We start from the raw sequence: 72,089 nt of genomic DNA on the forward strand, positions 1-72,089 counted from the left end.
GAATAAAGTTGTTACCAAAACTTATTGTAAGCCCACAGCAGGCAATACGATTCTACATGCCACATCTCAGCACCCAGACACCTTATTAAAGCAGTTCCAAGAGGACAATTTATAAGGTTAAAAAGAAATACTCAGTCAACAGAAATCTATGAATCACAATCTTTGGATCTTAAAAATAGACTCATAGCCAGAGGGTATGCTCAAGCATTAGAAAAATGTAGAAATGAAATTAAATCCTATGATGTGGGCTATCGAAAAAATAAAGTCAATTCTTTTAATAGAGCCATTGTCTTTACCACTGAGTATACCAGTCAGTATACAAAAATAGCCAAAATTTTACAGAAACATCTACATATATATAGGGAGATCCGATATTAGCACCCATTATCCAAAATTGTAAAATTGTGGCTAAAAAAACAAAAACTTTAGCAAGAAGTCTCTCCCCTAGTAATGTCACTAGAACACGATCTTTGGGACAAGGATGGCTCCATAAATGTCTCAGCAAAAATTGTGGCATGTGTGCCTACATTGGCTTGGGTGACCATTTTCTAAGTAATATCACCCAACGAAGATACAATATGAATTTTTATGCAAATTGCAGCACTACTTTTGCCGCTTATTTGCTTACATGTAACCTATGTCAGCTACAGTATGTTGGCCAAACCTCTAGGGCACAGCTTTCCAAACTTTTCATGTTGGTGACACACTTTTTAGACCTACATCATTTTGCGACACAGTAATTCAGTTGTACTAGCAAACCGGAGGTTAAACTAACTTGTTTTAAAAGATACGGACACATACATAAATTATATAATAACAAAATGTATTTACAAGTAACAGTATGTATGTGCAAGAATTAAAAAAAAGTTTAATAACACCAATAGCTACCTACTATTTTAATGGGATGTATGAAGTTGATGGGATGAACACAGTTTCGGAATATTTGGTGGAATATTAGATAAAGACACTCGCATTTCATCATCAAGCATTTTTAAACTTCCACTTCCTATCCATATATCAAGAGCAGGAGCCGTAATGCACTACTGGGAGCTGACTTCAGCTCAGCGTTTAAGCTGCCACCCTCAGAGCTCTGTGAGTCCGACTGACTACTGCCTGCACTGCAAACACACTGCTGTCCCACTCACTGGCTACACTTGCAGTCACAAGCCAATTAAGGAGACTACACGTGCAGTCAGGAGCCAATGTGCCGCCAAATCCACCAATGGTAATAGTTTCAGTTCCCACTGAGCTGTGCCAATTGGTTAAGATGATCTGTGACCCACTAGTTATCAATCACGTGTCAACCATGTGATATGTGAAGCAGGCAGGCGGAAAGTCAGAAACCAAAAAACAATTTTATTTTTATTTTTTTAATTTAAAAGAATTTGTGCTGAAGCAGGGACACACCTACACACTGCTGCCGACACACTAGTGTGTCCCGACACACAGTTTGGAAAGCACTGCTCTAGGGAGGTCAGGAAGAGATTCAGTGAACACCTTAGGGACACTAGGAACTATGTCAAGGAGTCGGCCATAGCTAACCATTTCAATGGTGAACACTTTACCAATATAGCTAATTTATCTATTCAAATTATAGATATGGCTAGAGTGCCCCCTAGAGGAGGTAACAGATATACGATATTGCAAAGAAAGGAAATTTATTGGATTCTGCAACTAAAAACAAGAAGTCCTTATGGAATGAATAGAGAATGTGACATCAATTTTTTTATTGATGTCTAACAATATATAATTTAAAAAAATTAAAAAAATATATATATCTTTTTGGCTGCATTATCCATTATCTTCACCTGGCAATCAATAAAGTCACTTCTCATATTTGGCTATCCCTTTAAGATTGTTCTTTTTTACTTAATTCCAGACTTCACCAATACTCTTCAACCAGATTGTGTATCCCTTTATTACACTCAGTTATCTTTGGTCTATGCCGCTGTCATTATCTTATTAGTTGGTATTTAAAATAGGTTGCAATGCATTTTTAAGTATGGATAGGATAAATTGTATATATACAAAAAAATCACACTAATTTGATCATACTTATGCTTTGCCCTATGTTAATATATCAGGTTTAAACATTGTTCATTCAAACATTTTTGTATTGCAAGAATTCAGACAGGAATTGCAACTGACCAGTATATAGTTCTGCTTGTACATATATGCTGCCTGAGGCAGCACTTGTGATCTTACCTTTAACCATATGTCCTGTTGTGTTTTTAATGGGCACTTTAGGGTTAACTTTTTTAATTAGTAGGGTATAAATAGCACATTGTTTAATCATGTATTAGGTCTATGAGTAAGCGCCTGTAGGGGGCGCGAAACACGTCAGACTGTTGCCTGTTCCACACCTATAGCCTGTCTGACATTGATTTTTTGATGCACAGTCCCTGCTAATTTGGATTGGTATTTACCGTGTATTCTTTCCAATAAACTTGGGACTTTATTTGCAACCAACTATGTGTGAAGCGCCTGCCATTACTTTCTACTCTTGTGTATCACAGTAGTTTGATTCACTGCCCACGGCTACGGCACTCCAGAATCAGCAGTGGTTCTACTTCCGGTTCATACCGGATTGAGGGAGATTGTGTGCTGGAGTCATCGGATCCTCCCTGCCCTTTACACAACGCCTCTGGTGGGCACCTCTGGGTGTGGGCCTCTGGTGGGCGCCTCCAGTCTCCGACCTCTGGTGGGCACCTCTGGCCTTTGGTGGGTGCCTCGGGCCTCTGTTGGGCACGTCCTGCCTCAGACCTCTGGTGGGCGCCTCGGGCCTCTGTTGGGCACCTCCTGCCTCAGGCCTCTGGTGGGTGCCTCCTGCCTCGGGCCTCTGTTGGGCACCTCCGATCTTGGGCCTCTGGTGGGTGCCTCCTGACTCGGGCCTCTGTTGGGCACCTCCGATCTTGGGCCTCTGGTGGGTGCCTCCTGACTCGGACCTCAGTTGGGCGCCTCTGATCTTGGGCCTCTGGTGGGCGCCTTCGGCCTTGGGCCTCTGGTTGGCACCTCCTGCATCGGGCCTCTAATGGACACCTCCTGCCTCGGGCCTATGGTGGGCACCTCCAGTCTCTGGCCTGTGGCACACACCTCTGGTCTTGGGCCTCTGGTAGGCACCTCCAGTCACAGGCCTCTGTTAGGCACCTGGACTCAGGCATCTAGTGGGTGCCTCCTGCCTCAAGCCTCTGGTGGGCGCCTCCGGTCTTTGGTGGGCTCCTTGGGCCTCTGTTGGGTGCCTCCTGCCTCAGACCTCTGGTGGGTGCCTCTGGCCTCGGTTGGGCACCTCCTGCCTCAGGCCTCTGGTGGGTGCCTCCTGACTCGGTCCTCAGTTGGGCGCCTCTGATCTTGGGCCTCTGGTTGGCACCTCCGGCCTTGGGCCTCTGGTGGGCACCTCCTGCATTGGGCCTCTAATGGACACCTCCTGCCTCGGGCCTATGGTGGGCACCTCCGGTCTCGGGCCTCTGGTAGGCACCTCCGGTCATGGGCCTCTGGTGGGCACCTCCGGTCTTAGGCCTCTGGTGGGCATCTCCAGTCTCGGGCCTCTGGTGGGTGCCTCGGGATCGGGCCTCTGGTGGGCACCTCTGGTGTCTGACCTCTGGTGGGCACCTCCTACCTCGGGCCTCTATTTGGCGCATCTGGTCTTGGGCCTCTCGTGGGCGCCTCCTGCCTCGGACCTCTGTGGGTGCCTTGGGCCGCTGTTGGGCAGCTCCTGCCTCAGGCCTCTGGTGGGCGCCTCGAGTCTCATGCCTCTGGTGGGCGTCTCGAGTCTCGGGCCTCTTGTGGGCACCTTGGGTCTCGGGCCTCTGGTGGGCACCTCTGGCCTTGGGCCTCTGGTGGGTGCCTCCATTCTCGGGCCTCTGGTCGGCACCTCCTGCCTCTGTCCTCTGTCGGACACCTCCGGTCTCGGGCCTCCGGCAGGCACCTCCGGTCATGGGCCTCTGTCGGGCACCTCCGGGCTCGGGTATCTGGCGTGCGCCTCTGTTTTGTGCCTCTATTGGGCGCCTCCTGCCTCGGGCCTCAGTTTGGTGCATCTGGTCTCGGGCCTCTGGTGGGCACCTCCTTCCTCAGACTTTTGTAAACGTCTCTGGCCTCTTTTGGGCACCTCCTGCCTTTGGCCTGTGGAGGGCGCCTCTAGTCTCGGGCCTCTGGTCGGCACCTCCGGTCATGGGCCTCTGATTCTAAAATCTGGAAAAGACCCAAAGAGGAAAGAATCTTATCGACCTATTGCATTACTAAATACAGATTATAAGATACTAATGACGATTCTGGCAGGAAGGCTTCAATCCCTTCTTCCTAATATCATCCACACAGACCAAGCTGGGTTTCTACTGAAGCGCAACTCCTCTGCTAAAATCAGGGAAGTATTCCTTACTATAGAATATTTTAAAGTAACGGGAGAACTAGGAGATAGGAGGGAAGAGGATGCCCCTGACAAGGCTATTATCTTTATCGATGCTGAAAAAGCATTTGATTCAGTACATTATGATCACCTATCTTTTACTCTAAAGAGATTTTTCTTGGGAGGCAATTTTCTTTGTTTTTTTGACAATTTATACAAATATGCCTCAACCAAAATCATAGTGAATGGGGATCTATCTCATGACATAAAACTAGGTAGAGGAACAAGGCAGGGGTGTCCTCTCTCCCCACTCTTATTTGACCTAGCTATAGAACCGTTGGCCAATGCAATTCGGTACCAACTAGAAGGTATTAGGATCAATAAGAAGGAGATGCGAATGGCGCTTTATGCGGACGATGTCTTGATATATATCTCAAACACTTCCAAAAACATACCTAAACTGCTTAAAATAATTGATCAATTTGGATCATTCTCAGGCTACAGGGTGAATACCACAAAGTCAGAGTTATTGTGGATTAAACAAACAAAAAACTCTACTCTGGAAATTCCTTTTAGTATAGTTAAAGATGCAGTTAAATATTTGGGAATATGGATATCAGATAATCCTGAGAACTGGTATAATCTGAATATACTCCCGGTTCTCAAAAAAGTAAGAGGCATTCAAGAACTGGCAGATGCTCCCCCTCTCATTATCAGGTCGTATAGCTTTGTATAAAATGACTCTCTTACCAAAAATATTATATGTTCTTCAAAACACCCCAACTATCCTCAAATCTAAGGATATTCTTTCTTTCAATTCGGCTCTACGTTTATTTATTTGGCAGAATAAAAAGCCCAGAATCTCCCTAGCTAAATTAGCTTTACCTATGAAACTCGGAGGTCTCTCTCTCCCTGACCTACGCATATACAATCAGCTGTTCTTAGCTCGTATTATAGTAGATTGGTTAACGAGTAATAACTATATTACAAATATAGAGCTGGATTCTAATATAACATATCCAGCTGACTTACGGGCCTTAGTACACTGTAATAAAAATGCGCTTCCTCTAATAATAAAAAAAATTAGATCAATATGCAATCCACTTCTTATGTGGAAAAAGGTTTGTAAGTTGCTATCTATAGAATATAAGAGTATCAAAAAATAATCCACTGTTAAATAACCCGCAGTTTGAAGCTGGTATGCAATCAGCTATTTTTTCGCAATGGAAGACTCAAGGGCTTATATACGTACATCAAGTATTAGATTTTGAGACTAAGGGCATTAGAACTTTTAACTCTATAAAGGAAGAATTTAATATTCCTAACAAAAACTTTTTTGCATACTTACAGGCAAGACATTATGCTGCCAGTCTTTCATCCAAATATGGATGGGACTGGCCTCTGGGAAAGATAGAAAATTGGCTTCTATTAGTTAGAAATGGATTCACTTCAATTTCTTATATATACAAAATTTGGTCTCTATTAAAGGTACAGAAATTATTGAAAAAATTTGTGAAAAATGGGCTGAGATGCTAAGAATAGAAACACTTGACACCACGGTAATTACTGAGTCAGTTCAAGTAGTTGCTAGGGCAACTCTTTCGGCAACATGGAGAGAGGCGCAGGTTAAGCTGCTCCACATGTCATATTTTACACCGAAAAAGGGAGCACAGTGTTTGAACTCTAGCTTTAATGCATGCCCAAAATGCTCTCTGCCTCAAGCTAATTTAACCCCTTAATGACCGGAACATTTTTCAATTTTCTTACCCTTAATGACAATGGCTATTTTTACATTTCTGTGGTGTTTGTTTTTAGCTGTAATTTTCCTCTTACTCATTTACTGTACCCACACATTATATACCGTTTTTCTCGCCATTAAATGGACTTTCTAAATATACCATTATTTTCATTATATCTTATAATTTACTATAAAAAAAATTATAAAATATGAGGAAAAAAATGGAAAAAACACACTTTTTCTAACTTTGACCCCCAAAATCTGTTACACATCTACAACCACTAAAAAACACCCATGCTAAATAGTTTCTAAATTTTGTCCTGAGTTTAGAAATACCCAATGTTTACATGTTCTTTGCTTTTTTTGTAAGTTATAGGGCCATAAATACAAGTAGCACTTTGCTATTTCTAAACCACTTTTTTTTTTCAAAATTAGCGCTAGTTACATTGGAACACTGATATCTGTCAGGAATACCTGAATATCCATTGACATGTATAGATTTTTTTTTTTAGAAGACATCCCAAAGTATTGATCTAGGCCCATTTTTGTATATTTCATGCCACCGTTTCACCGCCAAATGCGATCAAATTAAAAAAAATGTTCACTTTTTCACACATTTTGTCACAAACTTTAGGTTTCCCAATGAAATTATTTACAAACAGCTTCTGCAATAATGGCACTTTTAACTCCATAAAGGAAGAATTTAATATTCCTAACAAAAACTTTTTTGCATACTTACAGGCAAGACATTATGCTGCCAGTCTTTCATCCAAATATGGATGGGACTGGCCTCTGGGAAAGATAGAAAATTGGCTTCTATTAGTTAGAAATGGATTCACTTCAATTTCTTATGTATACAAAATTTGGTCTCTATTAAAGGTACAGAAATTATTGAAAAAATTTGTGAAAAATGGGCTGAGATGCTAAGAATAGAAACACTTGACACCACGGTAATTACTGAGTCAGTTCAAGTAGTTGCTAGGGCAACTCTTTCGGCAACATGGAGAGAGGCGCAGGTTAAGCCGCTCCACATGTCATATTTTACACCGAAAAAGGGAGCACAGTGTTTGAACTCTAGCTTTAATGCATGCCCAAAATGCTCTCTGCCTCAAGCTAATTTAATACACATGCTCTGGGAGTACCCAAAAATAAAAAAACTTCTGGCTGAAGGTTCAATACTGGATGGATAAAACGTTGGGTCTCCCCTTTATGTCTCTGTCACCGAAAATGGTTAACTTAATAATACTAGCAGGCAGATATTTAATCTTAAAGAAATGGAAGAATCGAGCAATCCCGAGTGTTAAAGAAATTAAAAATTGTTTAAAGAAACAATGCATGATTGAACAAGTGGACACTGACTTGCAAAGTGAGGCAGATGTAAAGAAGTTCTTTGTAAAGTGGTCTATTTATAAAAACTCTCCCTCCTACGGAAATCGAATATCTAATATACCCATTTAGAAATACTGAACTAGTATTGCTAGGCATCTGGTGAATTTGACTGCTCTCTATCTTTTTATATCTTTTTCCTAAAAATTTTTTTTTTTTTATTTTATTATTTTTTAGCAGGTAATTGCTTATTAATATGTCTAGAATACTGAGAATCAGTATAGGAAAGTGTATAAAATGGAAAAACACAGCAGAATGTGCAGTTTATTTTGGATGTTTTATTGTGTATCTTCATATAGTCATATTGTCTAAAATGAGCTTGTTTTACTTCTAAATTTATTTCTTCTTCTCACTCTTTGATTGTTTTCCCATGGTTGATTAATAATAATTAATGGCCCTGCAAGGCGCAAAATATGTATCTGAGTTTCAATGCATCCTCTACTGGATATAAATAAACAATTAAAAAAATAAAAATAAATAAGGACTCGCCAACGACACCATTTATGGAAGCAAAGGAACATATTACGTATCTGGGTCTGAAATTTGCGCGGGATCCAAGGAAATGGTATAGTTTAAATTTTCTTCCACTTATTGTATCCCTTAAAGAAGATACTGTATAGAAAGATGGATGAATCTACCCTTATCTCTATCCGGTAGAATCCAGCTAATTAAAATGATCTCATTACCTAAATTCTTTTATACATTTAAGGCTATGCCACTCCTCCTATTAAAAAGAGAGTCTGATAATTAATAAATACATCAGGCAATTTATTTGGAAGAATAATTGATCCAGGATAGCCATGAAACGTATGTTTGCTGGGAAGAAGGATATCGGACTGGCTATCCCGGACCTGAAAGACTATAATTTAGCTGCTAATATGAAATATGTAGTAGACTGGTTTTTAGAGTCAGATCATTTTTCACTTTATGACATAGAGGAAGGGTTAGCTGCACCACTCTCTTTAAAAGCCCTTGTTCACATGCCCTTTTCCAAAATCCCCAAAACGATTAAAGAACTAATAATCATTGAACAACCTATAAGAGCTTGGCGTAAGTTCTGCATAAGAACTGGCTCCAATTTTCGGGTCTCTCCATACCTAACTATTAGGGGGAATCCAGAATTCTCGGAGGGATATGATTCCTTAAGATTTGTGAGTTGGACTAATGCACGGGTTAAATACATGATCCAGCTAATTAATACAGCGGAGAGTAGGGTTAAAACCTTTAATGAATGTAAAATAGAATTTGGGATAACCAATTCCCAATTCTTTGCATTTTTGCAACTTAGGCATTATGCTGAACAGATCTTAAGGATACCAAACCTGGAATGGAACAATCAAGCTTTAAAGCACAGCCTATCGTTATTTAGTATAGGGAAACCTTTCCATTTCACCTATGTATGGGGCCTTATTAGCTAGTTATGAATTAAGTAATATCAGATACCTTACCTTAAAATGGAGGGACTGCCCAACCATCTCAATGGAGACAGAACTTCTGACAGGTTTGGTTAAGAGAGTTGGGGAAGCAATGAGAGGGGAATACTATAGAGAACAACAAATTAAGATTTTATATCAAGTGTATGTTACTCCGAAGTCTCTTGCATCCTGGGTAAGAGGAGGAGATAGGTTGTCTTGTATTAGATGTAAATACGAGTGGGCTGATATGTACCATATGTTCTGGTCTTGCCCAGTGATTCAGAGATTTTGGGGTAAAATCTCATTTTGGTTAACAAAAATCGTACAGTCCCATATTCATATTACATGTCAGAATGTGTTCTTCCTAATAACTTATGACGAAGTGGGGCAGAATCCCCTATTACTAAACACAGTCATTCTCTTAGGTAGGAAATTAATCCTGAAGGACTGGCAATCTCATAAGGAGCCTAAATTTTCTGAATTTAAAAAGGGTGTACAGTATCAACTGTTTTTGGAACAGATTAAAGTCCAAATGGAAGTGAATATAGAGGCCTTTTTCTCTAAATGGGGAAAATATATTAATTAATTGGATAATAATACCAAGAAAATGGTTATCTCCCCCTTTAGAGACTCAGTATTTATACAGGAGTCCAATTTAAGGGGAGAATGGATATGTCCTTAGGCTGAGCGGCCGGGAGGAGGGCTTATTTAGAGAGACTTCTGGTGCAGGGGGGGTGGGGGTTGTGTGTTTTTTTTTTGTTTTTTTGTTTTCTGTTTTTCTCTTGTGTGTGAGTGTATGTATGGTTGGATGGCAGAAGGGGGGGAACAATTGGGAGGAAAATAGCTAACAATATTTGCACAGTTATATATATAATAATCTAGTAACGGGTTATGAAGTTTAGATCATGGTCCTTTTAATGGATAACTTCTAAGTATGCTAGTTGAAGACAAGATTAGAGTATACTTACCCCACTTATTATGGTAACAGAGTTTCGGAAAATCAAGCAGAGGGGAAAGTTGTCTTCTTGTTTATTTTATAAACTGTCCGAAGTAGGGAACTCTTGTAAAAGGTTAAAGGTTCCATTTGTATCTTTTCTGGCTTTGTAAACCCGTTTAGTGTGAGTAAAATTTATATATGTATATTTTTATGTTTTGTAAAACCTTGTTATATTGTTGGTTAAAATAAAAATAATACATAAATAAATAAATTATGCAATAAAATGAATATTAGTCCAAAGGGGTTAGAAGTACTGAAGAGGACTGCAGGTCTTGGGCAGAAACTGCTGCTCATCAGGAAGCGCTAGTTGCCCAACCCCAGCTGTGTAACGAGAGCTTTTCATAGGATCAGTAGCAGCTTTCATTCTGAGCCAGCAGTGCTCTAAGAGTCCCAAGCGGTACTTCACTAAGTTTTCCCCTAAGGTGTCGCTAGTCGTAAAGTGACTGTAGCACCAGATTTTTTTTTTTTTAAAAAAGGTAGATAATCCCTTTATTACCCATTCCCCAGTTTTGCATAACCAACAGTTATAAAATACACGTTTTACCTCTGATTAGCTCTGCAAACTGCCTCTTATTTCAGTTTTTTACAGACTTGCATTTTAGCCAATCATTGCTCACTCCTAGGTAACTTCACGTGTGTGAGCTCAATGTTATTTACATGACACATGAACTAATGCCCTCTAGTGGTGAAAAACTGTCAAAATGCATTCAGATTAGAGGTGGCCTTCAAGGTCTAAAAATTAGCTTATGAACCTACCTAGGTTTAGCTTTCAACTAAGAATACCAAGAAAACAAAGAAAAATTAGTGATAAAAGTAAATTGGAATAAGTTTAAAATTATATGCCCTATTTGAATCATGAATGTTTATTTTGTACTTGACTGTCCCTTTTCAAATGACAACATATTTTTAGATTATAATGGCCTTTTAGCTATGTTATTGTTTAGATGATTGTATTGTAGGATGGAAACTTCTGTTTGGCATGCATGTTTGTCCCATGTGCTCATTTTAATTTTTTTTATTTATTGCAGGTTCTGTCATAGCTGTCTCTTTAAAGATGAACAATTAAACTTATATACACACACGGTGCGCACAGGGAAAAAAGTGATTATGGCAGAAGTGCAGCATTTTTCTTCGACTACCTTGAACGATAAACATGGATGTAATTTTGGATTTATGACCTCTGGCTGCTATTTTAAGTGTTGTCTTGCTGTGTGTCAATAAAGCTTTAACTTCTCTTACATGGGTGTGTTTTTTTTTATTTTTGTCTCTTTACAATATGAAATGTTTACGTTCTACAGTTATAAACCTCTTGCTCTCGAGGAACATCAGTATTTGCATTGCTAGATTCTGGTGATCCATGATAACATCTAACTCATTGGGGACTTGGATGAAGGCAGAGGCTCATGCTTGGGGTGGAACATGAGCATTTGGAGGGTCATGAGGCACCCACAATTGATAGAGGACAACAGACTTTTTTTAGTAGGTTGAATTACTGTAATCTGGATCACCAGCAACCTTGGGCAACAGGGTGGTTATTGATAAGGAGTAGCAGGTTTTTAGAGCCCTATTATCCAATAAGCCATAGAGGGTCAAGAAATTGTACTTGTACAAAAAGTCACCCCTTTGTAATAAGGGTAGGTTGTTTGCTATCATGAGTCATTGATGGCTTTCCTCCTTGTCTCCAGCTTGGACAGATTCAGGACCCACATCACCGGCCAGCTTAAGGTTTCCAGGTTCCTGGTGTTCCACTAAGAGAGCTGGGTAAGGTGCAGGGTCACATGTTGGGGTAAGAGATCACAGGGAAATATTTCATGGATATTTGAGCACCAGACCACTTGAATAAAGCTTTAGGTGACCCAAGGGAAAACTATTGTCTGATTCACAGGTAATTATGAAATGTCTTGTGGGATGTTGAACACCCCCTGTTTTTGTTTTGAAAGTGCTTGTTTCACAATCTACAGGGGGGAATTTTGTAACATATATTTCTTCTATAAGGTACGACGAGTCCACGGATTCATCCTTTACTTGTGGGATATTATCCTCCTGCTAACAGGAAGTGGCAAAGAGCACCACAGCTGAGCTGTCTATATAGCTCCTCCCTTAGCTCCACCCCCCAGTCATTCTCTTTGCCTACTCTAAGTACTAAGAAGGGTAAAGTGAAAGAGGTGATAAAATATTAGTTTCTTTCATGTAATTAGCAAGAGTCCATGAGCTAGTGACGTATGGGATATACATTCCTACCAGGAGGGGCAAAGTTTCCCAAACCTCAAAATGCCTATAAATACACCCCTCACCACACCCACAATTCAGTTTTACAAACTTTGCCTCCGATGGAGGTGGTGAAGTAAGTTTGTGCTAGATTCTACGTTGATATGCGCTCCGCAGCAAGTTGGAGCCCGGTTTTCCTCTCAGCGTGCAGTGAATGTCAGAGGGATGTGAGGAGTATTGCCTATTTGAATGCAGTGATCTCCTTCTAAGGGGTCTATTTCATAGGTTCTCTGTTATCGGTCGTAGAGATTCATCTCTTACCTCCCTTTTCAGATCGACGATATACTCTTATATATACCATTACCTCTGCTGATTCTCGTTTCAGTACTGGTTTGGCTATCTACTATATGTAGATGAGTGTCCTGGGGTAAGTAAGTCTTATTTTTTGTGACACTCCTAGCTATGGTTGGGCACTTTGTTTATAAAGTTCTAAATATATGTATTCAAACATTTATTTGCCTTGACTCAGAATGTTCAACTTTCCTTATTTTTCAGACAGTCAGTTTCATATTTGGGATAATGCATTTTAATTTAACATTTTTCTTACCTTAAAATTTGACTTTTTCCCTGTGGGCTGTTAGGCTCGCGGGGGCTGAAAATGCTTCATTTTATTGCGTCATTCTTGGCGCGGACTTTTTTGGCGCAAAAATTCTATTTCCGTTTCCGGCGTCATACGTGTCGCCGGAAGTTGCGTCACTTTTTGACGTTATTTTGCGCCAAAAATGTCGGCGTTCCGGATGTGGCGTCATTTTTGGCGCCAAAAAGCATTTAGGCGCCAAATAATGTGGGCGTTTTATTTGGCGCGAAAAAATATGGGCGTCACTCTTGTCTCCACATTATTTAAGTCTCCTTTTTTATTGCTTCTGGTTGCTAGAAGCTTGTTCTTTGGCATTTTTTCCCATTCCTGAAACTGTCATTTAAGGAATTTGATCAATTTTGCTTTATATATATGTTGTTTTTTCTCTTACATATTGCAAGATGTCTCACGTTGCATCTGAGTCAGAAGATACTACAGGAAAATCGCTGTCAAGTGCTGAATCTACCAAAGCTAAGTGTATCTGCTGTAAACTTTTGGTAGCTATTCCTCCAGCTTTTGTTTGTATTGATTGTCATGACAAACTTGTTAAAGCAGATAATATTTCCTTTAGTAAAGTACCATTGCCTGTTGCAGTTCCTTCAACATCTAAGGTGCAGAATGTTCCTGATAATATAAGAGATTTTGTTTCTGAATCCATAAAGAAGGCTATGTCTGTTATTTCTCCTTCTAGTAAACATAAAAAATCTTTTAAAACTTCTCTCCCTACAGATGAATTTTTAACTGAACATCATCATTCTGATTCTGATGATTCCTCTGGTTCAGAGGATTCTGTCTCAGAGGTTGATGCTGATAAATCTTCATATTTATTTAAAATGGAATTTATTCGTTCTTTGCTTAAAGAAGTCCTAATTGCTTTAGAAATAGAGGATTCTGGTCCTCTTGATACTAAATCTAAACGTTTAAATAAGGTTTTTAAAACTCCTGTAGTTATTCCAGAAGTTTTTCCTGTCCCTGATGCTATTTCTGCAGTAATTTCCAAAGAATGGGATAATTTGGGTAATTCATTTACTCCTTCTAAACGTTTTAAGCAATTATATCCTGTGCCGCCTGACAGATTAGAATTTTGGGACAAGATCCCTAAAGTTGATGGGGCTATTTCTACCCTTGCTAAACGTACTACTATTCCTACGTCAGATGGTACTTCGTTTAAGGATCCTCTAGATAGGAAAATGGAGTCCTTTCTAAGAAAAGCTTATCTGTGTTCAGGTAATCTTCTTAGACCTGCTATATCTTTGGCTGATGTTGCTGCAGCTTCAACTTTTTGGTTGGAAACTTTAGCGCAACAAGTAACACATCGTGATTCTCATGATATTATTATTCTTCTTCAACATGCTAATAATTTTATCTGTGATGCCATTTTTGATATTATCAGAGTTGATGTCAGGTTTATGTCTCTAGCTATTTTAGCTAGAAGAGCTTTATGGCTTAAAACTTGGAATGCTGATATGGCTTCTAAATCAACTTTACTTTCCATTTCTTTCCAGGGTAACAAATTATTTGGTTCTCAGTTGGATTCCATTATTTCAACTGTTACTGGTGGGAAAGGAACTTTTTTACCACAGGATAAAAAATCTAAAGGTAAAAACAGGGCTAATAATCGTTTTCGTTCCTTTCGTTTCAACAAAGAACAAAAGCCTGATCCTTCATCCTCAGGAGCAGTTTCAGTTTGGAGACCATCTCCAGTCTGGAATAAATATAAGCCAGTTAGAAATGCAAAGCCTGCTTCTAAGTCCACATGAAGGTGCGGCCCTCATTCCAGCTCAGCTGGTAGGGGGCAGGTTACGTTTTTTCAAGGGAATTTGGATCAATTCTGTTCACAATCTTTGGATTCAGAGCATTGTTTCAGAAGGGTACAGAATTGGTTTCAAGTTGAGACCTCCTGCAAAGAGATTTTTTCTTTCCCGTGTCCCAGTAAATCCAGTAAAAGCTCAAGCATTTCTGAAATGTGTTTCAGATCTAGAGTTGACTGGAGTAATTATGCCAGTTCCAGTTCCGGAACAGGGGATGGGGTTTTATTCAAATCTCTTCATTGTACCAAAGAAGGAGAATTCCTTCAGACCAGTTCTGGATCTAAAAATATTGAATCGTTATGTAAGGATACCAACGTTCAAGATGGTAACTGTAAGGACTATCTTACCTTTTGTTCAGCAAGGGAATTATATGTCCACAATAGATTTACAGGATGCATATCTGCATATTCCGATTCATCCAGATCACTATCAGTTTCTGAGATTCTCTTTCCTAGACAAGCATTACCAGTTTGTGGCTCTGCCGTTTGGCCTAGCTACAGCTCCAAGAATTTTTACAAAGGTTCTCGGTGCCCTGCTGTCTGTAATCAGAGAACAGGGTATTGTGGTATTTCCTTATTTGGACGATATCTTGGTACTTGCTCAGTCTTTACATTTAGCAGAATCTCATACGAATCGTCTTGTGTTGTTTCTTCAAGATCATGGTTGGAGGATCAATTTACCAAAAAGTTCTTTGATTCCTCAGACAAAGGTAACCTTTCTGGGTTTCCAGATGGATTCAGTGTCCATGACTCTGTCTTTAACAGACAAGAGACGTTTAAAATTGATTACAGCTTGTCGAAACCTTCAGTCACAATCATTCCCTTCGGTAGCCTTATGCATGGAAATTCTAGGTCTTATGACTGCTGCATCGGACGCGATCCCCTTTGCTCGTTTTCACATGCGACCTCTTCAGCTCTGTATGCTGAAGCAATGGTGCAAGGATTACACGAAGATATCTCAATTAATATCTTTAAAACCGATTGTTCGACACTCTCTAACATGGTGGACAGATCACCATCGTTTAATTCAGGGGGCTTCTTTTGTGCTTCCGACCTGGACTGTAATTTCAACAGATGCAAGTCTCACAGGTTGGGGAGCTGTGTGGGGATCTCTGACGGCACAAGGAGTTTGGGAATCTCAGGAGGTGAGATTACCAATCAATATTTTGGAACTCCGTGCAATTTTCAGAGCTCTTCAGTTTTGGCCTCTTCTGAAGAGAGAATCGTTCATTTGTTTTCAGACAGACAATGTCACAACTGTGGCATACATCAATCATCAAGGAGGGACTCACAGTCCTCTGGCTATGAAAGAAGTATCTCGAATTTTGGTTTGGGCGGAATCCAGCTCCTGTCTAATCTCTGCGGTTCATATTCCAGGTGTAGACAATTGGGAAGCGGATTATCTCAGTCGCCAAACGTTGCATCCGGGCGAATGGTCTCTTCACCCAGAGGTATTTCTTCAGATTGTTCAAATGTGGGAACTTCCAGAAATAGATCTGATGGCGTCCCATCTAAACAAGAAACTTCCCAGGTATCTGTCCAGATCCCGGGATCCTCAGGCGGAGGCAGTGGATGCATTATCACTTCCTTGGAAGTATCATCCTGCCTATATCTTTCCGCCTCTAGTTCTTCTTCCAAGAGTAATCTCCAAGATTCTGAAGGAATGCTCGTTTGTTCTGCTGGTAGCTCCGGCATGGCCTCACAGGTTTTGGTATGCGGATCTTGTCCGGATGGCCTCTTGCCAACCGTGGACTCTTCCGTTAAGACCAGACCTTCTGTCACAAGGTCCTTTTTTCCATCGGGATCTGAAATCCTTAAATTTAAAGGTATGGAGATTGAACGCTTGATTCTTGGTCAAAGAGGTTTCTCTGACTCTGTGATTAATACTATGTTACAGGCTCATAAATCTGTATCTCGAGAGATATATTATAGAGTCTGGAAGACTTATATTTCTTGGTGTCTTTCTCATCATTTTTCCTGGCATTCTTTTAGAATACCGAGAATTTTACAGTTCCTTCAGGATGGTTTAGATAAGGGTTTGTCCGCAAGTTCTTTGAAAGGACAAATCTCTGCTCTTTCTGTTCTTTTTCACAGAAAGATTGCTATTCTTCCTGATATTCATTGTTTTGTACAAGCTTTGGTTCGTATAAAACCTGTCATTAAGTCAATTTCTCCTCCTTGGAGTTTGAATTTGGTTCTGGGAGCTCTTCAAGCTCCTCCGTTTGAACCTATGCATTCATTGGACATTAAATTACTTTCTTGGAAAGTTTTGTTCCTTTTGGCCATCTCTTCTGCCAGAAGAGTTTCTGAATTATCTGCTCTTTCTTGTGAGTCTCCTTTTCTGATTTTTCATCAGGATAAGGCGGTGTTGCGAACTTCTTTTGAATTTTTGCCTAAAGTTGTGAATTCCAACAACATTAGTAGAGAAATTGTGGTTCCTTCATTATGTCCTAATCCTAAGAATTCTAAGGAGAAATCGTTGCATTCTTTGGATGTTGTTAGAGCTTTGAAATATTATGTTGAAGCTACGAAATCTTTTCGTAAGACTTCTAGTCTATTTGTTATCTTTTCCGGTTCTAGAAAAGGCCAGAAAGCTTCTGCCATTTCTTTGGCATCTTGGTTGAAATCTTTAATTCATCTTGCCTATGTTGAGTCGGGTAAAACTCCGCCTCAGAGAATTACAGCTCATTCTACTAGGTCAGTTTCTACTTCCTGGGCGTTTAGGAATGAAGCTTCGGTTGACCAGATCTGCAAAGCAGCTACTTGGTCCTCTTTGCATACTTTTACTAAATTCTACCATTTTGATGTATTTTCTTCTTCTGAAGCAGTTTTTGGTAGAAAAGTACTTCAGGCAGCGGTTTCAGTTTGAATCTTCTGCTTATGTTTTTCGTTAAACTTTATTTTGGGTGTGGATTATTTTCAGCAGGAATTGGCTGTCTTTATTTTATCCCTCCCTCTCTAGTGACTCTTGTGTGGAAAGATCCACTTCTTGGGTAGTCATTATCCCATACGTCACTAGCTCATGGACTCTTGCTAATTACATGAAAGAAAACATAATTTATGTAAGAACTTACCTGATAAATTCATTTCTTTCATATTAGCAAGAGTCCATGAGGCCCGCCCTTTTTTTGTGGTGGTTATGATTTTGTATAAAGCACAATTATTCCAATTCCTTATTTTATATGCTTTCGCACTTTTTTATCACCCCACTTCTTGGCTATTCGTTAAACTGAATTGTGGGTGTGGTGAGGGGTGTATTTATAGGCATTTTGAGGTTTGGGAAACTTTGCCCCTCCTGGTAGGAATGTATATCCCATACGTCACTAGCTCATGGACTCTTGCTAATATGAAAGAAATGAATTTATCAGGTAAGTTCTTACATAAATTATGTTTTTTAATTTCTTCAAGCAAGAGTTTTTTGTTTTAAATGGTACCGGTGTGTACTATTTACTCTCAGGAAGCAGATGGATGAAGACTTCTGCCTGGAGGATGATGATCTTAGCATTTGTCACTAAGATCCAGAACAGTTCCCACAGAGGCTGAGGGCTACAAGAAACTTCAGTGTGAGGAACGTTTTCATGTGAGGTATGTTCAGTCATTTTTTTGTTCTGGAGAGACTGTGTATTTCAGAAAGGCTGACAGTATCCCCATGAGGGTAAGCAGTAATCCTAAGAGCTATAGAAGGGCATTACTAAGCTTGCATAAGGGGCTAATTAAAAAATGGTTGACACTGAGTTTTTGAATGTTTGTGTTTATATCATCAGTTCTTTATGTCTATTAGTATATGTTTATTGTCCAACTCTTGGCAGGGTAAGGCAAGAAATTACTTTTCCAATAAAAGGGGTCTTTGTCCAGATATGATGAGATGTTCAGCAAATACTGGTATAAGCTTAGTCTTTAAAACATAATCCTTTATTAGGGTAAAGATTTTATGGTAAGTCTTACTTTCAGATCCAGGATACACAATTTTGTGGACATCCATCCTGATATTACGAAGTCACTGCTAAACAGGAAGTGACGGAAGATTACATGTGACGGACCGGCCTGGGATCTGAAACAACCAACGCTAGCGTGAAAAAAAACGCTACTGAACAAAGGAGCGGTTGTTTTTCAAAACACCTAGGATAACGTTCCCCTTCTACAGATCTGAAAGTAAGACTTACCATAAAATCTTTACCCTAATAAAGGATTATGTTTTAAAGACTAAGCTTATACCGGTATTTGCTGAACATCTCATCATATCTGGACAAAGACCCCTTTTATTGGAAAAGTAATTTCTTGCCTTACCCTGCCAAGAGTTGGACAATAAACATATACTAATAGACATAAAGAACTGATGATATAACAAATATATGTATACACATTACAAACAAATTATTCTTTCTTATTGACTATATTGTTTTTGTCAAACAGATGGCTTTATATCAAAGTTGAATATTTAGTATAATCACATACACAAGATTTATTTATTTTTATAACACATTTTTTATAACACATTTTATCTATATACATGTCTTTTTGATCTATTACATATATTGCTCGAATGGTTCCCTTAGGTTACTGATGCAATGTGTCCAATTTATTGAAAAATACATTTATTATAACTTGTCACATTGATTGGCCAATCAACTCTTAGAGATATTTTTTCATATGTTCTTTATTTTATTATTTTTTTCTGTTTAATTTCAGTTATTGGATCATATATGATACATTTTTTAAATATAATGTTTTTTAATATAGTGTTTTTCTAATACAGTGTCTTTTAATATAGTGCTTTTATCAGAAAAAGATCTTCTATTATCCCATTAAGAAAATTCAATAAACTATATTTATAAGTCCTATCCTTATCTCTTTTTAATTATTATTATCAACTAAAAAATAGTCTTTCATTATTTAGGCAACTATTTAGGTCAGTTTAGTGCTGTTTTTCACTTTTAGACAATTAGTTTAACCTGGCCATACAGGTATAAATTAAATAGGCGCAACCTTGCTTTTTGTATTTTTTAACTCAACTATGGGGCATTCCAGATATGGATCTGATGGCGTCTCGTCAGAACTCCAAGGTTCCTCGATACGGGTCCAGATCCAGGGATCCCAAGGCGACACTAGTGGATGAATTGGTGGCGCCTTGGTCGTTCAATCTAGCTTATGTGTTTCCACCGTTCCCTCTCCTTCCCAGGCTTGTAGCCAGGATCAAACAGGAGAAGGCCTCGGTGATTCTGATAGCACACCACGCAGGATTTGATATGCAGACCTGGTGAATATGTCATCGGCTCCACCATGGAAGCTACCTTTGAGACAGGATCTTCTAGTACAAGGTCCATTTGAACATCCAAATCTAGTCTCTCTGCAACTGACTGCTTGGAAATTGAACACTTGATTCTATCTAAGCGTGGGTTTTCAGATTTGGTTATAGATACTCTGACTCAGGCCAGGAAGCCTGTGACTAGGAAAACTTACCATAAGATATGGAAAAAATATATCTGTTGGTCCAACTCCAAGGGATACTCTTGGAGTAAAATTAAAATTCTGAGGATACTTTCCTTTCTCCAAGAGGGTTTGGATAAAGGTTTGCCAGCTAGTTCGCTAAAAGGACAGATATCTGCTCTGTTTGTTTTGTTGCACAAACGTCTGGCAGCCGTGCCAGATGTACAGGTGTTTGTACAGGCTTTAGTCAGAATCAAGCCTGTCTACAGACCTTTGACTCCTCCATGGAGTCTAAATTTATTTCTTTCAGTTCTTCAAGGGGTTCCGTTTGAACCCTTACATTCCATAGATATTAAGTTACTATCTTGGAAAGTTCTGTTTTTGGTTGCTTTTTCTTCTGCTAGAAGAGTTTCTGAATTGTCTGCTTTGCAGTGTGTTCACCCTATCTGGTATTCCATACAGATAAGGTAGTTTTACGTACAAAGCCTGGTTTTCTTCCAAAAGTGGTTTCCAACAGGAATATTAACCAGGAAATAGTGGTTCCTTATCTGTGTCCGAATCCAGTTTCAAAGAAGGAATGTTTGTTACATAATTTAGATGTAGTTCGTGCTTTGAAATTCTATTTAGAAGCAACGAAGGATTTCAGACAGACATCTACTTTGTTTGTCGTCTATTCTGGTAAGAGGAGAGGACAGAAAGCTACTGTTACCTCTCTTTACTTTTGGCTGAAAAGCATCATCCGATTGGCTTATGAGACTGCTGGACGGCAGCCTCCTGAACAATTTACAGATCATTCTACTAGAGCTGTGGCTTCCACATGGGCCTTCAAGAACGAGGCTTCTGTTGATCAGATCTGTAGAGCAGCGACTTGGTCTTCCCTGCATACTTTGCCAAATTTTCAAATTCGATACTTATGCTTCTTCGGAGGCTATTTTTGGGAGAAAGGTTTTGCAAGCCATGGTGCCTTCCGTTTAGGTAACCTGATTTGCTCCCTCCCTTCATCCGTGTCCTAAAGCTTTGGTATTGGTTCCCACAAGTAAGGATGAAACAGTGGACCGGACACACCAATGTTGGAGAAAACAGAATTTATGCTTACCTGATAAATTACTTTCTCCAAAGGTATGTCCGGTTCACGGCCCGCCCTGGTTTTTTAATCAGGTTTGAAAAATTTCTTTCTTTCTTTATACACTACAGTCACCACGGCACCCTATAGTTTCTCCTTTTTCTCCTAACCGTAGGTCGAATGACTGGGGGGCGGAGCCAGAGGGGGAGCTATATGGACAGCTCTTGCTGTGTGCTCTCCTTGCCATTCCCTGTAGGGGAGGAGAATATCCCACAAGTAAGGATGAAACCGTGGACCGGACACACCGTTGGAGAAAGTAATTTATCAGGTAAGCATAAATTCTGTTTTCAATGAATATCGCCACTTTCAGGAGATATTACACTTGCATAGTTGTTTTAAAAAAATCAAAGAAAAAAGCCTACCGCACTCGGTGTTCTCAGGCGGTCAAATATCCAGGTACTGTAAGGGCCTGACCCTGCTTAACTTCCAAGATCAGATGGGATCGGGTGCATTCAAAGTAGTATGGCGGAAGGCATTTTCTGTTTGTACCCAGCGTGAATGAAGCTTGCTCATGCCTTCATTCACAGCTTTGTAAGCAATGGAAGAGCTAAAATTTGGTTAAAATTTTGACCGCAAATGAATAAATAAAAAATGCCAGTAAAGACCCAGAATAAACTGACTGACCCATGACAAAAAGTATACACGGATAAGGTTACCTGCCTCTCTGTCTGCCTGCCTGCCTGCCAGTCTGTCTTTCTTTACAAAAGATATTTATATTGATTTCAAATTGACGTGTTTTTTAAGGAATTGCAAGATACAGTTGTTTCAATGATATCGCCACTTTCAGGAGATATTACACATGCATAGTTTTTTTTTAAAAAATCAAAGAAAAAAGCCTACCACACTCGGTGTTCCCAGGCGGTCACCCATCCAGGTACTGTCCTGGCCTGAACCTGCTTAACTTCTGAGATCAGATGGGATCGGGTGCATTTAGAGTAGTATGGCGGTAGAAAATTTTTGCTTGTACCCAGCATGAATTAAGCTTACTCATACCTTCATTCACAGCTTTGTAAGCAATGGAAGAGCTAATATGGGGTTAAAATTTTGACAGCAAATGAATAAATAAAAAATACCAGTACAGGCCAAGAATAATGGATAAGGTTACCTGCTTCTCTGTCTGTCTGCCTGCCTGACTGCCAGTCTGTCTGTCTTTATAAAAGATAATTATCTTTATTTCAAATTGACGTGTTTTTTAAGGAATTGCAAGATACAGTTGTTTCAATGAATATCGCCACTTTCAGGAGATATTACGCATGCATAGTTGTTTTAAAAAATCAAAGAAAAAGCCTACCGCGCTCGGTGTTCCCAGGCGGTCATCCATCCAGGTACTGTCCGGGCCTGACCCTGCTTAACTTACGCGATCAGACGTGATCGGGTGCGTTCAGGGTAGTATGGCGGTAGGCATTTTCTGTTTGTACCCAGTGTGAATTAAGCTTGCTCATGCCTTCATTCACAGCATTGTAAGCAGTGGAAGAGCTAAAATGGGGATAAAATTTTAACGCAAATGAATAAATAAAAATGCCAGTACAGGCCAAGAATAACTCGCTGATCCATGACAAAAAGTATACACGGATAAGGTTACCTGCCTCTCTGTCTGTTTGCCTGCCAGTCTGTCTGTCTTTACAAAAGGTAATTATCTTTATTTCAAACTGACGTGTTTTTAAGGAATTGCAAGATACAGTTGTTTCAATGAATATCGCCACTTTCAGGAGATATTACACATACATAGTTGTTTTAAAATAATCAAAGAAAAAAGCCGACCGCACTCGGTGTTCCCTGGCGGTCACCCATCCAGGTACTGTCCAGGACTGATTCTGCTTAACTTCTGAGATTAGACAGAATAGGGTACATCCAGAGTAGTACGGCGGTAGCCATCTTCTGTTTGTACCAAGCGTGAATTAAGCTTGCTCATGCCTTCACTCATAGCATTGTAACCAGTGAAAGAGCTAAAATGGGGATAAAATTGTAACTACAAATGAATAAATAAAAAATGCCAGTACAGGCCAAGAATAACTCGCTGACCCATGACAAAAAGTATACACGGATAAGGTTACCTGCCTCTCTGTCTGTCTGCCTGCCTGTCTGCCAGTCTATCTGTCTTTACAAAAGATAATTATCGTTATTTCAAATTGACATGTTTTTAAGGAATTGCAAGATACAGTTGTTTCAATGAATATTGCCACTTTCAGGAGATATTACGCATGCATAGTTGTTTTAAAAAATCAAAGTAAAAAAGCCTACCGCACTTGGTGTTTCCAGGCAGTCTCCCATCCAGGTACTGTCCGGGTCTGACTCTGCTTAACTTCCAAGATCAGACAGGATCGGGTGCATCCAGAGTAGTAATAGCGGTAAGCATTTTCTGTTTGTACCCAGCGTGAATTAAGCTTGCTCATGCCTTCATTCACAGCATTGTAAGCAGTGGAAGAGCTAAAATGGGGATAACATTTTAACTGCAAATGAATAAATAAAATATGCCAGTACAGGCCAAGAATAACTCCCTGACCCATGACAAAAAGTATACACGGATAAGTTTACCTGCCTCTCTGTCTGTCTGCCTGCCTGCCAGTCTGTCTGTCTTTACAAAAGATAATAATCTTTATTTCAAACTGACGTGTTTTTTAAGGAATTGCAAGATACAGTTGTTTCAATGAATATCTCCACTTTCAGGAGATATTACGTATGCATAGTTGTTTTAAAAAATCAAAGGAAAAAGCCTATCGTACTCAGTGTTCCCATGCGGTCACACATCCAGGTACTGTCCGGGCTAGACTCTGTATAACTTCAGAGATCAGACAGGATCAGTTGCATCCAGAGTAGTATGCTGGTAGGCATTTTCTGTTTGTACCCAGCGTGAATTAAGCTTGCTCATGCCTTCATTTACAGCATTGTAAGCAGTAGAAGAGTTAAAATGGGGATAAAATTTTAACCGCAAATGAATAAATAAAAAATGCCAGTACAGGCCCAGAATAACTTGCTTACCCATGACAAAAAGTATACACGGATAAGGTTACCTGCCTCTCTATCTGTCTGCCTGCGTGCCAGTCTGTCTGTCTTAACAAAAGATAATTATCCTTATTTCAAATTGACGTGTTTTTTAAGGAATTGCAAGATACAGTTGTTTCAATGAATATCGCCACGTTCAGGAGATATTTTGCATGCATAGTTGTTTTATAAAATCAAAGAAAAAAAGCCTACCGCACTCGGTGTTCCCAGGCAGTCACCCATCCAGGTACTGTCCAGGACTGATTCTGCTTAACTTCTGAGATTAGACAGGATCGGGTGCATCCAGAGTAGTATGGCGGTAGGCATTTTCTGTTTGTACCCAGCGTGAATTAAGCTTGCTCATGCCTTTATTCACAGCATTGTAAGCAGTGGAAGAGCTAAAATGGGGATAAAATTTTAACCGCAAATGAATTAATAAAAAATGCCAGTACAGGCCCAGAATAACTCGCTGACCCATGACAAAAAGTATACACGGATAAGTTTACCTGCCTCTCTGTCTGTCTGCCTGCCAGTCTGTCTGTCTTTAAAAAAGATAATTATCTTTATTTCAAACTGAGGTGTTTTTTAAGGAATTGCAAGATACAGTTGTTTCAATGAATATCGCCACTTTCAGGAGATATTACGCATGCATAGTTGTTTTAAAAAATCAAAGAAAAAAGCCTATCGCACTCAGTGTTCCCAGGCGGTCACCCATCCTGGTACTGTCCAGGCCTAACTCAGCTTAACTGCCAAGATTAGACAGGATAGGGTGCATCCAGAGAAGCATGGCAGTAGGCATTTTCTTTTTGTACCCAGCGTGAATTAAGCTTGCTCATGCCTTCATTCACAGCATTGTAAGCAGTAGAAGAGCTAAAATGGGGATAAAATTTTAACCGCAAATGAATAAATAAAAAATGCCAGTACAGGCCCAGAATAACTCGCTGACCCATGACAAAAAGTATACACGGATAAGGTTACCTGCCTCTCTGTCTGTCTGCCTGCGTGCCAGTCTGTCTGTCTTAACAAAAAATAATTATCCTTATTTCAAATTGACGTGTTTTTTAAGGAATTGCAAGATACAGTTGTTTCAATGAATATCGCCACTTTCAGGAGATATTACGCATGCATAGTTGTTTTAAAAAATCAAAGAAAAAAGCCTACCGCCCTTGGTGTTCCCAGGCAGTCACCCATCCAGGTACTGTCTGGGCCTGACTTTGCCTAACTTCTGAGATTAGACAGGATAGGGTGCATCCAGAGTAGTATGGCGTTAGCAAGCTTCTGTTTGTACCCAGCGTGACTTAAGCTTGCTCATGCCTTCATTCATAGCATTGTAAGCAGTGGAAGAGCTAAAATGGGGATAAAATTTTAACCGCAAATGAATAAATAAAAAATGCCAGTACAGGCCCAGAATAACTCGCTGACCTATGACAAAAAGTATACACGGATAAGGTTACCTGCCTCTCTGTCTGCCTGCCTGCCTGTCTGCCAGTCTGTCTGTCTTTACAAAACATAATTATCTTTATTTCAAATTGACATGTTTTTTAAGGAATTGCAAGAGACAGTTGTTTCAATTAATTTTGCCACTTTCAGGAGATATTACGCATGCATAGTTGTTTTAAAAAATCAAAGAAAAAAAGACTACCGCACTTGGTGTTTCCAGGCGGTCACCTATCCAGGTCCTGACTCTGCTTAACTTACGAGATCAGACAGGATGGAGTGCATCCAGAGTAGTATGGCGGTAGGAATTTTCTGTTTGTACCCAGCGTGAATTAAGCTTGCTCATGCCTTCATTCACAGCATTGTAAGCAGTGGAAGAGCTAAAATGGGGATAAAATTTTAAACGCAAATGAATTAATAAAAAATGCCAGTACAGGCCCAGAATAACTCGCTGACCCATGACAAAAAGTATACACGGATAAGTTTACCTGCCTCTCTGTCTGTCTGCCTACCAGTCTGTCTTTACAAAAGATAATTATCTTTATTTCAAACTGAGGTGTTTTTTAAGGAATTGCAAGATACAGTTGTTTCAATGAATATTGCCACTTTTAGGAGATATTACGCATGCATAGTTGTTTTAAAAAATCAAAGAAAAAAGCCTATCGCACTCAGTGTTCCCAGGCGGTCACCCATCCTGGTACTGTCCAGGCCTAACTCTGCTTAACTTCCAAGATTAGACAGGATAGGGTGCATCCAGAGAAGCATGGCAGTAGGCATTTTCTTTTTGTACCCAGCGTGAATTAAGCTTGCTCATGCCTTCATTCACAGCATTGTAAGCAGTAGAAGAGCTAAAATGGGGATAAAATTTTAACCGCAAATGAATAAATAAAAAATGCCAGTACAGGCCCAGAATAACTTGCTTACCCATGACAAAAAGTATACACGGATAAGGTTACCTGCCTCTCTGTCTGTCTGCCTGCGTGCCAGTCTGTCTTAACAAAAAATAATTATCCTTATTTCAAATTGACGTGTTTTTTAAGGAATTGCAAGATACAGTTGTTTCAATGAATATCGCCACTTTCAGGAGATATTACGCATGCATAGTTGTTTTAAAAAATCAAAGAAAAAAGCCTTCCGCTCTTGGTGTTCCCAGGCAGTCACCCATCCAGGTACTGTCCGGGCCTGACTTTGCCTAACTTCTGAGATTAGATAGGATAGGGTGCATCCAGAGTAGTATGGCGTTAGCCAGCTTCTGTTTGTACCCAGCGTGAATTAAGCTTGCTCATGCCTTCATTCATAGCATTGTAAGCAGTGGAAGAGCTAAAATGGGGATAAAATTTTAACCGCAAATGAATAAATAAAAAATGCCAGTACAGGCCCAGAATAACTCGCTGACCTATGACAAAAAGTATACACGGATAAGGTTACCTGCCTCTCTGTCTGCCTGCCTGCCTGTCTGCCAGTCTGTCTGTCTTTACAAAAGATAATTATCTTTATTTCAAATTGACATGTTTTTTAAGGAATTGCAAGAGACAGTTGTTTCAAAGAATTTTGCCACTTTCAGGAGATATTACGCATGCATAGTTGTTTTAAAAAATCAAAGAAAAAAAGCCTACCGCACTTGGTGTTTCCAGGCGGTCACCCATCCAGGTCCTGACTCTGCTTAACTTCCGAGATCAGACAGGATGGAGTGCATCCAGAGTAGTATGGCGGTAGGAATTTTCTGTTTGTACCCAGCGTGAATTAAGCTTGCTCATGCCTTCATTCACAGCATTGTAAGCAGTGGAAGAGCTAAAATGGGGATAACATTTTACCGCAAATGAATAAATAAAAAATGCCAGTACAGTCCAAGAATAACTCGCTGACCCATGACAAAAAGTATACACGGATAAGGTTACCTTCCTCTCTGTCTGTCTGCCTGCCAATCAGTCTGTCTTTACAAAAGATAATTATCTTTATTTCAAACTGACGTGTTTTTTAAGGAATTGCAAAATACAGTTTTTTCAATGAATATCGCCACTTTCAGGAGATATTACGCATGCATAGTTGTTTTAAAAAATCAAAGAAAAAAGCCTATTGCACTTGGTGTTCCCAGGCGGTCACACATCCAGGTACTGTCCTGGCCTGACTCTGCATAACTTCCGATTTCAGACAGGATCTGCTGCATCCAGAGTAGTATGGCGGTAGGGATTTTCTGTTTGTACCCAGCGTGAATTAAGCTTGCTCATGCCTTCATTCACAGCATTGTAAGCAGTAGAAGAGCTAAAATGGGGATAAAATTTTAACCGCAAATGAATAAATAAAAAATGCCAGTACAGGCCCAGAATAACTCGCTTACCCATGACAAAAAGTATACACGGATAAGGTTACCTGCCTCTCTGTCTGTCTGCCTGCGTGCCAGTCTGTCTGTCTTAACCAAAAATAATTATCCTTATTTCAAATTGACGTGTTTTTTAAGGAATTGCAAGATACAGTTGTTTCAATGAATATCGCCACTTTCAGGAGATATTACGCATGCATAGTTGTTTTAAAAAATCAAAGAAAAAAGCCTTCCGCCCTTGGTGTTCCCAGGCAGTCACCCATCCAGGTACTGTCCGGGCCTGACTTTGCCTAACTTCTGAGATTAGACAGGATAGGGTGCATCCAGAGTAGTATGGCGTTAGCCAGCTTCTGTTTGTACCCAGCGTGAATTAAGCTTGCTCATGCCTTCATTCATAGCATTGTAAGCAGTGGAAGAGCTAAAATGGGGATAAAATTTTAACCGCAAATGAATAAATAAAAAATGCCAGTACAGGCCCAGAATAACTCGCTGACCTATGACAAAAAGTATACACGGATAAGGTTACCTGCCTCTCTGTCTGCCTGCCTGCCTGTCTGCCAGTCTGTCTGTCTTTACAAAAGATAATTATCTTTATTTCAAATTGACATGTTTTTTAAGGAATTGCAAGAGACAGTTGTTTCAATGAATTTTGCCACTTTCAGGAGATATTACGCATGCATAGTTGTTTTAAAAATCAAAGAAAAAAAGCCTACCGCACTTGGTGTTTCCAGGCGGTCACCCATCCAGGTCCTGACTCTGCTTAACTTCCGAGATCAGACAGGATGGAGTGCATCCAGAGTAGTATGGCGGTAGGAATTTTCTGTTTGTACCCAGCGTGAATTAAGCTTGCTCATGCCTTCATTCACAGCATTGTAAGCAGTGGAAGAGCTAAAATGGGGATAACATTTTACCGCAAATGAATAAATAAAAAATGCCAGTACAGTCCAAGAATAACTCGCTGACCCATGACAAAAAGTATACACGGATAAGGTTACCTTCCTCTCTGTCTGTCTGCCTGCCAATCAGTCTGTCTTTACAAAAGATAATTATCTTTATTTCAAACTGACGTGTTTTTTAAGGAATTGCAAAATACAGTTGTTTCAATGAATATCGCCACTTTCAGGAGATATTACGCATGCATAGTTGTTTTAAAAAATCAAAGAAAAAAGCCTATTGCACTTGGTGTTCCCAGGCGGTCACACATCCAGGTACTGTCCTGGCCTGACTCTGCATAACTTCCGATTTCAGACAGGATCTGCTGCATCCAGAGTAGTATGGCGGTAGGCATTTTCTGTTTGTACCCAGCGTGAATTAAGCTTGCTCATGCCTTCATTCACAGCATTGTAAGCAGTAGAAGAGCTAAAATGGGGATAAAATTTTAACCGCAAATGAATAAATAAAAAATGCCAGTACAGGCCCAGAATAACTCACCTATGACAAAAAGTATACACGGATAAGGTTACCTGCCTCTCTGTCTGTCTGCCTGCCAGTCTGTCTGTCTTAACAAAAGATAATTATCCTTATTTCAAATTGACGTGTTTTTTAAGGAATTGCAAGATACAGTTGTTTCAATGAATATCGCCACTTTCAGGAGATATTTCGCATGCATAGTTATTTTAAAAAATCAAAGAAAAAAGCCTACCGCACTCGGTGTTCCCAGGTGGTCACCCATCCAGGTACTGTCCAGGCCTGATTCTGCTTAACTTCCGAGATTAGACAAGTTAGGGTACATCCAGAGTAGTATGGCGGTAGCCATTTTCTGTTTGTACCAAGCGTGAATTAAGCTTGCTCATGCCTTCACTCACAGCATTGTAACCAGTGGAAGAGCTAAAATGGGGATAAAATTTTAACCGCAAATGAATAAATAAAAAATTCCAGTACAGGCCCAGAATAACTCGCTGACCCATGACAAAAAGTATACACGGATAAGGTTACCTGCCTCTCTGTCTGTTTGCCTGCCAGTCTGTATGTCTTTACAAAAGATAATTATCTTTATTTCAAATTGACATGTTTTTTAAGGAATTGCAAGATACAGTTGTTTCAATGAATATTGTCACTTTCAGGAGATATTACGCATGCATAGTTGTTTTAAAAAATCTAAGAAAAAAGCCTACCGCACTCAGTGTTCCCAGGCGGTCAACCATCCAGGTACTGTCCGGGCCTGACCCTACTTAACTTCCAAGATCAGACGTGATGGGGTGCGTTCAGAGTAGTATGGTGGTAGGCATTTTTCTTCAATATGATCATAAGATGAGAGACACTATTTATATATTATTTTAAAAAGCAAGAAGCCCCACTGTCACCAGGACCGCTTACGTCTTATTCCCGAGATGAATGAGAAACATTACGGCTGCTTATTTGCTCCGGGAGAGCTGCGGTCGCCATCTTAGCTGTACCCAGACCGGCATCGAGCTAACACCACCCGCTCAGAAATGCTACTAAGCACACGGGGAGAAGAGGTATGTTAAATGCCGCTACTCGAACATATAGGCAGCACAGTGAAAAAGAGGAGTGGGTGTTATTTTGCTTAGATTGATTACTCTAGTATTGAGTATTGAGTATTATTCTTTAGTTTATGTTTAGGATTGCTTGGAGGGAGTATGGATATGTTTGGTGGATGGGGTATGTGTGGATATGAGTAAGCTTTCTTGTACTCTTCCTTTTGTATGATTTTGTAGCTGTAATCATTAAAATCTAAATTCATTTCTAAGACTCTTTGGCTGGGATCTGTTTGTATTATATTCTAAACTATGTCAATCAAAATAACAAACCATCAGTGATAGTGTCAACGGACGCGGAAAAAGCATTCGACCGCGTCTGTTGGCACTTCATGAGAGCCACATTGGAGAGGTTCGGGTTGGGATAACATTTCATATCTAAAATCATGGACCTATACAGCTCCCCGATAGCCAAAATTAGAGTTAATGGTATACTGTCTGCCCCGTTCCAGATATCTAATGTCACTAGGCAGGGTTGCCCTCTGTCCCCGCTCCTCTTCGCGTGTTTTATAGAGACATTGGCTAGTACTATCAGAAATAATGAAGAAATCTCTGGGATTCAAATACATAATACCACCCATAAATTACTTTTATATGCGGATGATGTTCTTTTCTTCTTTTCAGACCCTATCTCTTCGGTTCCCAGATTGATGACTGAATTTGACACATTTTTTCATGCCTCAAACTTCCTCATCAACACCACTAAATCGGAGATGCTCACAGTTCACTGTGAGGCTGATTACCTACAGCAATTATTAAAGATATGCCCCTTATAAAAAAGTAAAAAATCTAAAGTATTTAGGTATCTTTATAGCAACATCCAACCAAGAAATGTTTAAAGCTAATTACAATGCTATGCAGAGGACCATCACGGCTGACATCTCTTCCTGGAGATCTAAAGGCATCTCATGGTTGGGCCGGATAAATTCGGTCAAAATGAACATACTCCCCAGGATGTTATATCTGTTACAAACACTCCCCATCCCTCTACCTAAGGGCTTTATAACATCTTTACAGAATAAAATTTTTGATTTTATATGGGATAAAAAGAAAGCGAGAATTAATAAAACCTTAATGTGTTTACCTGTGACTGAGGGAGGCTTAGGAGTCCCTAACTTAAAAAAATACAGACAGGCCGTTTTCTTAAAGAGAGTTGTGGACTGGTTTAGGAACCACGGGACTAAGAGGTGGGTGGCATTGGAGCATGACATAGCAGGAAAATCACATCTGGGAACGATATGCTGGCAATTAACACCACATTTATCTATAGACTTCAAACAGAACACCATATTAACGGAAACCTTAACAACGTGGAAAGAGATATTAAGGGAATACTCGAATATCACTTCACAATTTTACCCGCTCACTCCTCTTACAGAAAATTCTGAACTCCCCATAGGCCTCCTAAAAAAAATTCAACACATAGACAACCCTCTAAGAGCACTACTGTTGTTACATTTTGGTAACGAGACGAGACTTTTTAATCTAACTGAGTTGACAGAGAGAGGCTTGACCTGCTTCAGTAATTGGTTTTCTCTCCAACAATGCCATTCGTACATATTTAAGCATCCTGAGAGACTTAATCTGCTTAGAACCCTCACACCCTTTGAGTCCCTGTGTCAGTCTACCTCCCCCACTAGAAAGACTTTATCCTTAATATATACAATGCTACAAAAAACCCCAATAGGATACACTCCTTACTACATAGATAGGGGGAACGAAGACCTAGATAATGACTTGTCTACCAACGATATTTACAAAATGTTTACTAATGTTACTAAAGTTTCCATATCGAGTAATCTTATAGAATTAAACTTTAAACTATTACAAAGATGGTATTTTACCCCAGTTAGGATTAATAAATTGTTTCCCTCGGCCTCTCACAAGTGTTGGAGGTGCGGGAAGGAACAAGGGACTATGATTCATATATGGTGGACATGTTCGATGATAGCTTCGATCTGGTCTTCTGTGGTTAAAGCGACAAATACAATGACAGAACTGAATTTATCTTTAGATCCTCGTATCTGGTTACTCAATGTACTACCTAGGAAACTACCAACACATAAGAAAAAATTGATTTTTTATTACTAGCAATAGCTTAAAAAAATTGATCGCAAAAAATTGGAAGTCTCAATATAACCCGAGCATGGCCACCTGGTACTCTCAATTTAATTTCATAATGTCCCTCGAAGAGTATGCCTACATGAAAAACAATAGGAGGGATACGTTTGTGATGATGAAGGTCATCTGGGAATTATTTATTGATAGCATCTAATTGATATGATGTTTGAGGGTGGTGGGATAAAACTGTCTAGGGACGTGTTTAATGTATAAGCTGGGGGAAACACTGTTATAATGAGTGGGAACTAAGCCAAATGGAGACGGCATTGGATCCTTGTGGGAATACTTTGCGGAACACTGTTATATTAAGTTAAGTTGTATTGTTTAAAGTTGACCAAATCAAATACTGTGTCAGTTTCTGCTCTTTTAAAATGTATACATTTCTGTATTATGTAAAATGAACCGGAAGCTTCAATAAAAAAAAAAAAAAGTTATTAACCCCTAAACCGCAATCCCCCATCACAATCACTAATAAAGGTTATTAACCCCTAAACCGCCAACCCCCCACAACGCAAAGTATTTAATTAAACTAGTAACACCAATCCGCAAACCCCCCACAATGCAAAGTATCTAATTAAACTATTAACCCATAAGCCGCCAACCCCCCACAATTCTCAAGTATTAAGCTAATAACTAAGCCCCCTAACCTAATACCCCCTAACTTAACCCCAATTAAAATACAATGAAATAAAATGACAAATAAATTAATTACCTTAAAAAAAATATAAAATTACATAAATAAAAAACCTAAAATTACTAAAAATAACAAGCAGAAGGAAATCTTGGTAGCTATTGTGTGATTGGAGGAAGGTAGAATGGGAATCTAGAAGAGGGGGTCAGCTTGGAGGGAAAAAAATAGGGTTAGGAATGGAGGAGCAGTCTGGCTAGAGATGAAAAACTGCATACCCAATCAGACTACACCCCCCAATTCATTTCCTGCCTTAGCCCAGCATTACTACTCTCACAGCCACAAATTTTAACTCCACTTTTTTTCCTAATGAGCCCTCTCATTCCAGGCTCCACACCATCACGTCTCTATCCTGCTTCCTAACTCAGTTCCTCCTGCTTCTATCCGGTCTACTCAAACATCTCTTCCTTCTGGATGCACATTCTAAAAAACAAAAACAAATTGTCAGTGAGTGGAAAGGAGGGAGGGTGGGGGCGGAGGGGAAATGAGGGATCGTATGTGAGATCCAATATGTGAAAGGGATCATCTGGGAGGGGGGTAAGGTAATGAGGAGGAACAGCTACACTACAGTAGCAATTTTTTTCTATATCTTGCATCAGTTCTAGGAGAGACATTGGCTGATTGTAGGGCATCTATGTTAGTAAGTTCTTCTAGAGATTTGCCGATAATATTATACAGGCCACAATACCTCTCCTGAGCATATGTAAAGAATGTAAAAATAGACACCCTCAAATTAAGATTCTAATAACATGTTAAGGTTCTCTTAGTGAGGACACATTGACACTCTAAGCTAAACTCCTGTTTGTAGAGAGAGGACACATTTACCAGAGCACCTGCTGCACTGTAAGTGGGAAGGGAAACTTAGTTACTTGTTTCTGAGGGGAACCTTCTTTCAGTAACACACTTGTTCCCTCAGTGATGAGTGTCCTCCATTTTACTGCAGGTAAGGGAGATGATTCTTATAAGCATTGCTGGGAATATAATGGATTAAACTGGTCTAGCTAATGTTCCAGTGACAAGTGAAAGTAAATGCAGTGTGATTATAGGACATGTGGCATCTTCCTTAGTGCAGCTTTGGGGAAGGATGTTCCCAGCAGACAGAGCACATGTTGATTTTGCATTTGGATGTTAATCATAATAATTCAGTACTGTACCTGCACAGTTGTTATGCTTTATATACTGTATTATTGTTTGCAGTTACACACTTGTTCCCTCAGTGATGAGTGTCCTCCATTTTCCTGCGGCCTACTCAGGTTCCCGCCCCTCCCCCGGAGCACTATCCTCCCCCCGGAGTCTCACCAACTTACTAGGGGCTCTGTGAGGAGAATTGGGCCTGCTCCTGTTCCTGCATCTCCCAGGCTTGTTGCCACGATCACTTCCGCTTTCGGAATCCGACGGATATGATGCATGCACTGCGTCACGCTTGGGGGCGGGGCATGACGTAATGATGTCACTGCTTGCCGCACTGGGGCCCACGAGGCCTACCACTTCCCCTTCCCTCCTGGAGCCAACCAGACCTGCCCTAGTCCATGAAGGAGCGATGACCAGCACAGTCGCCAGGGCATCTGGGGGCAAAGACGGCAAGGCCTGTGAGGCGCCAATGGGCGCAATGAGGGTTTGTGACATCAGGGCCGCCTGCTGGGCCATAATGATAGGGATAGACTGGGCCCCATAATGAGCCATAAGGGTAGGTGACAACTGGGCCAAGTCCTGCTGTAAGCTGGCCTGATTAGTAAAACCAATCTGAGCATGGGACTGAGTAAGGCTACTACCAGGGGGGCAGCCGTTTAACGTCTGGGGCTAAGCAGGAGTACTGCTTTTTCCCTTAGTATTTTTTCTAGGCCTGGTCATGTGCACTACAGGGGATCGGGGCTTATGGGTGGATGGTACAACCTCACTGCCGTCTGAACTTGCCACACTTTCCCTTGCAGGCTGTCTCCTTCTGGTTGAACCCTCATCCTCCACCCCGTACTGCCCGGGGGGCACAGAATAACGCCTAGCACGATCCATGCTGCAATCCTGATTTCAAGACAATCTCTCGGCACAAGAAAAACATCCTCTTGAAGTCTGAAAGCAGGAAAAGAGGCTGGAACTACTGCAACATGGACCTATAAAGGAAAGCACACTCTCTGCCTCTCCAGTTACAACAAAGTAACAAACACACACATAGCAAACGCCAGACTTCAAGTCAGTTAGCCCTTAAAGGGATACTGAACCCAATTTTTATTCTTTTCTGATTCAGATAGAGCATGCCATTTTAAGCAACTTTCTAATTTACTCCTATTATCAATTTTCTTTGTTCTCTTGCTATCTTTATTTGAAAAAGAAGGCATCTAAGCTATATTTTTGGTTCAGACCATGGACAGCACTTGTTTATTGGTGGGTGAATTTATCCACCAATCAGCAAGAACAACCCAGGTTGTTCACTAAAAATTGCCCAGTATCTAAACGTAAATTCTTGCGTTTCAAATAAAGATACCAAGAGAATGAATAAAATTTGATAATAGGAGTAAATTAGAAAGTTATTTAAAATGGCATGCTCTATCTGAATCACTAAAGATTCAGTGTGGTAAACCTGTAATGCCCTTTATTGCTATTAGTGGGTATAATGGAGTTTACAAATTGTTTTGCCTGAATGACTCTGAAAGGGTTAAAGAGTATCCTTTCTATAGACAAGATGCTGGGAGGGTCTGTAAGCAGTACAGAGACTGCAGACCTAATAGGATACAGGTGTCTGATAATTAGTTAAGCCTACTTAAGCCAGCAGGCTTGCTCTCACATTACCACTGACTGGGGAGAGATACTGAACATACAGGATGTGTGGCTATAAGCTACCTGGTAAGAAAATGAAAATTGTACTTTAATATTAAAACTTTCTAAATATGGTTTTTGTTGCATTGTTTAGGTCTCTGAATGGGAGAGTACTGTTTTTTTGAAAATGACAAATAAAAGGAATTTTGAAAAAAAAAAAAAAACCTCTACAGTGGCACACTATTACAGTGGGCTACTAGGTATATCTATGTGTACCCCCCCCCCAAATGTAACCTTAAAATTGTCTTCCCATGGGGCTCAATATTTTCCTGTAGTCTGATCACGTGACTAGCAATACACTTCCTTCTATATATCAGCATTGCTTAACACAGGGGTCAACAAATCTGTTTAAAATTTAAGAACCAGGCAGTGCAATCTGGCAAAATTGTAGTAGTTGGTGGTGCCTTTACCTGACAAGGAATATGAATGCTGAGCTTTTTTGACATTTTTACTGTTGTAAGTTATATCTTGAATGAAGGACACCTGCTTTGTAAACTTTTGTTTCTTATATGTGTAAATTGTTGTGTAGTTTGGTGTTTTTGTTTACACACCTATAATCTGCAGGTGGTCCCAGAGCACTGGCTAATTGGAGCCAATGGCCTTATAGTGCATATCCCATAACCAGAAGAAACTTCTACCACATGTCTCATGATTTCACAGGTAAGAATTAACCGGTGTAAAGAGACCCTAACTTTATAGAATAAGATTCCTCCTTAAGCGCAGCCAGTAAACTGCGCAGTGCGCTCCAGTCTTACCACAGCAGAAGTCATGATGGGCACTGTTCTCTCTAATGAATACTCCTTTTCCCAAAGCAACTACCATTTTAAAGGGACATGAAACTATTTTTTTTTTTTTTTATTATTTGAGCATATGATTTAAAAAAAAAATATTTTAACACCGTCCTGTTCTTCAATTTTATCTTTTTTCTCCTGGGGGGGGTTGTTGCTGCATTTTTATTTTTTGGGGGGGGGGGATTTGGGGTTTTAGAAGTACTTAAGACATCGTCTGACTTTATTTGCAAGGTTGCAAGGCACCACTCAGCATGGCGTTTGTATGTAAAGAGACAAACTATTCTATTTATCAGATTTTATTTTTTTTCAATTAGAGTTGTTTTTACTAAAATGTACGCATCAGTTGTTTCCACTCAGTTAATATATTGTCAACAACAACTTTTATATGGGTTTTTTCTTCTCTCAGAGCATTGTAAGGACCCTTCATCTCCTGAAGAACGGCTTTCGTATTGCATGAATAATCTCACTACTGTTGTGTATGGGAGATCACTGAAGACCTTTCCTGTTAAGTTGGCTGGATGCAAGCTTGAGGACCTTTCACGTAAGGGTGGACTGGAGTTAATGATGCCTTTTCTATATGTCCTATGGTTGTGTTTTTTTTGTTTGTTTGTTTTGAAGCAGCTAACCATTTGGCTGTCCTTTTTGAGCCCCTTTGTCGAGTGTTTGCTTCATGGGCTGTTACTCCTGAATATAAGGGATGTATCGTTAAATAAAATCTCATATGTACAGTGTGAGATTTGTGGGCGTGTGCATTCAGAGGTTTTTTTTTTTTTTTTTTTTTTTTTGATCCTCTGAATGCACATATCTGGTACGCATTGCATTCTGTGTTTGCTGACTGCATTCATGGACAGTGGAAGCTGGGCGGCCAACTTCTTCCACTCCCGTGTTTGTGGGAAGCTGGGCAGAATCCAATCTGTTCCATAGTCATATACATATGTATCTACATCGTGAGCCTTTGGCATATTGTCCCTTTTATGTTCTTTGTGACTGCATGTGTATTGAGTTCTTATTAATTGGGTAAGCAGGTTCGTGATGGCTTCCTGATGACATCGCCTTCAGTGGAACAGATGATTAAAGCTGCTGTCGAGGTCGTGTCCTGCTTCTGCCGCCGAGGTTGTTACCCCTTTTGTGGAGTTTGCTTCATGGGATGTCACTCCTGAATATAAGGGATGTAGCGTTAAATAAAATCTCATACGTACAGTGTGAGATTTGTGGGCGTGTGCATTCCGAGGTTTTTTGTTCCTCTGAATGCACATAACTGGTACGCATTGCATTCTGTGTTTGCTGACTGCATTCATGGACAGTGGAAGCAGGGTGGCCAACTGCTTCCACTCCAGTGTTTGTGGGAAGCTGGGCAGAATCCAATCTGTTCCATAGTCAGATACATATGTATCTAAATCATGAGCCTTTGGCATATTGTCCCTTTATGTTCTGTCTGTGGCTGAATGTGTAGTAACTATGAAGCAATTGGGGTAAATGGGTTCCCGTGATGGCACCGTCTTGGAGAGAGGATTCTTGATGACATCGCCTACAGTGGAACAGATGATTAAAGCTGCTGTCGAGGTCGTGTCCTGCTTCTGCCGCCGAGGTTGTTACCCCTTTTGTGGAGTTTGCTTCATGGGATGTCACTCCTGAATATAAGGGATGTAGCGTTAAATAAAATCTCATACGTACAGTGTGAGATTTGTGGACGTGTGCATTCCGAGGTTTTTTTGTTCCTCTGAATGCACATAACTGGTACGCATTGCATTCTGTGTTTGCTGACTGCATTCATGGACAGTGGAAGCAGGGTGGCCAACTGCTTCCACTCCCGTGTTTGTGGGAAGCTGGGCAGAATCCAATCTGTTCCATAGTCAGATACATATGTATCTAAATCATGAGCCTTTGGCATATTGTCCCTTTATGTTCTGTCTGTGGCTGAATGTGTAGTAACTATGAAGCAATTGGGGTAAACGGGTTCCCGTGATGGCACCGTCTTGGAGAGAGGCTTCTTGATGACATTGCCTACAGTGGAACAGATGTTTAAGCTGCCGCCTAGGTTGTCTCCTGTCCTGGTTCTGTCGCTGAGGTCGTTACTTACCACTTTGTCGAGTGCTTGCTTCATGGGCTGTCACTTCTGGATATAAGGGATGTAGTGCTAGATAAAATCTCATACAGTGAGATTTGTAGGCATGGGTATTTGAAGGTTTTGTGAACCTCTGAATGCACATATCTATGATCTGGTACGCATTGCATTCTGTGTTGCTGACTGCATTCATGGACAGTGGAAGCAGGGCGGCCGACTGCTTCCACTCCCGTGTTTGTGGGAAGCTGGGCAGAATCCAATCTGTTCCATAGTCAGATACATATGTATCTACATCGTGAGCCTTTGGCATATTGTACCTTATGTTCTGTTTGTGACTGCATGTGTAGTGAGTATGAAGCAAGTGGGTAAGCTGGTTCCCATCTGGAGACATAGACTTCGAGATGTAACCTGTTGGTAAGTTTTTCAGTTTGCATAAGCAAAAAAGGTGTTTCCAGATGGGTAAGCCTGGAAATGTTAGTGTTTATGCACTACTACTTATTTTTGATTTTCCTTGTTGGCTTTCCCACTGAATGCAAGGGATCTACTGGTAAGATTAAAATCTCTGGAAATGAGATGTGAACAAACAATGGCATGAGGCACACATTGCAGTCTGTGTGGACTGTGCCCTATGGTTTTTGGGAGCAGAGCGTGGCTGCTCCCACTTACTGTGCTCATGGAAAGCTGAAGCAGACTGTAATCCTGTTCCTCTAGTCATTTTATAATAGAGCCTTTTGGTATTTTACCCTAGTGTTTAGTTGTGACAATATTTAACCTTGGACCCTTAAGGTTTTATCTGTAGTTTATTTTCCTAAATGTTTATCTGTGTTTTTATGTGTAAGTTATGCTTAAAGGGACAGTTGAAAGCTAATCCTAGGTAAGGTCATATGCTAATTTCCTAGACCTTGAAGGCCCCCTCTAATCTGAATGCATTTTGAACACTAGGGGACGTTTGTTCATATGTGTCATAGATTACATTGAGTTCATGCATGTGAAGTTACCTAGGAGTAAGCACTGATTGGCTAAAATGCAAGTCTGTCGAAATAAGGGGACAGTTTGCAGAGGTTTAAATACAAGGTAATCAGAGGTAAAAAGTGTATTAATATAACTTGGTTATGCAAAGCTGGGGAATGGTTAATAAAGGGATTATCTATCTGTCCCTAATGTGTTCTGTTCATATAGAAAAGGCATCAAGAGCTCTGTACTTGGTACTTAATGCACCTAAAACAGTTGTTTTGTTCCTTACTCTAAGTCAGGGGTGGGCAATTTCCGGCCTTCCAGATGTTATGGACTACATCTCCCATGATGCTTTGCCAGCATTATGGCAGAGAGCATTATGGGAGATGTAGTCCATAACATCAGGAGGGCCAATAATTGCCCACCCCTGCTTCTAAGTGTTTCTTTTTATTTAATCTACAGATGCCTTTACAACCACCTGCTACTAATCTACAACAGGAACAATACTTAAGCATTTAGCCCCTGTGACATTATACCAGGTAAGCATGAACCGTTGTGATGCAGTAGCACATGACATTTTACTGGCCTTGAATGTTTATTCCCCTTGGGGTTTAGTCGCCAGTCTTTCTACAGCAGTGATTTACTTTATTCCCTATAGTCTTTATTTTGACCTAGGTTGTCCTTGCTGATTGGTGGATAAATTCATCCACCAATCAAACTGCTGTCCAGAGTGCTGAACAAAGAAAAAAAGCTCTTGCTATCTTTATATGAGAAAGGCATCTAAGAACAAAGAAATTGATGATAGGAGTAAATTAGAAAGTTGCTTAAAATTGCATGCTCTATCTGAATCACAAAAGAGAATTTTTGGGTACAGTGTACATTTAAACTTGAATCAATCATTTGTCTAGCCCATAGGGCATAGATTCGGTTTTTTTTAATCTGCTATAAAGTTACAATATTTCTTACTGCATTGCAGGAGTTTTAAAAGTACTTAAGACATGATCTGACTTATTTGCAAGGCACCACTCAGCATCACGTTTGTGCATGTACAGAACAAACTATTCTATTCTGATTTCTCAATTAGAATGTGCAGTTTCTTTACTAAAATAAAATGTATGCTTCAGTTCTTTCCACGCTGTTAATATTTGGCCAAAAATAACTTCTTCTTTTTATGAGCTACGATTTATTTTTCAGAGCATTGTAAGGACCCTTCATCTCCTCAACGGCTTTCATATTGCATGAATAATCTGTGAGCACAACAGCCCCTTTGTCGAGTGTTTGCTTCATGGGCTGTCACTTCTGAATATAAGGGATGTAGCGTTAAACAAAATCTCATATGGACAGTGAGATTTGGAGGTTTTGTGAACTTCTGAATGCAGACGTGGCAGCCTTTCATGCAGTTCGGCTATTCTCATTTCCAAATTCTTGAGCAACACGCTGCTGTTGCACAGGAATTAATTTGGCAATGAAAAGAGCAGAGCCGCACAAAGGGCTGCAACCTTCTGCATTTAGAGGGTCACAAAACCTCTGATTGCACATATCTCATCTGGTACGCATTGCATTCTGTGTTTGCTGACTGCATTCATGGACAGTGAAAGCAGGGTGGCCAACTGCTTCCACTCCCCTGTTTGTGGGAAGCTAGGCAGAATCCAATCTGTTCCATAATCGGATACGTATGTATCTACTTCATGAGCCTTTGGCATATTGTCCCTTTGTTCTGTTTGTGGCTGAATGTGTAGTGAGTTCTTAACAAATGGGTAAGCAGTTTCCTTGATGGCACCGTCTTGGAGAGAGGCTTCTTGATGACATCACCTTCAGTGGAACTGATGTTTAAAGCTGCTGCTGAGTCTCCTGTCTCCTGAGGTTGTTACTTACCCCTTTGTCAAGTGTTTGCTTCATGAGCTGTTACTCCTGAATATAAGGGATGTAGCATTAAATAAAATCTCATACAGACAGCGTGAGATTTGATCCATCATGGACATCTGGTAGGCATGTGCATTCTGAGGTTTTGTGAACCTCTGAATACAGAAGATGGCAGTCCTTCATACAGTTCATATATTCTCGTTGCCAATTTCTTGTAAAACGGCAACGCGCTGCTGTTGCATAGGAATAAATTTGGCAATGGAAAAAAATACTGGGCAGCACAAAGGGCCACCTTCTGCATTCAGAGGGTCACGTAACCTCCAAATGCACATTTTTATCTTCTGGTACGCATTACATTCTGTGTTTGCTGACTGCATTCATGGACAGTGGAAGCAGGGTGGCAGACTTCTTCCACTCCCCTGTTTGTGGGAAGCTGGGCAGAATCCAATCTGTTCCATAGTCAGATGTGTATGTATCTACATCATGAGCCTTTGGCATATTGTGCCTTATGTTCTGTTGTGACTGAATATGTAGTGGGTATGAAGCAATGGGGTAAGTGGGTTTCCAATTGGAGACGTGCAGACATAACTTGGTGGTAAGTTTTCAGTTTATCATATGCAAAAAAGGTGTTTCCAGAAGATCTGGAAATGTTAGTTTAAACACATTGTTTATGCACTATTACTTAACAATTTTGTTTTTCCTCATTGGATTTTCCACTAAATGCAAGTGATCTACTGGTAAGCTTAAAATCTCTGGAGCTGTGAGCAAACAATGGCAAGAGGCACATATTGCAGTCTGTGTGTGGACTGTGCCTTATGGTTTGTGGGAGCAGAGCGCTGCTGCTCCCACTTTCTGTGCTCATGGAAAGCTGAAGCAGACTAAGTCTGTTCCTCTAGTCATTTTTATATTGAGCCTTTGGAATTTTGCCCTTGTGTTTAGTTGTGAAAATATTTATCCTTGGACCCTTAAGGTTTTATCTGTATAGTTATTTTCAAGTTATCTGCTGTTTTATGTATTAAGTTATGCTTAATGTTTGCTGTTCATATCTATTTTATTTAATCAACAGATGTCAGGTGACTTTACAACCACCTGATACTAATCTAAAATAGGAACAATACTTAAGCATTTAGCCCCTGTGACATTATACCAGGTAAGCATGAACCGTTGTGACACAGTAGCACTTGCCATTTTACTGGCCTTGAATGTGTTTTTTTTTTTTTTTTTTTTTTTTTTTTTTTTTTTTTCCCCTTGGGTTTTAGTCGCCAGTCTTTCTACAGCAGTGATTTACTTTATTCCCTATAGTCTTTATTCTGACCATGCACTAGTAAGCTTCAATTGCTGATGATTTAACCAGCAAATGCAGAGGCGGCCTTCAAGGGCTTAGAAATTGGCATATGAGCCTACCTGTCTTTAGCTTTCAACTAAGAATAATAGGAACAAAGCAAATTTGATGATAAAAGTAAATTAGAATGTTTAAAATTACATGAAATCATGAAGTGTAATTTGGACTTTACTATCCCTTTAAAGCTTTGAATTGCGCTCTACCATTATTTAACATTTTGCTTATTACATTGCAGGTGTTTCCAGCTGGCTTTATTTAATGAGAAGTTGCACACAAAGGAATTTATGGAAATCTGCTTCTGATCGGATAAACATGGATATCTTCTGCAATTTGGATATAATTAAAGCTTTTATGGCCTGTGGCTGCCATTTCAAAGATTTGTGTTTTTTGATATTAATAAAGCTGTGGTTTTAACATTATGGTCGGTTCTTTTGTTTTAATCTGTATAAAATGTTTTTACTAAAGCGGGCCTACAACTTATACTCCTTGATCTCTAGTGGCAAAAGGCAACTAGGGTTTTAATACAAGTTTATTGAACCTATGTATTGGTTTGGACTTCATTCCGGAGTCTAGATATGTACACAGGAAAATATATAAACTGCCACTTTTCTGGGAAGGCTTTCTACAATGGTTTTTGGAGTGTCTATGATGAATTTGTGCCCCACCAGTCAAAAGAGCATTTGTTAGTTCACGCCCTGATGTTGGACGAGAAGGTATAACTAATATTTTGTGACTTAGCTGCAACTTTGAACAATTAGCACTTTATTTGGTACTAAATGTTGTTTTAAAGCACTGGTTTTAAAACCTGTCCTTAAGCCTCTCCAACAGGCCAGATTTTAAAGATTACCTTGGGTGAGAACAGGTAAAATAACCATGTTTACTAATCAGCTGGTTATTTCACCTACACTTTAGTTCAGATACCTTCAAAATTTGGGCTATTCGTAGAACTGAGGACAAGTTTGAAAACCAGTAATGGCAAAGTCCCTCAAAATACATTACAACATTTAAAGTTTGCAATTTACATGCATGAATTTTTTCTTCTAAACATTTAAAAATAAGTAATAAACTTGCAATACTTAGACTCCATATATAGACAAATTTTGTGACTGATTCCCGGTTACCCCGACTGAGTAGCTCCGCCAAACGGGTTCTTCCGCTGTCTGGAACAAGCTGCTATGTAGCCCAGGAAAGTGATTCTAGCAAGAGTCCACCTAAATGACTAGACAGACTAGCATTCAGGTGAAATAAGACTGATTTTATTGGGGCAAATACACATCTTTTATACATACAACTCATCTTGATGAGACAATGCCACAGGTTTGCCACCATTCCCGCCTCCCTAGACAGGCTGGTGCTGGCCATAGCAGCCATGAACCTACAGATTCCCAGTACCCAGCGGTGGCTGTTTTCAGGGTGATCCTGGGGGATCTGCGGCACTTCCAGGGTGTCATTTTAAAGTTCCCTGTCCCTAGAATATACAGTCCAAAAAGCGACATGATCCGTGGCTGGGGACCGGAGTTATGCTGGTTTAAACGTCCACCTGGAAGTCCAGGGAAAATAGGGGTTGTAGGGGGAACCAGTTCCCAAGGGAGCTCCCTTCAGGCAATCATCCCACCCTGAGAGGCAGCAAACCCCAGAAGAGCGGAGCTCTGGGACAAAGGGCCACTGGAGTGACCTGGGTCAAAGGGAACCGGTAATCCTGGATGATGTGGCCGACCGGTAGTTGCAGGGGCCCGGCCGGCCAAAGGAGAAAGTGTCAGTCAGTGGCCAGGTCTTCAGAAGTTCTTGGAAATCGCAGTTGCTCTGAGGAGCCCTAAACCACAGAGAGATAGCAGGGGTGAGGTCATAGGGGGGTAAGGGATCAATCCCTGCAGCCCAGTATCCGTGACAACTCCCCCCTTCCAGTTCAGCAGACCCGGCTAGATCCACATACGGGTCGACCTGGGGATGTCTGAGGAATTTATGCCACGTCAGTCCACCGGGAAAGTCCGTCAGCATTCCCATTGCTTTTTCCCGGTCGGTACTGAATGTCAAAGTTAAATGGCTGCAGGGCTAGGCTCCACCTCAACAGTCTCCCGCTGTCCCCGGAAATGCGGTTGAGCCATACGAGGGGATTATGGTCAGTGAGGACTGTGAAGGGTCTTCCATATAGGTAGGGCTGCAACTTCTTCAAAGCCCATACCAGTGCCAGACCCTCTCTCGACCGCCATGTAGCCTACTTCCCGGGGTAGCAGTTTTCGACTGAGGTAGGCAACGGGGTGGTCCTTTCCTTCCTCATCTGCCTGGCTTAGGATGGCCCCCAACCTGAACATAGAGGCATCTGTGTGGACAGAAAAGCGTTTGGCTGGGTTAGGAGCGGCCATGACTGGAGCAGAGATTAAGGCAGACGTAAGACTCTAGAAGGCTTTTTCACACTCGGGTGACCACAGGACCTGTCGGGGAAGTTGTTTACGGGTCAGGTCAGTCAGGGGTTTGGCGAGGGTGCTGTAATTGGGGACAAACCTCTGGTAGCAGCCTGCAGTACCCAGAAAGGCAAGGATTTGGGTTTTGGTCCTGGGGGTGGGCCAGTTAGCCACTGCCTCAACTTTGGCCAGTTCGGGTCACTACTTACCACAGCCAACTTCGTGGCCCAAGTATTGAACCTCCAAGCAGCCAATGGTACTCTTGTCTGGCTTCAAGGTTAGGCTGAAGACGATCTAAGACGACGCCTAGGTGGACCAGATGGTCCTCCCAGGTCTTGCTATAAATGGCAATGTCATCCAGGTATGCACAGGCATAGTCCTGGAGGCCAACTAACAGGCGGTCTACCATTCCTTGGAAAGTGGCTGGGGCGTTCTTCATTCCAAACGACATGACCTTAAACTGGTATAAGCCGAAGGGAGTGATGAAGGCAGATTTGGGGATAGACTCAGGGTCGAGGGGATTTTGCCAATAACCCTTGCATAGGTCGAGGGTGGTTAGGAAGTGGCCCCTGGCGATTTCATCTAACAGGTCATCTATTCGGGGCATGGGATAGGCATCAGAGGTGGTTCTGTCGTTAGGTCTACGGTAGTCAATGCAGAACCAGGTAGTTCCGTCGTCCTTGGGTACTAACACTACTGGGGAGGCCCAGGGACTGTTGGATGATTCAATGACACGAGGTCCAACATTCCCTGGAGCTCCCAGTGCATATTTTCCCTGACGACCTCTGGGATTCTGTAGGCAACCTGTCGCAGGGGGGGTCTGTCCTGGGGTCTCCACCCAGTGGATGGCTGTGGTGGTAAACCCAGGGACAGTAGAAAACATGTCACTTCTCTGTTCCAGGAGTCGCCAGACCTGCCTTTTCTGTCTGGGCTCTAACCTGGCATCTAGGGGTATGTCATTTACCCCCAGGGGGGCGTCAGTAGGTCCGGGAAGCTCCGGCATTGGAAGACTTTCAGAGTCCTCCACTGCCGGCACACAGATAATGGCCACATCTCTGGGTCTTTCTATGTATGCCTTCAACATCCAATGTCGGTCCAATGGATCCTTTCATCTGAACACTTCGCTATCAGGTAGGTGGTGGTGTTCAGTTGTTCCAGAACTCAGTAGGGTCCTTGCCAAGAAACCTGTAGCTTGTCTATTTTGACAGGCTTCAGGGTGAGGACCTTCTGTCCCACTATCAGGGTTCGGGCATTGCGATCATACCATCGCTTCTGTCTGTGTTGAGAAGCCTGAAGGTTCTCGCAGACCAGGTCCTGCAGCCGGTCCCTGAGCTGGAGTACGTACCCCACGACAGAGTGCTCTTCCCCCCCTGTGGTTCCCTCCCAGTGGGCTTGTACCAAATCTAGCGGGCCCCTAACCCCTAACCTTTCGACCATACAGTAGTTCAAAGGGGGAAAAGCCAGTGGATTCCTGAGGCACCTCTCGATATGCAAATATGAAGTGCGGCAGGAATTTTCCCAGTCCTTGTGAGTGGCTGAGAACGTCCGAAGCAGTTGCTTTAGGGTCCCATTAAACCTCTCACACAGCCCATTTATCTGGGGATGGTAAGGGGCGCTGTGCAGGGGTTTAATCCCGCACAACTTCCAGAGTTGTTGAGTGATTTCCGCAGTGAACTGTGTTCCCTGATCGGAAATCACTTCCTGAGGGAAGCCTACCCTGGTGAATATCCAGAGCATCGCATCTGCTATGGTCTCCACCTGGATATTGGCCAGGGGGTTTGTCTCTGGTTATCGGGTGGCATAGTCTACCACTGTAAGGATGTATTTCTTTCCTGAGGGGCTATGCCGAGCTAATAGCCCCACAATGTCTACTGCTACTTGGCTAAATGTTTCATTAATAATGGGCAGGGGATGGAGGGGGGGTTTCATATGGGTTCCTGCCTTCTGGCAAACCTCACAGGATTTACAGTATTCCTTAATATCGGCTGTAATGCCTGGCCAGAAGAAGGTTTGAGTCAAGCGGCGCTGGGTCCGTTTCTTTCCTAAGTGGCCGGCTAAGGGAATGTCATGCCCTATTTTCAGCAGGTTGGACCGAAACTTCTTCGGTATGACCAGCTGGCATTTGGGCACGGGTCCTTTTCTCCTCTTGGAGATCCGGTACAGGAGCTTGCCCTCCAACTGGAACCGTTTGTCTCTGGGGCCCTGGGCGTCAGCCCCTACTTGGTCTCGGTATGGGGCTAGAGTTGGGTCGCTCAATGTCTCTTTGGCGAAGTCGGAGGGGGTCGCCCAGGAGGGGGTGTCAGCAAGTACGGGGTTAGTGGGAACGGGCCGTCGGGGAAAGGTAGGAGTCAGGGTAGTAGGTCTTACTTGGGTCCCCAGAGTTGGTGAGGTGGCTTAGCATCTTGCCTGCTGGCGGGTAGTCACTGGGCAGGTGTCCAGAGATGTATTCCCCACAAAGGCGGAGACAAGGTGGCCGAGGTCGTTTCCCAACAGGACCTCGGCAGGGATGTGGTGCATAACCCCCACTTCTACATTACAGGAGTCGGTTTTCCAGTCCAAATGGACCCAGGCTGTAGGGATCTTGAGTACATCACCTCCCGCTACCCCCACAGCAAGGGTTCGCCCAGTGCAAACAGAGGGGGGAACGAGTTGAGGCTGAATCAAATAAACGGTGGCCCCAGTATCTCTCATTCCTTGAGCCGCCTGCCCGTTGACCCAGACCTCTTACCGGTGTTGTTGTCGGTTGTCTTGGTCCTCTGAGCTGATATGGTCAAGAACACCCACTTCTTCTCCGGTAAACTCGGCATAGAGGTCAGAGCTTGCTGTATTGGGCTTGAGGAATCCCCTATGAAGTTGGTGCAGGGTTCCTTGGCGGCTGGGATGGGGGGTTTCTTTGTCTGGTTGCGCAGTTCCCTATAACATGGCTGTGGTGTCCACAACCATAACACCCCCGGGAATTGTTGCCTCCAGACGGGTAGACAGGGGGCAACCTGGTCTGGGGCTGCTGAAAAGCTGTTGGGGGTCGAGCTGGGGCTGGAGCAGAATGGGTTGCTGGCCGGAGGGCGGTGGCCACCTGGCGCCGGGCATCCACATACTGATCGGCCAGGGCGGCAGCTTGATCAGCTGTTCTGGGTCCCTTGTCCTTTACCCAGTCCCTTATCTCCGCTGGAGTGCGGTTGTAGAACGATGAGTTGAACAGCTCTGTCTAGGGTGGTGATGTGGCACCTTGTTGGCGTCAGTCACTATCCGAGTAATGATCTCCTTGGGGGGGGTTAGGTCCATAGAGAGGCAGTTGCCACTGTATCTGCCACTGAAGGTTAGACATTGTAGTCCCCTGAGTGGACGCTTTACTGGCCTGTCCCCCGCTTTGGTCGCTGTCCGACCCACCAGCCTGTTCACTAGCCCGATCGTCCTCCATCAGTTCGGCTAGGAGCACTGCCTTTGTCTTGTTGCCAGCGACTTTCCCTCTAGCCTGCAGCAATGTTCTCAATTCTTCCTTCCGGAGCCCATGGTACTGCTTCCCCGAAGGGAAAAGTGGCGGTCAGCGGCCAGTTCTTCCACGATGACATGTAATACACACAACAACGGGAACAGAAGGTCTGAAGAATCGCGGTTGCTCTGAGGAGCCCAAAACTGCCGAGATATAGCAGGGGTGAGGTCATAGGGGGTAAGGGATCAATCCCTGCAGCCCAGTATCCATGACAAATGTCATACACACTAGTTAGGGAGTGAGGAAAAACTTAAGCTCCCTAACTAGTGTGTTTACAGACAGCCCACCTGCTGGAGCAAGCTGTGCATGGAAAGGCATCATAGGCTCTGTCCAAATAATGCTACTTCTAAGTAATTCACTTTGCAGACCCCCCAATACAGCTCACCATGCTGAACTGCAGCAGACTGCTCACAGAAGCAGTTTTGCTGTGATGTCTTGCTGCATGCCACAAGGAACTGTAAGATGGTGGGGGTTGCAGCTGTTCACTTTGCTGGGCTTCACTGGTGCTGATATCCTATGCTCCACATGCTCCAAACTCTTTAAGTCACTACCGGGAGTCCCTCCAGACAAAACACTTGTGCCAAGGAGGCAAAGTAGCAGGGGGAAGCTATTAAAGACACTACAGAGCACAAAGCTCCTTCTGAGCTGCTGCCATTGAGCCTGCCTACCAGAAGTCCGACCGGCAGCTTTTTATTTGTATGATGTCTTTCGTTCAGAATTCTAACTCTGAATGAAGGACATCATACAAACAATAAAAAGCTGCCGGTTGGACTTCTAGTAGGCGGGCCCAATGGCAGCAGTTCTGAGGAGGAGCTCCGTAGTGCCTTTTAATAGCTTCCAGCTTCTGCCTTGCGCTTTGCCTCCTTAGCACAAGTGTTTTGTCTGGAGGGACTTCCGGTAGTGACTGGAAGAGTTTGGAGTATGTGGGGCATAGGATATCTGCACCAGTGAAGCCCAGCAAAGTGAACGGCTGCAACCCCTGTAAAGATCTCCTATTATAGAATGCACAGAACTCAAAAATGCACCATTGTTCAACTTCAAGAACATTTTATTAAGGAAGAATCACATTGGAGCTGTGATCAGAGTTGTGTGGTTGGTGGTGTACTCAGCAATTGTCCCTCCTGTATGTCCACATGTGTAGCATCAGTTGAGCTTAGTCTCATGTATATCACTATGTGACATCCATCCTTGGTGGTACATAAAGTTCTGTATCTGGAATATTTAACTCCTGTATTTGTACTTCTGTTATGACGCAGATGTATTCTGTTGCGCCGGTAATCTTTGCCATTCTCGGTGCGGACAATGTATGAGCGTGGTGCATTTGTTACTTTGGTTACCACTGCAGGTTTCCACCTTCCTTCTATATTTTGCACCCTATCGCCAAGCTCACAAGGTTTTATAAATTTTGATCCAAGATCATAGTACTGTTTCTGCCTCTTTTGCTGTTTAACAATTGCAGGATTCTGTACTTTGGAGGCAAGTTGTGTAGGTGTTGAAGGCAAAACTGATTTCAAACGTCTGCTCATTAGTAATTGTGAAGGTGATGCAATTCCATCTATTGGGGTGTTATGGTAGTTTAGAATACACAGGTAGGGATCTTGTTTAGTTTGGGTTGCTTTTTACAAAATGTTCTTTGCAATTTGTACATAATTTTTAAGCTAAGCCTTTTGACTCTGGGTAATGTGGGCTGGACAATGTGTTTTTGAAACCCCATTCTTTGGCAAAGTTTGCAAATTCCATTGAAGAGTACTGAGTACCATTATCTGATATTAACTCTGATATGCAACTTAAATTGCATATGCCATGTCTTGCCAAGATAGATTTAATGAGATTTATGAATGTACTAGACATGTGCGATTCGTTTCGGATTTATTTGGAAATTCGGTAAATTCGGAGATTCAGATCTATTCGAATTTCCAAATTAAAATACTTCCGAATCTACCAAATGAATCCAAAATAGCTGCAGTATCTCCGAATAAATCCGAATTAGCTCGGTAAAATTCGGCATTCCCCTGAGGAAACAATGGGGCAGTTTCGGCTGAAAAAAAACCTAACACCGCAGCCCCATTGTTTCCTAGGGGAAACACTAAGTCTGCACCTAACACCCTAACATGAACCCTGAGTCTCTAAACACCCCTAATCTAACATTTATTAACCCCTAATCTGCCGCCCCCGCTATCGCTGACACCTGCATTATCTTATTAACCCCTAATCTGCCGCTCCGGACACCGCCGCCACCTACATTATAGCTATGAACCCCTAATCTGCTGCCCCTAACACCGCCGACCCCTATATTATATTTATTAACCCCTAATCTGCCCCCCCCAACGTCGCCGCAACCTAACTACAAGTATTAACCCCTAATCTGCCGACCGGATAACGCCGCCACTATAATAAATGTATTAACCGCAGCACTCCCGCCTCGCAAACACTATAATACATTTCATTAACCCCTAATCAGCCCCCCCCCCAACGTCGCCGCAATCTTACTACAAGTATTAACCCCTAATCTGCCGACTGGACATCGCCGCCACCTACATTAAAGCTATTAACCCCTAATCTGCTGTCCCTAACATCCCCGACCCCTACATTATAGTTATTAACCCCTAATCTGCCCCTCCCAAAGTAGCCGCAATCTAACTACAAGTATTAACCCCTAATCTGCCGACCGGACATCGCCGCCACCTAAATTAAAGCTATTAACCCCTAATCTGCTGTCCCTAACATCCCCGACCCCTACATTATAGTTATTAACCCCTAATCTGCCCCCCACAACGTCGCCGCAATCTAACTACAAGTATTAACCCCTAATCTGCCGACCGGACATCGCCGCCACTATAATAAATGTGTTAACCCCTAAACCGCCGCACTCCCACCTTGCAAACACTATAATAAATTTTATTAACCCCTAATCTGCACTGCCTAACATCGCCGCCACCTACCTACAATTATTAACCACTAATCTCCCGCCCCCAATGTCGCCGCTACTATAATAAAGTTATTAACCCCTAAACCTAAGTCTAACCCTAGTGGTGTGTTGGGTTAATAAACTATGCGCTGTGGGGGTAAAAGCTAGGGAGTCTCGAAGAAGTAATCTCACAAACTTCAAAGTGGGGGTAAAATCTGGATTGGATGAGACTCTTAAGCGCTTGTGCTTAATTACCCAATAAGGAAAGATAGTCTTATTATGTAGTTGGATTCAATGAAATCTATTTATTTTTAGAATTATAAATACATACAATAAAATTTAAAACAATAGAAATTGATTCTTAAAACAAATCTAACTGGTTGGCCAACCATACAGTGTGAATAAAATGATATAATATGTTTTCCAATCCCTGTTACTTAGTGTATTATACAAATATATTTGAATTTTTGAATTTTGGTTTAATTGCAGATATTTTTTATGGATTTGATATAGTGGACTTGTGAAGAAGTATGGTATCCACAAAGAATATTCGCAATATTAATTCTTAATTACCATATTTACCATATTCGTTTGTTTAAAGCTAAACATACATAATTAAAATAGCGTCAATGGTATCAATATTAGTAACAAATAATAAAAGTGAAACAAAAATAAAGTGATACAGTAAAAATCGTATAATAAGTTATGAAAGATAAAGTCTTTCTGCCGTGATCGTTAGAGTAATTGTTGCTTTTTGTTAAAAGCGCTGTTGTTAAGTCCTCCGTGGGGATAGTATGTGTGGGCGTGCTGCAACACGTTTTTGTCTAATTGCTATATATGTTGCAATTATAAGTCACTGTTAAGTAGTTTTAGTTATCTGCCCTTCACATTAACTTCCTTAGTTGGTGTAGGTATAATAAATCTTACCCGTTGTTTCTTTTGGGATACTTTGCTTCTGGTCTAGTTTCTTTTTGTACCCAATTCAATCTTTACTGTGATAAATGTGGATCGGAAGCCGGGATAGCCGCTGCCGGTGTTGTAGTGGTTTCAGTATGTCGCGTTGGTTTGTCTCCGCGATTACACACACTTGAAGGAGTAGATGCTGGGGTAATGTGGTAGTGTGCTTTAACCGTTAATCCTTTCGTCAGATGGCTGGTCTTTTTGCCCGGTTCAGGTTTTCAAAACCTCTTGAATTGTTGCGAATGTGTTCTGTTTAGATCCGTACTCTATTTGTTTCAGAGTATCCGATCTGCAGGTGTCCACAGGTTTCTTTAGGCCCAATTTTAGGTAAGGTATTTCAGTTGTTCTTGGTGGTCCTTTAAAAGGAGGACTAGGTGCTTTGAAGGTTGTTCTTGAACGCTTCAGAATATCTTTCAAGCATATTTGTTGGTCCGTGGTTTGATGTAGTCTTGGCGGTCCACTTCGAAAGTGGACTATGAAAATGTTTAGTGTAGCAAGGAGTAGGCAACGCGTTTCAGCTGATTAATACAGCCTTTATCAAGCATATCCTTGCAGTTGTAAACAGTGGGTTTTTGTATTCTGTGGTTTGATTCTATTGGATCCCCTAGGTAGTTGTATCTTTACAATCTGGTGATCCTATTGGTTGTTGTGCTTTTGATTGGTCATTTCTTAGCATGTGACCTATTAATGGTTCAGTTTATCACAGTGATGGGGGAATTTTCACTTATTTGTATCAGATGACCAAGTAAATGCATAAAACGTTATGAAAACTTGTTCCAGTAGTAAACACAAATACGAATGTATTGTTATAATAAAAACATAAATAACTTTTTTGTACATCAGAGAATCTGTCCTTACAGGGTTTGTGAGTCAGTATAAGGTTTTTGGTAAATGCCAATTTGAATATTTAGTATGTTCTTTTTAGTCCTTTGGTGCAAGAACACATATTTTATTGTTGGTTCAATTCTAGGGTTGGTAAATTAGAGGTTTAGTCATTTGTTTTGATGATGCAATTTAATAGAACAGTGGAATAGGAAATTTCAATTTTGTGTGTTCTTGTTCGATCTTTAGTAATCGTTTGTTAAAAAGCAGTTTTTTTATTAATAATCGTTATTTCCATTATTATTGCTTTGGTGCAAGTATATGAAACATGCATTATTATTGTTTCTGGAATTTTTATTCCTATTTTGTAATTTATTTATTTTTAGTGTTTGTTCTTTTATAATCTTTTGTTGAAGAGCAGGTTAATCTTTTGGTATTTATCATTTCAATTGTATTGGTTCAAGGATATAAAACATCCATTATTATTAGTTGTGTATCAACCTGTTGGGTTTGTCTTCCGAATTTGGAGTGTTTGTTCTCTTTTAGCCTTTGTTGAAAGAGTGTATCATAAAACGATTTTTTAAAATTTTTGGTGAAATTTTGAATTGTTTATAAAGTGTTGTTATCAGATTGGGTTTTTGGTGAAACATGCATTATTATTGGTTCTGGAATTTTTATTCCTACTTTTGTAATTTATTTATTTTTAGTGTTCGTTCTTTTATAATCTTTTGTTGAAGAGCAGGTTAATCTTTGGTATTCATCATTTCAATTGTATTGGTTCAAGGATATAGAACATCCATTATTATTAGTTGTGTATCAACCTGTTGGGTTTCTCTTCCGAATTTGGAGTGTTTGTTCTCTTTTAGCCTTAGTTGGTGAAATTTTGAATTGTTTATGAAGAACATACTAAATATTCAAATTGGCATATACCAAAAACCTTATACTGACTCACAAACCCTGTAAGGACAGATTCTCTGATGTACAAAAACGTTATTTATGTTTTTATTATAACAATACATTCGTATTTGTGTTTACTACTGGAACAAGTTTTCATAATGTTTTATGCATTTACTTGGTCATCTGATACAAATAAGTGAAAATTCCCCCATCACCATGATAAACTGAACCATTAATAGGTCACATGCTAAGAAATGACCAATCAAAAGCACCGACACAACAACCAATAGGATCACCAGATTGTAAAGATACAACTACCGTCCTAGGGGATCCAATAGAATCAAACCACAGAATACAAAAACCCACTGTTTACAACTGCAAGGATATGCTTGATAAAGGCTGTATTAATCAGCTGAAACGCATTGCCTACTCCTTGCTACACTAAACATTTTCATAGTCCACTTTCAAAGTGGACCGCCAAGACTACATCAAACCACTGACCAGCGTATTTGTTGGTCCGTGGTTTGATGTAGTCTTGGCGGTCCACTTCGAAAGTGGACTATGAAAATGTTTAGTGTAGCAAGGAGTAGGCAACGCGTTTCAGCTGATTAATACAGCCTTTATCAAGCATATCCTTGCAGTTGTAAACAGTGGGTTTTTGTATTCTGTGGTTTGATTCTATTGGATCCCCTAGGTAGTTGTATCTTTACAATCTGGTGATCCTATTGGTTGTTGTGTCGGTGCTTTTGATTGGTCATTCCTTAGCATGTGACCTATTAATGGTTCAGTTTATCACGGTGATGGGGGAATTTTCACTTATTTGTATCAGATGACCAAGTAAATGCATAAAAAGTTATGAAAACTTGTTCCAGAAGTAAACACAAATACGAATGTATTGTTATAATAAAAACATAAATAACGTTTTTGTACATCAGAGAATCTGTCCTTACAGGGTTTGTGAGTCAGTATAAGGTTTTTGGTATATGCCAATTTGAATATTTAGTATGTTCTTCATAAACAATTCAAAATTTCACCAACAAAGGCTAAAAGAGAACAAACACTCCAAATTCGGAAGAGAAACCCAACAGGTTGATACACAACTAATAATAATGGATGTTCTATATCCTTGAACCAATACAATTGAAATGATGAATACCAAAAGATTAACCTGCTCTTCAACAAAAGATTATAAAAGAACGAACACTAAAAATAAATACATTACAAAAATAGGAATAAAAATTCCAGAACCAATAATAATGCATGTTTCACCAAAAACCCAATCTGATAACAACACTTTATAAACAATTCAAAATTTCACCAAAAATTTTAAAAAATCTTTTATGATACACTCTTTCAACAAAGGCTAAAAGAGAACAAACACTCCAAATTCGGACGACAAACCCAACAGGTTGATACACAACTAATAATAATGGATGTCCTATATCCTTGAACCAATACAATTGAAATGATGAATACCAAAAGATTAACCTGCTCTTCAACAAAAGATTATAAAAGAACAAACACTAAAAATAAATAAATTACAAAAATAGGAATAAAAATTCCAGAACCAATAACAATGCATGTTTCACCAAAAAACCCAATCTGATAACAACACTTCATAAACAATTCAAAATTTCACCAAAAATTAAAAAAAAAAATCGTTTTATGATACACTCTTTCAATAAAGGCTAAAAGAGAACAAACACTCCAAATTCGGAAGAGAAACCCAACAGATTGATACACAACTAATAATAATGGATGGAACAAGTTTTCATAACGTTTTATGCATTTACTTGGTCATCTGATACAAATAAGTGAAATTTCCCCCATCACTGTGATAAACTGAACCATTAATAGGTCACATGCTAAGAAATGACCAATCAAAAGCACCGACACAACAACCAATAGGATCACCAGATTGTAAAGATACAACTACCTAGGGGATCCAATAGAATCAAACCACAGAATACAAAAATCCACTGTTTACAACTGCAAGGATATGCTTGATAAAGGCTGTATTAATCAGCTGAAACGCGTTGCCTACTCCTTGCTACACTAAACATTTTCATAGTCCACTTTCGAAGTGGACCGCCAAGACTACATCAAACCACGGACCAACAAATACGCTTGAAAGATATTCTGAAGCGTTCAAGAACAACCTTCAAAGCACCTAGTCCTCCTTTTAAAGGACCGCCAAGAACAACTGAAATTCCTTACCTAAAATTGGGCCTAAAGAAACCTGTGGACACCTGCAGATCGGATACTCTGAAACAAATAGAGTACGGATCTAAACAGAACACATTTGCAACAATTCAAGAGGTTTTGAAAACCTGAACCGGGCAAAAAAGACCAGCCATCTGACGAAAGGATTAACGGTTAAAGCACACTACCACATTACCCCAGCATCTACTCCTTCAAGTGTGTGTAATCGCGGAGACAAACCAACGCGACATACTGAAACCACTACAACACCAGCAGCGGCTATCCCGGCTTCCGATCCACATTTATCACAGTAAAGATTGAATTGGGTACAAAAAGAAACTAGACCAGAAACAAAGTATCCCAAAAGAAACAACGGGTAAGATTTATTATACCTACACCAACTTTTTTATTATTTGTTACTAATATTGATACCATTGACGCTATTTTAATTATGTATGTTCAGCTTTAAACAAATGAATATGGTAAATATGGTAATTAAGAATTAATATTGCGAATATTCTTTGTGGATACCATACTTCTTCACAAATCCACTATATCAAATCCATAAAAAATATCTGCAATTAAACCAAAATTCAAAAATTCAAATATACAGATATATTTGTATAATACACTAAGTAAGAGGGATTGGAAAACATATTATATCATTTTATTCACACTGTATGGTTGGCCAACCAGTTAGATTTGTTTTAAGAATCAATTTCTATTGTTTTAAATTTTATTGTATGTATTTATAATTCTAAAAATAAATAGATTTTATTGAATCCAACTACATAGTAAGACTATCTTTCCTTATTGGGTAATTAAGCACAAGCGCATAAGAGTCTCATCCCTAAGTCTAACCCTAACCCTAACACCCCCTAACTTAAATATAATTTAAATAAAACAAAATAAAATTACTATAATTAAATAAATGAATCCTATTTAAAACTAAATACTTACCTATAAAATAAACCCTAATATAGCTACAATATAAATAATAATTACATTGTAGCAATCTTAGGATTTATATTTATTTTACTGGCAACTTTGTATTTATTTTAACTACTTACAATAGCTATTAAATAGTTATTGACTATTTAATAGCTACCTAGTTAAAATAATTACAAAATTACCTGTAAAATAAATCCTAACCTAAGTTACAATTAAACCTAACACTACACTATCATTAAAAATAAATAAATTAACTACAAGTACCTACAATTAAATACAATTAAATAAACTAAACTAAAGTACAAAAAAAACAAACACTAAATTACAAAAAATAAAAAAATATTACAAGAATTTTAAACTAATTACACCTAATCTAAACCCCCTAATAAAATAACAAAGCCCCCCAAAATAAAAAAATGCCCTACACTATACTAAATTACAAAAGTTAACAGCTCTATTACCTTACCAGCCCTTAAAAGGGCCTTTTGCGGGGCATGCCCCAAAGAAAACAGCTCTTTTGCCTGTAAAAAAAAAAACACAATACCACCCCCCAACATTACAACCCACCACCCACATACCCCTACTCTAACCAAAAACCCCCTTAAATAAACCTAACACTAAGCCCCTGAAGATCTCCCTACCTTGAGTCGTGTTCACCCAGCCGGGCCGAAGTCTTCATCCGATGGGGCAGAAGAGGACATCCAGACCGGCAGAAGTCTTCATCCAAGCGGGGCAAGAAGAGGTCTTCCATCCATCAGAAAAGTACCAAAAAACAAACAAACACTAAATTACCAAAAATAATAAAATATTACAAGAATTTGAAACTAATTAAACCTAATCTAAGCCCCCTACTAGCTATTGATATAGCTACAATATAACTAATAGTTACATTGTAGCTATTTTAGGATTTATATTTATTTTACAGGCAACTTTGTATTTATTTTAACTAGGTAAAATAAATACAAATTTACCTGTAAAATAAATCCTTGCCTAAGTTACAATTACACCTAACACTACACTATCATTAAATTAATTAAATAAATGAATCCTATTTAAAACTAAATACTTACCTGTAAAATAAACCCTAATATAGATACAATATAATTAATAGTTACATTGTAGCTATTTTAGGATTTATATTTATTTTACAGGCAACTTTGTATTTATTTTAACTAGGTACAATAGTTATTAAATAGTTATTGACTATTTAATAGCTACCTAGTAATAATTACAAAATTACCTGTAAAATAAATCCTAACCTAAGTTACAATTAAACCTAACACTACACTATCATTAAATAATTTAAATAAATTAACTACAAGTACCTACAATTAAATACAATTAAATAAACTAAACTAAAGTACAAAAAAAACACTAAATTACAAAAAATAAAAAAATATTACAAGAATTTTAAACTAAATGACGGTACCTTTAAGTGACGTCATCCAAGATGGCGTCCCTTGAATTCCGATTGGCTGATAGTATTCTATCTATGGTTGTCTATCTATGGTTGATGGAATCAGCCAATCAGATTCAAGTTCAATCCGATTGGCTGATCCAATCAGCCAATCAAATTGAGCTCGCATTCTATTGGCTGATCGGAACAGCCAATAGAATGCGAGGTCAATCTTATTGGCTGATTGAATCAGTCAATCAGATTTTTCCTACCTTAATTCCGATTGGCTGATAGAATCCTATCAGCCAATCGGAATTAAAGGGACGCCATCTTAGATGACGTCACTTAAAGGTACCGTCATTTAGTTGTCGGATCAAGAAAGAAGAGGATGCTCCACGTCGGATGTCTTGAGGATGCTGCCGCTCCACTCCGGATGGATGAAGATAGAAGATGCCGCCTGGATGAAGACTTCTGATTGATGGAAGACCTCTTCTTGCCCCGCTTGGATGAAGACTTCTGCTGGTCTGGATGTCCTCTTCTGCCCCATCAGATGAAGACTTCGGCCCAGCTGGGTGAACATGACTCAAGGTATGGAGATCTTCAGGGGGGTAGTGTTAGGTTTATTTAAGGGAGGTTTGGGTTAGAGTAGGGGTATGTGGGTGGTGGGTTGTAATGTTGGGGGCGGTATTGTGTTTTTTTTTTACAGGCAAAAGATCTGTTTTCTTTGGGACATGCCCCGCAAAAGGCCCTTTTAAGGGCTGGTAAGGTAATAGAGCTGTTAACTTTTGTAATTTAGTATAGGGTAGGGCATTTTTTTATTTTGGGGGGCTTTGTTATTTTATTAGGGGGTTTAGATTAGGTGTAATTAGTTTAAAACTCTTGTAATATTTTTTAATTTTTTTAATTTAGTGTTTGTTTGTTTTTTGTAGTTTAGTTTATTTAATTGTATTTAATTGTAGGTACTTGTAGTTAATTTATTTAATTTATTTAATGATAGTGTAGTGTTAGGTTTAATTGTAACTTAGGTTAGGATTTATTTTACAGGTAATTTTGTAATTATTTTAACTAGGTAGCTATTAAACAGTAAATAACTATTTAATAGCTATTTTACCTAGTTAAAATAAATACAAAGTTGCCTGTAAAATAAATATAAATCCTAAAATAGCTACAATGTAACTATTAGTTATATTGTAGCTATATTAGGGTTTATTTTACAGGTAAGTATTTAGTTTTAAATATGATTCATTTATTTAATTAATTTAATGATAGTGTAGTGTTAGGTATAATTGTAACTTAGGTTAGGATTTATTTTACAGGTAAATTTGTATTTATTTTAGCTAGGTAGTTATTAAATAGTTATTAACTATTTAATAACTATTGTACCTAGTTAAAATAAATACAAAGTTGCCTGTAAAATAAATATAAATCCTAAAATAGCTACAATGTAACTATTAGTTATATTGTAGCTATATTAATAGCTAGTAGGGGGCTTAAATTAGGTGTAATTAGTTTAAAATTCTTGTAATATTTTTTTATTTTTTGTAATTTAGTGTTTGTTTGTTTTTTGGTACTTTTCTGATGGATGGAAGACCTCTTCTTGCCCCGCTTGGATGAAGACTTCTGCCGGTCTGGATGTCCTCTTCTGCCCCATCGGATGAAGACTTCGGCCCGGCTGGGTGAACACGACTCAAGGTAGGGAGATCTTCAGAGGCTTAGTGTTAGGTTTACTTAAGGGGGGTTTGGGTTAGAGTAGAGGTATGTGGGTGGTGGGTTGTAATGTTGGGGGTGGTATTGTGTTTTTTTTTTACAGGCAAAAGAGCTGTTTTCTTTGGGGCATGCCCCGCATAAGGCCCTTTTAAGGGCTGGTAAGGTAATAGAGCTGTTAACTTTTGTAATTTAGTATAGGGTAGGGCATTTTTTTATTTTGGGGGGCTTTGTTATTTTATTAGGGGGCTTAGATTAGGTGTAATTAGTTTAAAATTCTTGTAATATTTTTTTATTTTTTGTAATTTAGTGTTTGTTTTTTTTGTACTTTAGTTTAGTTTATTTAATTGTAGGTACTTGTAGTTAATTTATTTAATTTATTTAATGATAGTGTAGTGTTAGGTTTAATTGTAACTTAGGTAAGGATTTATTTTACAGGTAATTTTGTAATTATTTTAACTAGGTAGCTATTAAATAGTCAATAACTATTTAAAAGCTATTGTACCTAGTTAAAATAAATACAAAGTTGCCTGTAAAATAAATATAAATCCTAAAATAGCTACAATGTAACTATTAGTTATAGTGTAGCTATATTAGGGTTTATTTTACAGGTAAGTATTTAGTTTTAAATAGGATTCATTTATTTAATTAATTTAATGATATTGTAGAAATGGAAGGAGGGCTATTTAAAGCCATAGGATTCAAAGGAGATCAAGCTTGACAAAGGCTGAAGTAATTTCAGCGGAAACGCGTTGCGGATCTCCTATTGTGCATCAAGAGGAAGAAAGGAAAGGATGAGCTGTAGAGCCGGCACCCCACCAGACACTCCCATACCACTAAGCCAATCAGCGCCCTAACCGGTATAGGCGCGAACTGAGCAAGAGACAGAAGTGTTTGTAGCTGGGGTTCACAGCGCGGCTTCAAGATCAGCAAAAACAGTTACATTGCTCGTCTTATTCTGGAGGCATTTACTTCTACAAGGTGACATCGGACAAAGAAGACAGCTCATTCCACTTTAAGAGCTGAACTTAAAAGGATCACTAAAACAGGTACCTGTAGTTTCGAGTGGATCCATTAGAGCACTAACACCCAAAAACACTGTGCTACACTAAAGGAATCACTGATACCAGTAAAGCATTCATATTCATCTGCACCTTTGTGGACATTTCACTGTCATGCTGACATAGCCATATTTAACGGAAGCTATTTTGGTATATGCACTTAGCGCACATACTCTTAGATTATCAGTATATATTTTTATGATAGATATTGTGTTACAAATTGCTAGAAATTGTGATACATACAGTTCTAGTTGGTTACATTAGTAGCCTACAATATATGTGTGATTTTCCTTGTGTAAATGCTTTTATAGATTACTCACATTTTTTAATAGAGATTGGCCAATCACATATTTTACTGTCTGAATTCTTGTATAAGGTGTAATTTTTACCTAGGAGATTATCATTCCATGTTATACATATATTTTTATTTTTAGGTTCTCATTGTGACATTTGTTGAAGAATAATTTTTTTTTTAATATAAACATCAAAATCGTATGCTCTCTTTTTCCTGGGTATTTTTTTGCTTGTACTGGCGCTTTAGATTTTACATTGTTCTCTGTGTGTCCTTTCCCCCGGGGATTTAGGAGAAATATCCCCTTAAATTCTAAAGCATATATACCCTAACCTTTGCGCAGTCTGTATAACCTTTTGTAGATTTTCCTAGATTCTTTTTTCTCCAATACAGCCTAGCAGCAAAATGGAGAGCACCAGTAATATGACTGATTTGTCTATAATAGAAAGAGGAAACAATGATATTGGTAAAGATAAAAAACTGACAAAACTGATAAAATTGAGAAAACAGATATTTTTGATCTGAGGTCATCAATTTATGACAATATTCATAATATCTTTGAAAAAGAAAAACATAAAAGTATTCCTAGAGCAAATCTAAATGACAGAGAAAAAATAAAGGAGTACATGAATACTCTAGAGAAAAAGTTAATCCTTGAAATAAGACATAAGACAGAATGCATTTTCATTAATGAATACTTAAGTGCAAAAAGATTCCCGAGAGGTTTACGTATTAAAAAAGAATGTTCATTCAAAATAGACTCAGATGATTTTAAAACAAAATGGAATGAAATCTTAGAGGAGGCCTCTGCTAAATTAATGACTCTAATAAAAGAATACAGGGAAGAACTATTGATAACCTTAGGAAATGAGATTAATGACCTAGAGCTAAAGCTATCCGAATATAAAGGATTAGAGGAATATAAAAGGAGAGAAGAATCTCTTAAAAAACTAATGAAGGATACAAAAGATGAACTCATAAAAACTAAACTTAATAATTTTGAAAGAGATAGAGAAGATTACGAAACAAATGAGAAAAAACCGAATAGTGAGGCATATATCAGCCACAAATGGAGAAGAGAAAATACACATAACAAATCAGACACACAAACTCAGAGAGAAATTGACACTCAAAAAAAAGTTGACACAAACTCAAGAGAAGTGAATACAAAAATACATTATAAAAACATCCAGGAAGATAGAAAAAGAAACTATAACACATCCAGACAGGATGATTTTTACTATAATGATTACAGACAAGAAAACCAGTCTTCAAATTATAACCAGATACATTATAATGGCCCACAACTAAGACCAGAATGGCAAACGGTTAATTACCATCAGAGACACAAAAACAAAAATAACTATAACAGTATCAATAGTTATCAGAGACTTATTAAGAGATTATGAGCGTAATTACTTCAGAAGGGATTATGAACAGCCAAGAATAAATACACCTAGGAAAAGCACATACTACCATAATAAAAATGGGAATTATAAAACAAATGATGAAAGAACTGATAACACTGAAAATAGACCGAATAAAGATGAATGGAGAATTCCCACATCTAATAGATTTGATACATTAGATAGAAACACAGAAACAAGAAAACAAAACAAAACAGGAGATAACAGTAAAGAGCACACTGAACATTTTTTAGAGGTAGGCCCACAACACCAGGGAACAAGAAGAAAAAGAAATCACTCAGACGACGAGGAAAGAGAGGAGGAGGGTTACAGAGAAAGAGTAGAAGAACCATACAGGAACACACAGAGGGTCAAAAGGAAGAGATAAAGACTAATGGAATTTTTAATTTGAGTAAAATTAAACTAGAAAACAAACATATAGAAATATTAAACAAAGTGTTGTCATTTGCTCCAACCAGAACATTAAACAAATTTGACACTTATATTGATGCAAGTAAATTTATTAGAAATCTTACACTTAAGAATTACTTCCTTAAAACCCCTATGGAAAGGAATTTTAATACAAAAATGTCTACAAATGAACAAGAAGTCTTAAACAATACTGAATATATTCACTCAGGCCAAAAAATAAATCTAACTTCTACCCAAAACAAGAAAAAGGATTATTTATTGAAACCTTTGAAAAATTGGTTCTTGAAGACATCAGTAAGATTAAGCAAAATACGAAAATTAAACATAACATTACACTCAAACAAAAAAAGCTAATCAAAGAATTAGAAGACAACAAAGAGATAACTATAAAACCGGCGGACAAGGGAGGAGGGATTGTTATCTTAGACAGAGAAGCGTACAGAAATATGATTGATGATCTAATAAATGACACGAACACATACAAGCAATAAAGATGTAATCCCACGATGATATATAAAGTATTTTTGAAACACCACCTAGATAAAGCTAGTGATAAAGGGATCATTAATGACAAAGAATATGATTATCTACTCCCCAAATTTCCTATTATGCCTGTTTTGTATGCCCTCCCGAAAATTCACAAATCAATACATAAACCTCCAGGGAGACCGATTATAGCGGGGATAGATTCACTAACAGCTAATCTATTGGCTTACATAGACAAATACTTACAAAAATTTGTGACCAAGCTCGATTCTTATCTAAGAGACTCTACCAATTTTCTATTACTACTTGATGAGTTCAAATGGAAAAAAGATTACTTACTGGTCACATGCGATGTACAGTCCTTATATACATCTATTAAACATGACGATGGGATACATGCCATAGAAAATTTTCTTAAAGATGATAAAGATATAAAGAAAGAACACAGAGACTTCTTAATAGATAGTATAAGGTATATTCTTACCCACAATTTTTTCTTATACGAAGACAACTACTATGAACAGATTTGCGGCACAGCTATGGGCACCAAATTCACCCCTAGCTACGCAAATCTGTTCATGGGAGCCTGGGAAAAACAATTTCTCAGCCTCAGCCCATATAGGGAAAACATCATTGTCTATAAGAGATATATAGACGATCTGTTTCTCATATGGAGTGGAACTAGAGAGGAACTAACAATCTGGTTAGAAAACATGAATACTAACAATCTAAATCTGAAGTTCACTGCTGATATCAGCGCTAATATAGTTCATTATTTAGACCTTGAAATCAACATTATTGACGAAAAAATATCTACCAGAACATATTTTAAGGAAGTAGACGCTAACAATTTCATCCATGAAAGTAGCTGTCACTTAAAAAGGTGGAAAGCAAACATACCTAAGAGTCAATTCTTAAGACTAAAAAGAAATTGCAAAGAGAAAGAAGACTTTGAAACACAGTCAAAAATACTAAAAAATAAATTCATAGAAAGAGGATACTTAGAAGAGACCATAGAAACAGAAAGACAAAAAATTGTGAATCTAGATAGAAAAGAGATTTTACAATAGAAACCAAAGACAACTACTTCAATTAATAACAAAGAAATCTTCCTACCCTTCATAACAGAGTATAGTGAAGATAGGATCAAAGTAGAAAAAATAATAAAAACCCATTGGAAAATTCTTAAATCTGATCCTCATTTGGAAAGTGCAGGGCTGCAGAATAGCCAGAAACGGCTTAAGGGTTAAGGAAGCAGGGAGGAGGAGTGTATGTGGGTTGTGTGAGTGAGACTAGCAACAATGTTGCAGGCTAAGGGAGGGATCTTGACTTACCAATAAAAAGGGGCTTCTGGGAGTTTGAGGCCCTCTTTTTCTGTTCCTGGCCATCACAGATCTTCTCGTGTTAGCTGTGCTGCTGAAGTGCAGTGATAAATAGGTCACGCAAGTCTTCTCTGCCTCCTCTCCGGTTCAGGGACGCGGGCCCTCAACATGGACGCAAGGAACCTGCAGAAAAAGAGATGAGTGATGTAGAAGTTGTTCCCCCTTCCCCAGGGTCACAGGGACCAACCCTTGGGCTGGGCCGTAGTACTTTGCAGGGGATTAGTGCTAGGGGGGGAGGGGGGAGAGGGAATGTACGCCCAGCAGAGGCCTCTGCAAGGGCTGAGGAGGAGGATAGGGAGAGGGGTAGAGGGGGAGTCAGGGAAAGGGGGGAGCAGCTGGGTGGGACTAGCACTGAGGGTGGTAGGGGCCGAGGATCAGTTCAGGATAGGGCTGATGAGGAAGGTAGGGGGAACCTTGGCCTAGTGGGGCACATGGAGCCCTTTGATGTGGGGGCTATTCCCCAGGGACAGCTAGCGACCGTGTGGTCGCTAGTGCAGTCCCTTTCTAATGCTTTAGCCCCGGTTTTCGGAGGGCAAGGGGCTACCCCCTTGTCCTCCGCTTCTTTTGCTAATGCCCAGGGCGGGGGGCCATCCGCAGGGGGGGGTTCTCTCCCAGGCGGAGGCCTCATCTGCCGCCCTGCTGGGGCCTAGCAGCGGTCCGACACGTGGCCCATCCATGAGCAGGGATGGGCCCCTGGCGGCCGCTGGCCCTTCGCTTATTTTTCATGCCCCAAGCACCGGCGCGCCGCGCGGCCCATCCGACAGCTTGGATGGGCCCGCGGCGATCGCCGGTACATCTACCGCCACACTACCGCCTGCAGTAACCGAAGCGCCACGTGGTCCACCCGCTTGCCTGGATGGCCACGTGGCGGCCTCCGGACTGTCTACGGCACTCACCACCGGGCCGTCGCATGGCCCATCTGCCGTTCCGGGTGGCGTGGGAGCAGGCAGGCCTTGTCCTCCAGGCCTCGCTAGGCCTTGGATCAAACAGTGCGGCCCATCCATGCGCCCGGAGCCCCGCCCGCTAACGTACTTCCGGTGGGCGGGACTTCCGGTCGCGGCCGCACTCGGTCTTGTGACGCAGCCATGAGAGGAGCCAAACGGACGGCTCTCTCTGCATCCCTCTCCCCGGAAGGTAGGAGGGGGGTGCCGGCTGCGGGGGGGTGGGGGGCGTGCAGCGAAGGCCTCATGCGCTCGCGTGGGGATTATTTTGAAAATGACTTGGGGGGTGGAAGGGGGGCATTTGGGGGGATAGGGGGGGAGATGCGGGCATCACACAGCCCAGCGGTAGTGCGCGAGCCTGGGGAGCAATTGATGAATACAATGGGGGTTAGAGGGGAGACATTTGGGGGGACAAGGGGAGTAGGCACACATAGGGGTTATGCGTTTAGGGAAAGGGGTGAATTCACTGATTATTACACTATGAGCCCTGGGCAGTCAGGCCCACGGGACAGGGGTACATATTTGAATATGCAAGACAGGGAGGGTGCAGGTTTGCACCATTTAGGTGATTATGGCTCAGAGCCCCAAAATTGGGGAAGAATGGGGAGCATGCAGGATGGGGTTCAACATTTGCTGAAAGGGGGTCAGAGGGCTGAGGATAGGGAGCGCAGAGTGAATGATGGAGGTGTGAATGTGCCCTTGCCTCCCCAGTCAGCCGGTACTCCTCTCCTGTCTCTCTTCCCACAGGTACATTCGCAGCAGGCGGCGGTGCAGGGGACTGGACTGCCTTCATCTACCTCCATGGCAGCAGTAACTTCGGTGGCGCCACCGGCACAGTCAGCAGAAACGGGACAAGGAAGCACAGGAGCAGGTGAGCAATATCTTGCACCACAGACACAGGAGGAGGGGGAGTCTAGTTCATCAGAGTCAGGGTCTGACAGTGACACTGAGTTAGGGTTACACAAGAAAGGGGAGAAGCGTATGTACAGGATGCTAAGGACCCTAATGGCGGATAGGAATAAAGCGCGCAGCCAGGGCTCAGGGCCGCAAACAGAGCAAGGGGGTTGTGAGGAAACGGGCGCGGCAGGAGAGCAGGGGAGTACCCAAGGGGGTAATACGAGCACCTAAAAACCAAGACAATTAAGAAAATACACGGTAGGAAATACGTGAATATATTTGAGCTCTCGGCTGAGGCTCAAAAACAAAAAGAAATGGCGGAGGATGGAACGGGCCCCAAGAAGCTGAAGAGGCCAGACACTTACGAGGAGTGGGTGAGCTGCTTTAGGGTGCTGGGGTCTTGCTATTTGGCCAAATGGCCTACGCAAGGGGCAGATATCTTGAAATATCAAAGCACCATAGAAAGGATCTATAAATGCCATAAAGAGGGAATATGGAGGGATTATGATATTGCGTATCGCAGAAAGATGGCGGCTGATCCATCATTGTCGTTTGGATCCATTGAGTTACTACTATGGAACAAACTAGGGCCTGAGGTGCAGGCTTCACCTGCATGGTCATCGGGTAGTCAGCCCTTTCGGGCTGGCGCACGGGCACGGCGGAAAGGTTGGGAATGCTGGAAATTTCAAAAAAAGCAGTGCGACAGGGGGCAAAGTTGTTCCTTTCGGCACGTGTGCCGCTACTGCGGTGGCCAGCATCCAGGGATCGAATGCACTAGAAAGCGTGAGCAGGCAGGTGATCGCAGCGGGGGCAAGTTGCCGCCAGCTGGGAAGGGCAGCCACCCCGCTGAGGGTGGACGCCCTTGAAAGATGGCTGGCCATATATCCGGACCGGGGGGCGGCGCGGTTGCTGCAGTCCGGTCTGAGGGAGGGGTTTGTCATTCCCGTGGAGGGAGTGGTAACGGGATCCGTAATCCGGAGGAACTTGAAATCAGCAACGCAGTTCCCAGGGGTTGTTCGCGAGAAAATTATGAAGGAAGTTAGTTTGGGGTGGATGGCAGGCCCATTCAAGCATCCGCAGATGGAGGGACTAATTGTGTCCCCATTGGGTGTGGTGCCTAAGAAAGAAAGCGGGAAATTTCGCCTCATACAGCACCTTTCGTTCCCGAAAGGGGGATCGGTGAACGATGCCATCTCACCAGAGCTCAGTTCCGTGCAGTATCAATCATTTGAATCTGCAGTGGATATTGTTCGAGAGGCGGGGGTGGGCTCACTGATGGCGAAGCTGGATATTGAATCAGCATTTCGGCTACTGCCCATTAACCCCATTTCCTTTCGATTAATGGGCTGTTACTTCGAGGGCAACTATTATGTGGATAGGTGTCTCCCGATGGGTTGTTCTATTTCATGCGCCTACTTCGAAACCTTCAGCATGTTTCTACATTGGGCGCTGGCACGGTTTGCACGCTCAGAGCGGATCGCCCATTATTTGGATGATTTCTTGCTTGTGGGGGAACCAGGTTCCTCCCAGTGTCGGGAACTAATGCGGAGCATGACATCCCTAATGGAGGCGTTTGGGGTTCCGCTGGCATCCGATAAAACGAAGGGGCCCTGCACTCGCCTCACTTTCTTGGGAATTGAAATAGATTCCGTAGCTAAGCTGTGTAGGCTTCCGGCGGACAAGCTGAGCCGTCTGCTGGGCATGGTACGGTGCACCAGGGAGGCTAAGTCAGTGAGGGTGAAGGAGCTGCAGTCATTGCTTGGTCTCCTGAACTTTGCGGGACGGGTCATCCCGATGGGCCGCGTGTTCAATCGCAGGTTAGAGGCGGAACTGGGGGGTGGTAAGCCGCAGCGGTTGAAGATAGTGATCTCAGAAGGGATGCGCGAGGACTTGTGGGTTTGGGAGGAGTTCCTTACAAACTTCAACGGAGTCTGTATATGCAGAACACCCGCGGAGTCCAATCAATCCATGCATCTATTCACCGATGCAGCGGGCTCCGTGGGGTACGGAGCGATGCTTGGCGCCGAATGGAGTACGGAAGCATGGCCTACTTCGTGGTTTCAGGCGGGTCTGACAAGAAACCTGTGTTTCCTTGAGTTATTCCCGATTATAGTAGCCGTTGAATTATGGGCGCAGAGGCTAGCTAATCGAACGGTTATCTTTTGGTGCGACAATCAAAGTGTGGTTTCATCTATTAACCACTTGTCAGCTACCTCGACGCTCGTAGTCCTTAGGCAGCTGGTACTCAGATGTCTTCAGCATAACATCAAGTTTTCAGCTAAGCATGTGCCGGGGGTTAAGAATATCATGGCTGACGCGCTGTCTAGAGGGAAATGGGAGGTGTTCAGGAGGGTTGCCCCTTGTGCCTCATCTCACGGTTTGCCCTGCCCGTCTTATCTCTGGCAGCTGGCGTTCCATGGGAGTTCGTGTTCCCCTTAGTTAAGGCGTCATTGGCTCCGGCGACCTGGGCATCTTATGTGAGGCACTGGAACGAATGGCAGGAGTTCTGCGGGAGAAGGATGGTATCCTACTGCGACACTTCTCAGGTAACCCTATTAGAGTGGTTAAGGGACCTTCAGAGGAAGGGCGCCAGAAAATCGCTAGTGCAGGGTAAGCTAGCGGCACTATCTTTCTTTAGTAAGCTGTTTAAGGTATAGGATTTCACTGGTACTTTCCTCGTCAAGCAAAGTTTGCGAGGTTGGGGGAGAAAGGAGCCCCCTAGGGCAGACAAGAGGGAACCAATTACGGTGTCCCGGTTGGTGGATTTGATGCATGCACTGGAGGCTGTGTGCACAGGGCAATACGAAGTCGCGCTGTTTAAGGCGGCATTCGCGCTGGCATTTCACGGGGCGTTGCGAGTGAGCGAACTGGTGCCACCATCCAAAAAGTTTGGGTATTCAGGGGCAACATGTTAGATGGGCCAGAAATGCAGTTTTGTTGCTTATTCCAAGGTCCAAGACGACCAGGAAGGGAGAGGGGTATGGCTACACCTACCAAAGCTGGGAGACAACAGGATTTGTCCGGTCTCGCTTCTGACAACCTATGAGGATGTACGCCCTCAAGGGACAGGCCCGTATCTAATCCATCAGGATGGGTCGGTGCTTTCAAGATTCCAATTTCGTAGGGTATTGGCGATGGCAGCTGAGCGGGCCGGCCTGGACGCGTCATGCATAGCGCCGCATTCGTTTACTGTGGGCGCAGCGACCAGTGCGACAGCGTTAGGTTGGTCGGCAGATAGGATCAAAGCGCTGGGTCGATGGAGCTCGCAGCGATATAAAACATACGTGAGGCCTTCAAAGGCACCCGTAGATTGAGTGGAACGAAGGGATTAAGCCTTGGGGTGAGGACTTGGGATATTAGCCCAGGGCATGGGGATCATTGGGGTGATCAGCTGTTGATTTACATAGTTTAACGGAGTTTTGTGTTTTTTCAGGAAGGCGAACAGGGTGTTGTAAAATCTGGATTGTCGGCCATTCGTTCATACACTGGGCCTCCATACGAGCAGCAACACTCCCGGCTGGGAGCCGATTGGGCTTTCACCCCTCCCGGGCGTCTGTCAGGTGGCTCGGCCGAAGAGGGCTTTGTTGGCACGACATGCCCGCATTAATACAGGAGGCCTACAGAAGGTGGGGTCGTCCTGACGTGATAGTGATACATCTGGGGGGCAACGACCTAGGATCGATGCCTACCCTTGAGTTGATTCAGATAATGTGCGCTGACGTTAGGTGGTTGCACGCATGGTTGCCTGGGTTGAAAGTAGGATGGTCACAAGTGGTTCCCAGGTTACACTGGCAGCACATGGTCTGCCATAAGGCCGCATTCGGTGTAAGAAAGAAAGTAAACAGGGACGTAGGGAAGGTTATCAGAGAATTGGGAGGTTTTATAGTGAGGCACCCCGACATATCAGCAGGATGGGGTCCATCTAACAGACCAGGGGTTAGACAGGCTCATAGAGAATATTAGGAAAGGGTTAGTAGCTGCAGTTATGTAAGTCATAGGGTACTTAGTTACTGATTTAGTGGCGGCAAGAATCAGGGATGGTTGTTTCTTGTGGCGGGCGGTAGCGACCCAGGCGTCAGATAGAAAGCGGGGAGGAGTGACGGCCATTGCGGGAGGAGTGACGTAGCCAGGGGCGTGCCTGGGGAAAGCTTCTCCTGGTTTTGCGGTGGGCCGAACAGCTCGAGTAAATCCTTCTATCCGTTATGCGTTGTAGCCGGGCTCCGCTTTGTGTCAGCTGCCTGGGCCTGCTTCCCGCTTCATGTGAGTTAGGTAGTTAGTTTGTTTGCCGCTTAACGTTCTTTAAGTTGAGGTTATAACGTTTACATGTAACCATGTAAACGAGTTAGCAAGTTAGGTGAAACGCCCGGATGTTTCGTTAAATAAACATCCAGGGGTGCCTCGAATTAATAAATGACCCAAGGGTCTTTAAATCCCAATTTGTTGTTGTGACTTTATTTATTAGGTTAAGCACACAGTTAAGTGGGGGGACTGGGGGGTTTTCTTAC

At 41.1% G+C, this 72,089-nt stretch overlaps 10 pseudogenes; all 10 read right to left on the reverse strand.

Moving 5' to 3' along the window:
* Positions 1-21,438: 21,438 nt before the first annotated feature.
* Positions 21,439-21,557, reverse strand: LOC128651074 (uncharacterized; annotated as a pseudogene).
* A 359-nt stretch (positions 21,558-21,916) lies between these two features.
* On the reverse strand, positions 21,917-22,035 carry LOC128650880 (uncharacterized; annotated as a pseudogene).
* Positions 22,036-22,367: 332 nt separating this feature from the next.
* LOC128650882 (uncharacterized) lies at positions 22,368-22,486 on the reverse strand (annotated as a pseudogene).
* An 831-nt stretch (positions 22,487-23,317) lies between these two features.
* LOC128651018 (uncharacterized) lies at positions 23,318-23,437 on the reverse strand (annotated as a pseudogene).
* An 834-nt stretch (positions 23,438-24,271) lies between these two features.
* On the reverse strand, positions 24,272-24,390 carry LOC128650976 (uncharacterized; annotated as a pseudogene).
* Positions 24,391-24,743: 353 nt separating this feature from the next.
* On the reverse strand, positions 24,744-24,862 carry LOC128651042 (uncharacterized; annotated as a pseudogene).
* Positions 24,863-26,158: 1,296 nt separating this feature from the next.
* LOC128650984 (uncharacterized) lies at positions 26,159-26,277 on the reverse strand (annotated as a pseudogene).
* A 2,712-nt stretch (positions 26,278-28,989) lies between these two features.
* On the reverse strand, positions 28,990-29,108 carry LOC128651077 (uncharacterized; annotated as a pseudogene).
* A 349-nt stretch (positions 29,109-29,457) lies between these two features.
* LOC128651045 (uncharacterized) lies at positions 29,458-29,576 on the reverse strand (annotated as a pseudogene).
* Positions 29,577-29,929: 353 nt separating this feature from the next.
* Positions 29,930-30,048, reverse strand: LOC128650975 (uncharacterized; annotated as a pseudogene).
* Between the last annotated feature and the right edge of the window lie 42,041 nt (positions 30,049-72,089).

Source organism: Bombina bombina, chromosome 2 (assembly GCF_027579735.1).
Source record: "Bombina bombina isolate aBomBom1 chromosome 2, aBomBom1.pri, whole genome shotgun sequence".
Lineage (NCBI taxonomy): Eukaryota > Metazoa > Chordata > Amphibia > Anura > Bombinatoridae > Bombina > Bombina bombina.